Raw genomic sequence first — 72,089 nt, 5'->3', positions numbered from 1 at the left:
TGGCGGGCTCAAGCCACCAATGCCATCGCCACCCCGGTGGCATCAGGTAAACTGTGCCCAGCGGGCACATGCATTCACAATATCCCTCTGGCAGTGATGTTTTAAAGGATATGGCGGTTAAAGGGTTAATCCGAATCATCTAGACTTTAAAATCACATTCACAGAACAATATATATATATATATATATATTCCCAAACATATATATATATATTTAGTAACACTTTACAATAAGATTTCATTTATAAACATTATGTTAACATGAACAATATTTATATAGCATTAATTTATGTCAGTTAATATTCCAAACTTAAACATTAAAACATTGTTTTATTGTGATTTTTTTCCAAGCACATTTTACTAATTCCAAACCATATCAATCTTAATAACTACCATTATTTTTTATTTAATCATTTATGAGTGCTATACAATATTCCAGGAAAGCTGGAAGAGAAAAACTCCTTATATTCATGTGCAGAATTATTAGGCTGTTTTCTTTTACAGATGAAATGCGCTAAAAAAGAGTTTTAACTCAAACTGTTTTAACTCAAAGTCGAAAATTATGAAATACCCATGAGAAATATCAAACACAAATGCAATACAGAAATGGATAAGTTAAGACTTGACCATTGTACAAAAATGCTGACTGGGTCATGAGGTCAGAAAAGAAGAAGAAAAAAAAAACAGGTCAAGAAGAACTGACAAAAATAATTGCAAAATAATTAGGAATTAATGTGAAGATTAATTTTTAGTCAATTCTGCAATACAGACTTTCAGGAAAGGAGGTGGAATAAAAATGAGCTCCTAAATCTTAATCCCGGATTCTGGAAGATATATTCCTCAAACCATCGGACAAGAGGAGGTGGTGCTGGTCCTTCATGAGTCACTCTAATCTGTTCATAAAGCCTATATATAAAGTCTTAATATATAGTATTTCACAATACTTCATGGTATTCTAATCAAATCATTTTTTGGAATCTTAGATCTCTCAGAACCTGACACCGAGTAATTCTGAGACTCCAGGAAAGTGGCAGTTCTGTAAAATGTTGGCGCTGGAGACTAAATGCTCCCTGATAGTTTCACACCTAATTCACTTAACACACACACACACACACACATACACACACACACACACACACACACACACACACACACACACACACACACACACACATTACCCACAGTGACAGAGGGACAGAGTGACATCAGATGTATGATAGTTTTTTAATTTTCTATCATCCATATAGTGTTGTATAGTCATGAAACTATGCATATTTCCTCAGAATGACTTGTCTTCTATGTGTACATTTTTTTGAAGTGTTTAGAAGCTGCACTTAAAAAAATAAAAGACATTTACTGGTTACTTTTTTACTGTTATTTCAAAAAATCACCACGACAAAACCATTCAAGCTATTCAAAATTCATCCGCACCTGTACTGTAAGATACATTCTTTAAACAGTGGTAAAAGAGGATGTGGTGCTGATCCTTCAAGAGTCACTCAAAACTTATCTGTCCATAAAGCCTATAAAGAATTATTCTTAATATACAGTTCACAATACTTCAGCATGTTGTTCTAATTAAGTGAGGGTCATTTTATCAGTAAAATACATAAAATTCATATTATTTTTCTTTGAAAGATTTCTATAAATGATTTAAATCATACTTGTTTCTACAATAATTATTTAAAAGTGATCCTATAGCTCCATCTGGTGGCCATTATTGGTACTAAGAATTGCCAGCTTGATTTATAAGTTATGATAGTTTTAATTTTAGGCTGGCTCTTGAAAATGATAAAGCTATGAAACTTACTGTGCTTCCTTCAAATGATGACTTCTAGGTATATAAAAAATTATGAAGAGTTGGAATTAAAAATTTTAAAGATATAGTAAAATAACTATGGTATTTTTTTATGTTACTTTAATAAATCTCTATGGCCACACCATTTAAGGTATCCTAAACCCATTCGCAATTTAACATCTTCAGTATATGGCTTCATGTTAAAAAAGTTCGGTGTGAACTACTTGTGTCTTCTTGGAGGAGAATGAATTCATTTACAGGCTGAGTTTATCATAAATCCACAATAACATTTCTGAGTTCTGTATCAATCAGTGTTGTTGTTTGTTTATTTTTATTTTTTTATTTTTCATAGGAATATAACTGACCCTTTACTCTCCTTTTTAATAAATGAGCTATTTATAGCTGTATTTATAAACTGCTTACTACTGACTATTAATATTGGGACAAGGTTTTATGAAGCATGAACTGACTATTTACTAATGAGTGCAGTTATTATAAAGTGTTATCAATGCATTTGCTAATGTTAACAAATTAGACATTATTTTACAGTGTTATCAAATCCCTTAAATGATTTGTAAGTGTTTTGTAATGATTTTATTGACCTAAAAGCATTTGTGAAAGTTCTGCTTACATTACAGCTTAGTCTTGATCTGTGAGCTGAACAGATTTACTGTTACATCCATGAGATTATGTAAATTCAAATAAATATCATGTCACAGGATGTCAGAGGTCAGTATCAAATGAGTTTGAAATTATTATTTGCAGCACAAATAAGGTTTTTTAGGATTTTTAAAAATCCCTAAAACTGTCAGAAAAGGATAAGGCCTAAGATATTTCTATGTAAGTGGCTAAATGTATTTATGTTTTTATAATTATAATACATAAACTATGAAATTATACAAAATGTATAAAAAAATTAAATAAATAAATACGGCACACACATTTAAAAAAAGCAGCCAAGACAAATGAATTTCCTTTTTATATGTATAGATTAAAATTGAAGACCGAAGCAGGTAAATGCGGTCACTTAATATTCTCAACAGTTTATGTTCACGTGGCTGTTTTCGTTTATATTCGCCAAGCTATTATGCATTTTGAAATAATCTTGTCCGTGAAGTGTTCGTTCTTATGACGAAAGGCAGAATCCTGCAGCTCGAGAGATCAATGTTATTCTGCCAGTCGCGGTGTCAAATAGTCTTGCACACTTAAACGGGTCACAAACACCTGCATTAAGCTCTAGTTGTGTTATAATGGGTGCATTGTGTGCATTTGTGGCAATATTCTATTTTAAAAAGCTCTTAAACAAGAATAAATTCGCTTGTTTTGACATCGTGACACTGTGCGCGCTGATCGGAGCGGTGATTTCAGATATAGGCAGCCGCAAATAATTCATTTTCACACAAACAGTTCAAAAACATCTGAATTTAGCTCTTGGTGTGTTCTAATTGGTGAATTGTGTGATATCGCTTTAATATTTTAATTTTAAAAGCTATAAAACAAGAATAAACTCGTTTTTTTCTGAGCTCGTCATTCCACACTCTCATCCTCAGAGCGGTGATTCATCTCTCGTATTTCTCACGTATCACTGACCACACATCGATTATTAATGAGCCCTGACCTGATAATAATCATATATGTTGGTTTAGCTTGTCAGTGTGAATTAAATCCAAGTATTTATTTGTATTTTAACCGATTTAAAAGTGAAAATTAAAGAGAGTCTCCTCCCTTTTTTTTTCTTTTTTTTTGCGGGAATTGCACCTGTAGGGGCGCTATTTCTCTCAGACAATGGAAGTCTAAGCACACACACTCAAACAGAGGGACAGAGTGAGATGAGATGTCTGACAGTTTTTTTAATTTTCTGTTATCCATACAGTGTTGTAAAGTCATGAAACTATGCATATTTCCTCAGAATGACTTTTTCATCTGTATGAAAAAAAGTTTTGAAGTGTTTGGAATTTAAAAATGCAGGAAAATTGATAATTCCATTTTTACTGTCATTTAAAAAAATTACTACGACAAAACCGTTCAAGCTATCCAAAATCCATTGGCAATTTAAGTTCATCAATGTTTTGGCATCATGTAGACAAAGTTTGGTGTGTATAGTGTTACTCTCCTCTGAGCAGTATACATTAATTCACAGCTAAATGAAAAAAAAATCCACATTCAAATCCAAATAGCCGACTTCCTGTTGGTCGTAGCTGATGACTGTAAATTAGAAAGTTGTCCGTCTTGATAAGAAAAATTTTTGTACCGAGTTTGGTGTCTGTAGCTAAAACTAACCCCCCCACTTTTGACAAAAGGTGGCGCTATAGAGTGCCTCTTCCACGCCCTCTTATGAACTTTTGCCAGTGTCTAGTTATCATAAATACTGATATGTGTTCTGAGTTTGTTGAAATTCTAAGCATGTTATATGCCTCAAAATCACCTGAGAAGTAGTCCAGTTTGACATGTTGCCACGGCAACAATATTTTTAGATATCGATATCCCCCCAGCAGATTTATATCAGCTGTGTTTTAACATTATTCTGATGAAGTTTGAAGCTAATCGAGTAAAAATAAGATGCTGAAATCAAAGCATTTTGAAAATGACACACTTCCTGCTGCCAGTTGGTGGCGCTATAACTTTGACTCCTAATAGTCACATATATGCGATCGACCTCATACAATGAATAATCTGATGAAGTTTGATTAAAATCAGGAAATGTATGTGGATGGTATTAGACACTTCCTGTTTCTCATTTCTCGCCATAATTTCAGTGCCTCGCCACGAGCAAACCGTTCGAGATATCAAAAATCCCCTGGCAATTTTTCATCCCCAATGTCTTGAGATCACGTTGACCGAGTTTGGTGGCAATCGGCAAAAAAACCTATGACAAGTATTTCAAATTCCAGAGCATGCGCTTTTTACATAACTCTAAATAGCTGACTTCCTGTTGGGCGGAGCCTATGACAAGCAATACGAAAGTTGTTCGGCACGATGAGATCTATATGTGTACTGAGTTTCATATGAATATGTGCAAGTATGTGTGAGCTATACATCAACATTTCTGACTGTGATCCAGGGGGCGCCGTAGAGCCCCTGTGCCACGCCCGGGCCCCAGCCTCTGCAGGCTCCTAAAGGCCACAGATTGCAAAGTGTGTGCAAATTTTCAAGAGTTTTTGAGTATGTTAAGGACCCCAAAAGCCCCCACAACTTTGACGACAAATATTAATAATAAACCCCAAATAGCCAACTTCCTGTTGGGCAGAGCCTATGATATGCAATACGAAAGTTGTTTGTATTGATGAGTTCTATATGTGTACCGGGTTTCGTACGTCTACATGCAAGTATGTATGATATATGGCCCTCCATATTCCAGGGGGCGCTGTAGAGCCCCTGTGCCACGCCCGTGTATCAGTCTCTGCCTGGCCCTAATGGCCGCAGGTTCCAATGTGTGTGCCAAGTTTCAAGACTTTTTAAGCATGTTAAGGGCCCCAAAAGCCCCCGAAACCTTGAAGAAAAATAATAATAATAAATAATAATAATAATAATAACAAATAATCCTAAGGAAAACAATAGGGCTCTCGCCCTCCAGGCTTGAGCCCTAATAATAAAAAACAAAGCAGATACAAGAGGGTCCTCGCACCTCGGTGCTCGGGCCCTAAAAACAAAGCAGATACAAGAGGGTCCTCGCACCTCGGTGCTCGGGCCCTAATAATAATAATAATAATAAACAAAGCAGATACAAGAGGGTCCTCACACCATCGGTGCTCGGGCCCTAATAATAAAAAAACAAAGCAGATACAAGAGGGTCCTCGCACCTCGGTGCTCGGGCCCTAATCATACAGAATTAGTTATTTTGAAAATCCAAAAATGCACAAAGTTTCCTGTGAGGGTTAGGTTTAGGTGTAGGGTTGGGGTAGGGCAATAGAAAATACAGTTTGTACAGAATAAAACCCGTTATGCCTATGGAGAGCCCCATAAACCACATATACCAACATGTGTGTGTGTGTGTGTGTGTGTGTGTGTGTGCAAGACAAGTGTGGGATGAGAAATGCTGTTTTATACATAGATTCTTAGAAATTATTTGCATTAAATACTTAGAAACACATCTGGGGACATAGTTGGATATCTTAATGTTGAATATGAATATGCATGAGTGTCATTCAGGGCCGCACTCTGTCACCATTTCTTGCAAGAAAATAAATATTCAAAAAACGTTTTTTTTTTTTTTTTTTTTTTTTTTTAGGTTTAATTTATTTATTGAGTTGTACTCAAACCTCGGCTTATTTTCTTTCAGTTTATTTACCAAGGCAATATTTTTTATTTTAATTTAAGTTTCTTAAGTTCATGTTTTTCATCTAATATTTATATTTTGCTTTCCAGCTTTATTTAAATACCAAAAAATTATAGGTATAATTTTAGTTTTAGTTAACGATAACAACACATGTCCCAATTTTTGTTTGTTCACAACTTTACTTGTGAATCAATGTGAGTTTGAAATTCACTTGTTGCTAAACTAGTGTAGTGCTACCCCAATGTATAGCACACATAGATGTTCTGTAAAATAGTTAATTTTATCTTAATTGAACTTCATTGAACTTTTACTGAGCTCTTTACAAGACATTCTGGGATTGCATAACCTACTTTAAGTTGCTGTTATAGGCACCTCAGAGCTCACTATAGCTTTGGCAGCAGAAAGCCTTTTAAAAAGCGAGTAGCCTATATCAACACTTAAGAGCACGGGTTTGTCAAAGCATTTCACAGAGTTTGGTGATATTTATGGAGTGATGAATAGTCTGCATTGATGCTCCAACTGCTTTACAAAGAGGCAGATCTGATGTGAAAATTTGCCATAACACTTCGCTTGAGTTGACATTCATATTCAATGGTTGTTTAACTAGGGATGTTTACACAAGTGCATGTCATTCATTTTCAACCGAGGTTCAACCTATTGCGAAAGTGCATTACATGGTGCCATGAGCACATCAAAACAACTGAAACGAGATACAATTAACAAGCAAACACCTGCAATGATCTATACTGCGCTGTGTGAACAATCCCTCCTAGATATGATTGACTGCATAAGCAAATAGAAAGATGTAAAGACAACGTGCCTTTGTGTTACAGTCCTCTGACATCTAGGATGTTCTAGAGCTTTCCGTAGATAAAATCTATTGCAGATTCTTTTTCACAGTCTCCCGTCAATACGAAGGTTTAATTGATTTAGAAATAATCTGACTGTTAAAGGCGTGTTAATAACATCTTCCATAGTTGCTTACTTGACAGCATCATATCAACAGTGCTGAATTCCTAAAGGCTTCATCTAATCTCTATGTGCTGTTTGCATTCGGAGGTTGCAGAATGAACAGGCTGATACACGTAGTGACTCCAATGACAAGACAATGAGGGATCTGATAGGATCTGAGTCAGACGTGATTAAACTACTGTAGAAGCGAGTAAATCTCAACCAGAATATAAGAAGAATTTTACTTTTTGTCCGGAAAATGTAGTATTGCTCATGTAAAATTCACTGCCAGTATGACATAGTGGTCGCCAGGGTGTCGCTATCCGAATAGTAAGGGCCTTCTGATTGGTTGTTTTCATTTTCAAGTGAAAATTGTAATTGTGATTGCTAAGAAAAGTAACAGCATCCCTCTTCTCAACAATCGTCCTGAAGTCAGTTGGGTTTTTGTTTAAATAAAATAAGCTCTTTGTTTAACAAATGCTCAATATATTTATTCTACAACAAAATACATTGGAAATTCTTGTACTTGTCTTGAAAAAAAAAGGTCACTAAGTGCTTAAAGGGGACTATGAAGTGCTTTATCGTATTAAGAATGCTTGACTTACGAAAAACACTCTTAATGACAAATGTTTGTTCAATGCCAATAAAAAGGTATTCTGAAATGCTACATACATAATAAAATAGAAAAGAAATGAGCTGTTTTCAGCCTTGCCATCAGGTCTGCCAGCCCTGCGGTCCCACAGCAGGCCATGGAGACCATTTATATGCAAATACATCTGACAATTTCAATGTGTTCACATAATAAAAGACAGACGTTTGATCAAGACGAATTTCAGATCAGAGTGTTGAGGTCTCCAGTTGCGTCTTTTCATCTGACATAAACGCTCAGAACCTCCTCTCTCCTTTTCTGTCTCCTTTCTTACGCTTCGCGCACTTTGAGCTTCATTTATATTGCGCTGAGATTCACACATTTATCTGCAACTGAGAACAATAAAATAAATTATGTTGATGCATTGTTGGATATAGTTGTTTAAACAAGTCTCCTTTAACTTACATTTTCTACTGAGAAAATGACCAAAGGCTGAAATTAAAGGTCTCACTAATGAACATTTGGAATTAAATTCTCCTAAAACCAAATAATCTGAGCCAAATTTCTTCCAAATGTGAGATAGATATTTCCAAATATTCACACTTCTCCCTGGCAATAATGAAATTCCTGACTCGCAATGTGCCATTTGTAGGGGGGAAAAAAGATAATGTGTCGTATTTTTTTTCTAATATATTGTCTCAGGTTCATGTCATATAACATCTCAAATCATATCAGTTTTTTTTTTATGAAATTCAAACATTAAAAATATCATTTTGTCACTAATGCTGCCTCAGTGCAAACAGTAAAATGGAGCCTGAGTGATGGATTGATCATGTTTTCCATTAGATATAGCACAGAATAAATATTAAAAAGTACACATTTAAAATATGAAATACAACTAGTGAAATGTAAGCTCTCTGATGTAATCGCACGATCAGTGTTTCAACCTTAGAAAATGACAATAAATCAGCTTAAAATTGTTAGATGCGCCAGATCATAAATGCGTTTAATTAATTACATTTTTATTAACTTTATAAACTTGTAAATTGTTTGCAATCTTTAGAGTAGATTTTTCTCAAAAACAAAAAATTAAACCATTTAAATTATTTTCTAGAAGCTTTCCCCCATTTTATTCATGTCATGTGACTCAAAATCATGGATCAGCCAGTTAATGTATATGTTCATGTATGGCCTTACTACAAAGTCAGTTTGACAATATATTTATTCATGAGTAAAGACATATTTGATGCCGACAAACACGTTCAAATTCAGTGTTTGAAAATCTACGACAGAGATTTTACATTTAATAGCTAAAAATGCAGACCACGTGTTATGCTGATATCTTGCACCTTTTTAAATATGAGATTGTGGACCCTATGGTGGCTCGCACATCTTTCAATTGAACCTGAGCCTGTTTGGAATTTCAATTGGATAAAATGGAATCAATTCACTGGGAGTGTTAATTTGCACATTTTGATTAGTCCAATTCCTCAGAGCTGTTCCCAATGAATACAAACCACGTCTGAAATGCTAAGTAATGCCATCACCTTTCTCATTACCATACCAAACAGACATGAGAGGAGGGCAAGGGGTTTGTACACATCGACCTGTAGCACTTAAGGGTTTTGTTAACTCTGAGGAATACCAAAGGCCATTTTAGGTGAGTCAATTCTCTCTGCGGCAATCTTGGTCAGTTGTTGTCAAGCCTCTGTCCCAAATGCTGTCCTAAAATATGCTAATTTCTTAAAGGAATAGATGATCAAAACATGAAAGACTGCTGAAAATGTACTTTCCCTCAGGCCGTGCAAGATGTAGAAGAGTTTGTTCCTTCATCAGAACAGATTTGGAGAAATGTAGCATTCCATTACTTGCTCACCAATGAATCCTTTACGGTGAATGGGTGCCGTCAGAATGAGAGTTCAAATAGCTGATTAAAACATGACAGAAATCCATAAATACTCCACACGACTCCAGTCCATCAGTTAACGTCTTGTGAAGCTGTGAGAAAAGCTACGTGAATGTAAAAAATTATAATGATAATAATAATAAAACAAAATAAAACCCATCATTAAGGCATTTTAGTTGTCTCTTCTGGACAAAATTCTCTCTTTTTTTTTTGATGAACTATTCCTTTAATACTGAATACAATGCATGAAATCAAACTTGTGTAGCTAGAAGAGTCTACGTTCACATATATGTTTTTAGGGCATACACATTTAAATGTTCAAGACTATTATGCAAATACACATTATGGTGCTTCAATAAAGCATTGCATTCCCAATGCATTTCTAATGTGAAGCAGGGCCTTCTACAGTGAAATCTAAAATAGTTTCCTCTGAAAATTCCAGTGTGCTTTAGCAAGACCTAAATTCATTAAGTCTCTGTATCAAAGGCCAAGTAGATCAATGGCAGAGAATAGCTTCGGGTGTGTACGGCGAATGCTCCTTAATCACCTCTCCCAGTTTAAATCAACTTAGCACCATGAAAGAGACTCAGGCCTTTAATGACTAGACTTTGGTAACCGATTCAAATCTTTCTTAAGAGAAGCCAATCAAAGCCTCCGGCAAACTGCACACAAATCAGTTATTCCTGACAACACATCAATCAGTTTAAATATAGTTAGAGGGTCATCCTCATATGTTGATGACGAGAATAGACTTATGATATGTATTTTTCATTTTCTTTTGCTTATTTCCTTGTTCAAGCTTGTTTTATCCAGACTGCACTATTGCCTTTACCTGAATTATGTGCCAGCTAGAAGCTTGTGTTCTGCCAGTGTACTGCACATTATAGTGCCATCTCAAAGAGGCACAAAATCACTTTCACAGACTTTTACATGAACTGTTCCCTCCTGGTGGAATGGCCTGCCCAACTCAATCCCATCTTCAAGAATCGGCTAAAACGCATCACTTCCATCTTCATTTGACCCTCTAACTGTTACACTCTTTATTTTAATTCTAAGAAAAAGAAGAAAAATAAGATGAAAAACACTATAGCCTCAAATACTTGCACTTTCTATTCTTTTTCTATTCTTACATGTTTTCTCTGTGAAGAAAGAGCATCTAACAGCGGCATTCCTTAATATTTTTCTAATCTATTCTTTTTCTTTTTTTTGGCTATTTTAAAAAAATATTTTAGCACTAGCATTTATGTTTTCTTTTTATTTATTATAAAACTTATATTTACGGAGTTAGGCTAACCAAGACTTTTCACAGCACTTATTGCCCTTTCGTTGATTTTGATTGCATCTATTGTCCTCATTTGTAAGTAGCTTTGGATAAAAGACTAACTATAATTAATTTATGTATAAGGGAAAGCTGTAGGGTTATTTTGGGTTTTTAATATTTCCTATTTTATTTATATATATGTAAACATTTATTAGAACGTTATGAAATGTACTTCTATTCATCTGTTCATGCAAACAAAAGAGACTGAATTCTAGGAACTATAGAATCATTCGACTTCTTGTCGCTCATTGTTGTGACGCCTCAGCTAATAAACAAACCATAGAAACCCAGTACTGGTTTAGTAACACAACACCGCCCTCTGCCAGTCGCACAGCGCACTGTCATTGGGCTCTACTGCAGCCACGTCCTGTCAATCATCAGCTAAGCCCCTCCTACCGTCAGCCCCCCTGCACCACTTCCTCTCAATCACTAACCAAGCTCCTCCCACCCCCAAATTTTGACTGTAAACATCCCGCCGAGAGCGCGCGCCATCTTTGTCGGATTCAATGAGAGGAAACGGTTGCTAACTTCTCTCCACAGGAGGGGAGAGAATAGACTTACCGTAATCAACACGGATAACATATTTTGAATGGTACGTTTTGGAAAATGTGTGTTGTTCCGGATAAACATGCTTGTTAAGTGGAATATATGAGCGGGAGGGTGAAATTTGACGCTTGCGTGCTGTTGCTAATCAACAGTTGGCTAATGCTAATTGCTAACGATTGCTTGAAAATAATTCGGCTTTGCAGGTATCGCTAAAATTGTAAGTATTATTGGTTTCTAGCTTGTTTTCGTTGTTCGTGAACCAGAAAAAATAAACTCTGTCACTTGCAGCTTAGAAGTAATATAGTTATATGTTATTTTATGGTTAAGTAGCGCAGCCTGCTAATCAACAACTTAGCCAAACGCTTGGGTGAAAAATTATGTAACTCTTTAATAATGCATTTTCTATATTTCGCGTGTATTCCACCTTTTTGAAAGCTTTGCATGGGATAATACAGCGTTTTGGTGGCGGGCAACTATGTTTTAACGTTACCTCGCTTTTTTACGTTTTAATGTTGATGTAAAGGCGGGCAATCCTTTTAAATGCTATTAATAGAGTAATACATCTGACTAGTAAGTTAACTCAACTAAGTGAATAATTTCTACAGCTAAATCTAAACCGGTGTTTTTGGAGTCTTTCACACTATGGTTGGTTGTGCAGTATAAATTATGCATTATATCATTCTCGTGTATTCTGTATCTCAAAACTAATGAGTTGCCAATGGTTCTTAAAGGGTTAGTTCACCCAAAAATGAAAATTATGTCATTAATGACTCTCATACTGTTCCAAACCGGTATGATCTCCGTTCATCTTTGGAACACATTTTAAGATATTTTTAGATTTAGTCTAAGAGCTTTTTGTCCCTCCAATGAAAATGTATGTATGGTATACTGTCCATGTCCAGAAAGGTAGTAAAAACATCATCAAAGTAGTCCATGTGACATCAGAGGGTCAGTTAGAACTTGTTGAAGCATCTAAAATACATTTTGGTCCAAAAAAAAAATTACAACTTTATTCAGCATTGCCTTCTCTTCCACAACACTGCAGTGACTGCATAGACAGTATACCGTACATACATTTTTAATGGAAGGACAGAAAGCTTTCGGACTATCTAAAATATCTTAAATTGTCTTCCGAAGATAAACGAAGGTCTTACGGGTTTGGAACGACATGAGGGTAAGTCAGTAATGACACAATTTTCTTTTTTTTGTGTGAACTAACCCTTTAAATTGCTGCCTAGGTGGTCATCTTCCGGCGCATAGGTTTTGAGACATTACTATGGTCTTAAGTTTTGAACGAATGCTATTGTGTTTCTTTCCAGGTGTAGCAGAGAGATCTCGGGGAGCTTTGACCAGACACCAGGGCAATGTTTTACGCCCACTTTGTCCTCAGTAAACGTGGGCCGCTGGCCAAGATCTGGCTGGCGGCCCATTGGGACAAGAAGCTGACAAAAGCACACGTCTTTGAATGCAACCTGGAGAGCAGCGTGGAAAGCATAATTTCACCAAAGGTACGTCTTTAACGCTGCTGCTTGTTTTCTTTTGGATAGTGTGTGTCAATGCATATGTGAATTGTGTTTTGTTACTGTTAAAATAGGTGAAAATGGCTCTGCGTACATCTGGCCATCTTCTCTTGGGTGTGGTGAGGATCTACCATAGAAAAGCCAAATATCTTCTGGCTGATTGTAATGAAGCGTTTATCAAGATTAAAATGGCTTTCCGCCCAGGTAGTGAAACTGAACGCACATTTGAGTGAAATCTAGAGATTTCAAAGTCACCTGGGTTTGACTGTCTGTATTTATTAGAATGCACTGTGTTTTGTAGGAGTCGTTGATCTGCCAGAAGACAACCGTGAGGCTGCATACAACGCCATCACCTTACCAGAGGAGTTCCACGATTTTGACCAGCCCCTTCCTGATCTGGAGTAAGAAACACTTGACGTCTTCTGTTATTCTTAACACAAAATGTTAAGTGTATGTTAAGACCTAGGCAGTATATGAAATATTTATATTGTAATTGGTGTCACTTTGCTTGCTGTATACAACCTCACAGTGGTCCTAGAATTTTAAAAACATCTATGTGAAATTCTTCCAGGGTAAGTGACTCCTGCTGAGTCTGACTGCGTTTATGATTTATGGATATAATTCCTCTATTTCAGTGATATAGATGTAGCACAGCAATTCACCCTGAACCAGAGCCGTGTTGAAGAGATCACCATGAGGGAAGAAGTAGGAAACATCAGTCTCATGGCCGACAATGACTTTGGTAAAAACTCAAAAGATTTTCGTTTTTATCAATATTTCCCAACAGGTCTGAAATATATTTGTGTTGGTTTATTTTCTTTTTTTGTGCACTTCCATTCAAATACATTAATTAGCCATTTTCTATATTAAAACTAGGGGTGCTCTGATAATGATTTTTGAGGCCGATCACAGAAAGCTGTAACATGCAGCTTTTCACTTCACAAGTTAACTGATGAACTGTAGTCTTGTGGATTATTGTGATACTTGGATGCCCCATCTGAGCAGTCTGTGTACTAATTCTAGTGTATTTATTCATTCTAGTGAGTCACCTGATCAATGTTCTACTTATCTTAATGCTGGTAATGTCATATCAGGTGACTTTGGCATGGATGACCGTGAGATAATGAGAGAAGAGAATGCTTTCGAGGTGGACATCATCCATGGATCCTCTGCTGCCACCCTTCTTATGGAAGCTGAGCCTGGTCCCGCTCACCTCCCTGAGAAATCAACCAACCTTGACTATGACGACTTTGGGGACAACAACCTGGAAAACAGTGATGGTGGAATTCTGAGTAAGTTCCAATTTATTTGACTTGTGTAGTGTTTCAAATGATGATGTGATGCTAAACTTTGTGTCTGCTCAATCTCAGTGGAGGATGGTGGTGGTATATTCGATGATCCTCCTACTATCACAGACAGTGTGATGATGCCTCAAGACCACGGCGATGATGACGACGACTTTGATGCTTTTTCTCGTACGTAAATCTGACACAGTTTCTTAGTTATAGCTTGTCTCTATAAAATAACTAGAAATGTGAATTATGCCATATCAAGTTTTTATTAAAATATACAAATCAAGAATTTTTGTGTCTGTGTTAATTGCCTATGTTACAAAATCAAATTTCCTGGAAAATATTTGATATCATCACTGATAACTAAGTAATTTGTTTAATCCAAATCAAATATTTGATATTTCTTGACAACTTCAAAACATGACTTAATCCTACAATTTCAAGCACTTTTTTCAAGATTGTAAAATATTTGGTTACATTTAATGTAAATATTTTACATTTACATTAAGTTAGTGTTTGGCTAAGGGTTAGTTGCGTGTAATTATACATTTTGTACTGTTATTATTATAGTAAGAAAGTAACAAGGATATTGTAAAATAGTGTAATAAACTGGTGTAAGTAACTTATTCTATGATGAATTATTGAGCAAGAAATAAGTATTTGAAATGCATTTAGTTTTTTTGTTGCATTTTTAAACAAATATGAACAGCAAATACAAGTGTGAAGTCTTTTAATCTCATAACGTGTCTAAATGATCATTTCAGCTGCTGTCGGTCCTGACAGTCCAGACTCTGGACCAGTGGAGCCTCTTCCCAACACCACAGACCAGACAGAACAGACCACTCTGGTGCCTAATGAAGACGAAGCTTTTGCTCTGGAACCCATCGACATTACTGGTAAAAATGAACAAAAACATTACATTGAATTGAATGATCAAATTTCAGTCTAACAGCTTGTTTCAACTATGTATATTTTGATTTTTGTGGCCTGAATATTAATGCAACACTTGTGATCTGTTCTCAGTGAAAGAGACCAAGGCTAAGAGAAAGAGAAAGCTCATTGTGGACAGTCTGAAGGAGTTGGACAGTAAGACCATCCGCGCTCAGTTGAGTGACTACTCTGATATCGTCACCACGCTGGATTTGGCTCCTCCTACTAAGAAACTGATGATGTGGAAGGAAACTGGGGGTGTAGAGAAGCTGTTCTCATTGCCTGCACAGCCTCTCTGGAACGGCCGACTGCTGAAGGTGATGGTTGATCTCACGTCACTGTAACATCAGTTTCAGGGCTAAGATAAAGGGAAATGCAGGGCATAAAGTTCTCTGGCACCGGTGTGCAGCGTTTGGATTCTGGCTACCAATGGAATGAGAGGAGCACAGCTTTTACTCTGAACCGGACTAATATTACTAGCCAATCAGATTTTTTTGCTCTTATAAACATGACAGTGTGCATTATCTCACCAGATTTATGTAAATCATTTATAAACCTTTGCCAACACAGGAAAATACATGAACCTGTTTCTAAATGTGACATTTACTATACATCGTGATTTCAAAATAAGTTTCTGAGCTTGCATGTGGCCAAATATTAAGATTAAATTGATTTAAACATAGTTTAATCACACTGTAAAGTGAAACATCACCAGGCCATTAGCAGCCTCTGCAGGGATTTGTTATAATACTTGATAACTTCAGTTGGTTATGTTCATATTATGTATTGGCATATTTTAACAGTTGTTCAGGAAAACCATGTAATTACTTGGTTTTAATGTTTTATTTGAGCTAATTATTATTGCCTCATCGTTAGTTTACATATAAATAGTCATACTAAAGACTGGCTTTCACTTAGGTCTGTTTGTTACAAAAAATATCAGACTACTCAGTTGTTAAAAATAATCAGTAGTTTACTTGATTACCCCAAATATTAATTAGATACAGCCCTAGATTAATTCTATTTTTAATTTGTTATTAAAAGACATATTTTGTCATTCAAAATTTCTGAAAAGTAGTATTAAAGTATTGCCTCGTTTTAGTGAAACATTTCTTTATTTATATAAGTGTATTGTCACACCCCTAGTGTCGATAAGCAGTGATATAGCTCCTATTTTCCTATTTAATGTCTGAAATAGCTTTCAATCTTCAGGTCAACTATATATTCATGGGGAAAAAATCAGTTTGAATAAAGAAAGTGACAACTTTGCCAAAGTATCCTTTCAAATGTTAAAGATGTCACAGTCATTGTGATATCAATGTGTTGCCCTGCCCCTGGAAATACGTTTTTTTTTTGCTTTAACCCCTGAAAATGTGTCTGTTGTAGATGTTTACTCGCTGCTTGACTCCACTGGTGCCTGATGAACTGAGGAAGAGGAGGAAGGGAGGAGAGGCCGACAGCCTGGAAGACTTCCTGAAGGAGCTGGAGAACCCAGAAGTGCCTAGAGAAGAGGTGCTGGGTCACAGGAGTGACGTCATTGGTAAGCTTTTGACTTTCTGTTGAGTGGCTATATAAGAAAGACTGCTGTAGCTTAACAGACGGGTTTTCAACTGGGCTCTGGGGACCACACGTGAGTGAGAGGTGTGAACAAGTAAAATACGTTTAACTGAATAAAAAGTATTCAAGTTATACGGATGTAAAATAGATCTAATAGTACAGTACTGTAGTAATTAGAGAACATGATAATGCAATTGAAAATAGAAGTGGGTGAAAATGTTAAATTAAAAAGATTTAAAAATGTTTACAGTGGATAATAACAATATTTTTAAACATATAAAAAACAAAAATAGATTTCAAATACATCTACCTGTAAAGTACGGAGTCGAAAACTCATAATGAAATATTTCCCCAAATAATATCTGCTCTGAGTGTGTGTCCACGCTGCGTGTGTGTCCACGCTGCGTGTGTGTCCACGCTGCGTGTGTGTCCACGCTGCGTGTGTGTCCACGCTGCGTGTGTGTCCACGCTGCGTGTGTGTGAGCACTTTGGATGGGACAAATGCACATCACTAATTCAGAGTATGTCACCTTACTTGGCCACATGCCACGTCACTTTCATATTGATGTGTGTTTGTAATTTTGTAATTTATTTAAATATCCATATAGTATTTATTAAAATGTTCTAGTTTTATTACAACTTAAGCTTAACAAAATTGGCAATTATTTATTATTATTATTATATACAGTTAACATTACATTTTATTTCAAGTAACAAAAACTCAATATTTTTTCTTGGTTTTATGGTTTGTCACAGTCGTTTGAAAGCCTCAAGTGAAAGTCTCCTACTTGTGCCCTACAGATCAGACCATCATGGAGGAGCCCAGTATGCTGCAGGCTTCCTCTATGGAGGGCAGCAGAACTGCTCTGGATGAGTCCATGATGCCGCCTCCATCTCGCCCGCGTGGAGCCAAGCGCAAGACACTTGAGAAGGATGCAGCTTTGCCTGTAAGACAACCAGACAATCATTCTGCTTTAAGGGTGTGGAATGAAGCCTAATGGTGATCAATTGTCATTCCAGCAAATGGGAGTGTTGGATCAGACGCTTCAACCCGTGGATCAGTCAATACTTTCCCAACAGCTCGACATGCCCCAGGTGGATCTTCCTCCTGAGGACAGCACTAACCTCTCGACACTGGTACCAGAGCTGGACCTATTAGATGACAAAAACAAGGAGAAAGACAAGGAAGACAGTGATGAAGAGGTGAGACGTTTGTCACTGACAGGTGGAAGAAAATAAATATGTAGAGTACTATGATATGTGACTTCTTATAGAATCACAATTCTGAGTTTATCACTCACAATTCAGACTTTTTCCTCACAATTCGAAGAGTTTATATCTTGCTATTCTGACTTTATTTTCCAATTCTGAGAAGAAAAAAGTCAAAATTCAGAATTGTGACTTAATATCTCACAATTCTTGTAAAAGGAGGGAAAAATACAAGATAAGTCAGTCTATCTCTCAATTTTATTTTATTTTTTCTGTGAATTGCGAGAAAAGTAAAAATTGTGTGAGGGGGGGAAAAGTAAACATTTTTTTTTTCTTCTTTCATATGTTATTGATAATTGTTCAATGTGCTTTCAACAGGGTGAGGAGGGACAAGGAGGAGACCAGGATCAAGAAGAGCGTCGATGGAACAAGAGAACTCAGCAGATGCTTCACGGTCTTCAGGTTTGTATTTGGACCATGAGATATGTATATGTTCATAAGAAAAGTGTTCAAAGCATGTTTCCTCATTTTCTTCTTTGTTTTGGCAGCGCGTGGTGGCTAAAACTGGAGCCCAGTCCATCAGTCTGCTCGAGCTGTGCAAAAACAACAACAACAAACAGGCTGCGGCCAAGTTTTACAGCTTCCTGGTGCTGAAGAAACAGCAGGCCATCGAGCTGACGCAGACCGAGCCGTACAGTGACATTATCGCCACGCCAGGACCGCGGTTCCATATTGTATAGATGCATACTCTTTATTATTTTATTTTTTTGTAGTTGTATTTAATAGTTCTGTTTTGCTACTGTTGCTTTTTGTATCAGTTTTTGTCCTTTGGGACCAATTTTAAAGGAGATCATGAAGACATCGTACCTACATAGGTGTTATTTGGTAGTACATGTTGGACCTCCATATTGTCAAAACCATTGGGATTTTTCAGTTTCACTAATTGCTTTTTTTTCTTCCATTGTTCTGTTTTTATTTTCCTTCATAAGCGTTATCCCAGTAAGTTTACATTTGTAGTAGAGTTAGTTATGTGTACATTTTAACTTTTTAATAATGTCACATTTAAGAGACAAAGGTTTATTTTTTTGAAACCCAAGTGGATTTAACAACACAATAGTTCAATGTTTTGTATCTCTCTTTTAATGGCAATTATGATTTTTAAAGATTTGTTAAACTCCTGCATACAATTGGAATTTTTATGCACTTGTGATTAAATTTTGATACTGATTTGAATTTGTTTTTCATTTGACCATTTTTCTTTAGTATTTGTATAGATTGGGATCTATGGTGTTTAACAAAAACCATAGAGCCTTTTTTATTTATTTTTTTTAAAGCATTTTTCAGAAAGAGCCACAGGAAAATTATTATTATTATTTTAATTGACGACAACAAATGAACAAATAACAAGCTGCAATATGGAATTAACTGTACTGTGAGGTTGAGTTACCACCTAAAGAGCATGAATATTTTTTTTTGTGTATGTGAGTGAACAATGGACAGTTCTTATGTAGACTGTTTAAGTGAATACTAATTAAGTTGGCCATATTTCTCTCACACAGTGAATCGCTTATTTACATCGTGTCTATGCTTGCTTGCTTCATTATAATGAGAGGATTCGTGAGTTTGTGGAACTGGAACTTGAAAAAAGAAAACCTGGAAGATTCCTCTGATTAGCTGCAAGAACACTTTCTAAATCTGAAACCCGGTCTTGTGGTGTGTAGGCATAATGCAAATTGGTTTTGTGTTATTAATTAGTTTATCTAAAATGTTAAATTCTTTATTGGTGTCATGGTTCCAACGAAGTTTGTAAAAGTATGGAATTTGATTTAAGTGGTTTCCAGGGCTGGAAAAATATGAGTGGAATAAGAAAGAGTATTGAAAAATATTAGCCTTTCCAGATTGCTGTGCCTATTTGGTTTTCTATTAATCTAAATAATTGTATTGTACAATAAGTTTAATCACGGCAGCTGTTTAGTGATTCTTTAGTGATTGTCAAAGGTGCACTTTTTCATTAAGCAAATATGTAGGTTATATTTAAAAAAAAAAAGATTCTCAGGATCAGTGGCGGCTCTAGACAAATTTTACTAGGGGGGCCAAGGAGGGGCCAGTGTTTAATCAGGGGCACATTAAAAATGGCAACATATTTTATTTAAATGTAATGCAAATAAATACAAAAAGTTATTCTTGAAAAAATCTACACAGTAATTTTACACAATCTAAACATGTTAATAAAAACAAATTACTATTAGTCCTCTTATAAAATTCAATCAGGCAATCATTTCACAATTTAATATTTATATATGAATGTCAAGAATTCAGAAGTGTATATATTTATAATGCTTACACTACACAGAAATAATATACAATTAAATTATGTTTATTTTAAATGTATTGTGCAGGCTAAAAATATAATAAGCTTTTAATAATCTTTCAGTGCGCAAAACCATGATAATATGAAACGCTTCAAAACTGAGCTCACAAAGTGATTTTAAGCATTCATAGTCAAATCCATGTTGAAGTGTTCAATGGATTTTTGTTGCAGTGTGTCTTTCCAGTAAAACAAAAAAAACATGATGCAAATGCAAAAACAAAGTCCTCAAGACGTTGAACCAGAAGAGTTGGGCTTTTTGCTCCACGATTGTTTATTTACAGCACAGCAGACAAATGTGAACCACACACCAAACAAGGTATTGTAAGTACATGGCCATGTACTCACACTCCGAATTTAACTCACACAATGATCGTAAATGTTTGCTTTTCTACAGATCAAGAAAAAAATAACTATAAAATTAGAGCTCTCTTTCATAATACCTAATTGGAATAGAATTGTGGAGAATATACCTTGGGAGAAAGTATGGACCTTGCCTCATAGATAACTGCTTACCAACAAAGTAAAATAAATAACATTTAAGTTATTTCACAAATGTTACCCAACTAAAGTTAGACATTGACGCGAGTTGCTGTTTTTGTCATTTTTCTGAAGAAGTCTTCATTCATTTATTTTGGCAATGCTTCTACACTGAAAAATTTTGGTCAGACTTTTTGCCATTTATTCAGTGTTATTTTGTAAGTGACTTCTCTTTGTTTTCATTTGGATTGTTTGACCATTCAAAAGAGAATACTCGAAAATATTACATAATTAATTTATGTTTCCTGTTGGCTAAATTTCACATTTAGCTATAAACAAAAGTTTACTGGCTATAAAACTCTTTTTTTATTATTCAAATTGGACTTAGACAAGTATGTGGAAACTATACCACATCCCAACTTCAGAGCGGGTTCGCGAATCATTTGAGTCATCGTAATCATTTGCGTCATTTGAGTCAAATCGCACTTCAGAGCGGGTTCGTGAATCATTTGAGTCAGATCGGGACTTCAGAGCGGGTTCGTGAATCATTTGAGTCAGATCGGGACTTCAGAGCGGGTTCGCGAATCATTTGAGTCAAATCATGACTTCAGAGCGGTTTCGCGAATCATTTGAGTCAGATCGGGACTTCAGAGCGGGTTCGTGAATCATTTGAGTCAGATCGGGACTTCAGAGCGGGTTCGCGAATCATTTGAGTCAAATCATGACTTCAGAGCGGTTTCGCGAATCATTTGAGTCAGATCGGGACTTCAGAGCGGGTTCGCGAATCATTTGAGTCAAATCATGACTTCAGAGCGGTTTCGCGAATCATTTGAGTCAGATCGGGACTTCAGAGCGGGTTCGCGAATCATTTGAGTCAGATCGGGACTTCAGAGCGGGTTCGCGAATCATTTGAGTCAGATCGGGACTTCAGAGCGGGTTCGTGAATCATTTGAGTCAAATAATGACTTCAGAGCGGGTTCGCGAATCATTTGAGTCAGATCGGGACTTCAGAGCGGGTTCGCGAATCATTTGAGTCAGATCGGACTTCAGAGCGGGTTCGTGAATCATTTGAGTCAAATAATGACTTCAGAGCGGGTTCGCGAATCATTTGAGTCAGATCGGGACTTCAGAGCGGGTTCGCGAATCATTTGAGTCAGATCGGGACTTCAGAGCGGGTTCGCGAATCATTTGAGTCATTTGAAAAGTTTACAGCTTTTAAAACGTATGTGATCAAAATAAAAGTCATTTTATGCAAATCCACAGACTTTTTATCTACAGATCAAGCATTATAATTGTGAGTATATAATATTGGAGAGAGTTTTACCATGCATCCTGCTGTAAATTGACGAGGTGTGCGCCATTTGAATAGTGAATGGAGAATGATTGACAGCTGCAGAGGAGGGAAAACAAGGTTTCCGTAAACTTTAATTTAATGATGTAAATAGTCTATTGTCCATAACATTAAGCTATGGAATTGCTTCAGATGACCAAGTCACCCAAACTGATGTGAAAAATACGCGATGTTTGCATCCATGAATATGATTAAGTCCCTAAGTGTTTGGGTGCGCTGCACTAATTTACCTGTGTAGAACGTTGCGTCACATTAGTTCCGCTTTTGGTACTCGCCCGTAAAATCATATTACTTTTTATTTTTTTCAGCACGGGGGTGGCCAGGGACATGTCTACAGAGGCACGGGCCTCCCTAGGCCTCTGTGTAGAACCGCCACTGCTCAGGATATTATTAGCACCACATTACATAGACATGACATTTTTTTTGGTTCGATTATATTTAATCCATTTGCAGAATTATCAAAGTTCTTTGTAGCAATCCCACAATGCAATGCTATTTTTAATTATTTGAAAACAAAAAAACTAAATATTTTTTTTCCGTTTGCGTGACGATAACTGCAGCATAATGACGGTTGACATCAATATACCACTGTTTCAAACGTTTACTTTTGCGTAATATCTATTGTTTAAAATGATTATGGTTAATAGTATGCAGTATGCACTGCTCACTACGCAGTAGTCCAGTAACTACTCTATTTTAAATACAGCCAATGCTCTGTATGTGGTCAGTTAACTTCTAGTGTGAGCTTCTAACTTATTATGTGATTAATATCGCAATGCAGTATCCGTGCTTTTAATTTTAGGACAAAAACGTCAGAATAACTAATTTAGGTCGATAAATCGCGACTCTTATTTTGACAAGGTAAAGGTCTTCTTCTTAAGTTTTCACACAGGAAGTAGTCGCGTCGTTCCGGATAAAGCTTCTTGCATGTGCTTTGGCCCTTTCCTTCTTCGTCAGACAATGGCCAGCCGTAAAGAATCCGCTGCTTCTGGCTCCAGTCCGCTGGAGACCCCGGTGAAACAGATCCAGATCGATGGGCTGGTGAGTGCTTATGTTTAGTTTGTCGGAGACTCGTGTTGTGTTCAGCTGGAGGTTGTAGGTGAAGCTCAGCCTTCACTGTATCAAAGAAGCGCGCTGAAAATATGGGCGCAGCTAATCTGAAGAAATAAAGCATATACATGAACCCAAATAGGAAATGAAGCTGTTATTGAATAATCATGTTTCCTATTCCGTGTCCTTAACTCCTGAAATTGGTGTAACGTATTTTACAGCAGTGTAATTTATAAAAAATATCTCTATGGGGGGTTGTGAAAAATGAAACCCCCCCCCCCCTTAATATATATATATATATATATAATATGAAATATCTTCATGTAACATGATCTTAACGTAACCTCGTAATGATAATGAAAGATAAAATCGATAATTTAGTCCCATACAATGTATTGTTGGCAAATGCTACAAATATACCCGTGCTGCTAATAACTGGTTTTGTGCTCCAGTGTCCCATATTAGGAGACACAAAAGTTGTGAAAGACAAACCCCTTCCAAGGTAATCCATAACTGACTGAGTGATAATTAAAAAAAGAAATTTATGTGCTGATCAGTGCTTGATGCAATTAAATCTCTATGTGGGTGTGTGAAAAATGTAAATGAGTCCCCCTTAACATTTTCTCAAGTAACTAATTTAACTGTATTTTTTGTTCTCCGTACCTGTAACCGATTGCAATGACATTTATTTAGTAATTAAATTACATAACTGTAAGCAGTTTAAGGTTACTCCCAGACACCGAATGCGTAATTAATGTTGAAAACTTAATTGATTAACTGATAGGTTTTAAAATGGATGCTGAACAAAAACTAAGTTTCTTGCTCTGCTCAGTGTGCAGTGTTATGTGTCTAAACAAACAGCATGTGCTGTCAGTGATTTCAATCACTAGAGGCCGCTCTTGCCCTGTACAATGAAACCGAGCCTTCTCAGTCGCTCCAGCAACGGATGCAACCTGGAAAAATATCGGCATGAATTCTTGCCGATAACCGATTGTTCCAGCAATCAACTATCGGTGCCGATAAATTGGCAAAACGGACGACCTCAACCTTTGACTTCCACAGTATTCCATATTTGCTTTATTTGATGCTATGGAAGTCAGGGGCTAACTGCTACTGTTTTGTTACAAACATTCTTTAAAATATTGAAAATAAATCCGGTCTGAGACCATCACCAGCACAGAACGTCGTTTATTGATTTAAGGCTCACTTTGCCCGTCTGGCTGAAATATATGAATATGATCTGCTCTAGTTCTAAAACGTTTTCACAGTGGAAAAGTTGCTTAATGGAATTGTTTTTGGAAGTCATTCTACACCATTAGCCTGCATTCCCTTATACAGACCAGTGATTCCCGGTAGATAAAGGCTGAAGATTGTCGAGAGTTTGGCATTTGATCTTAACCCTCCAATTACCATCAGCGTAATGCATGCGGACAGTCTGTTGTTTATCTCCTGGTGTGCAGTAGAACTGAAGGGCTTGCTTAATTAAAGAGCTTGTCTGAGTTTGAGGTTGATGCAGTACAGATGTGGCAGTGGCCTGCGTTATGCATCACTGCCAACAGAGGGCGAAGTTGTCTCAAGAAAAGCACATCCTGGCACTATCCGCTGTAGTAGTTACTGCATTTTGGATGTAGGATGACCATGATGGGACTGTCGCTTGCATCTGTCCATTGTTTTCATCCATCCTATGTTTAAATACTTGCCATAGTGTTTTCTTCTGTGAGCACAAAAGGAGATATTAAGCAGAGCTGCTCTTTTGCAAATAAAGAGACTGGATGAATTACTTCAAGCTCCCAAAAAGTTGCTTATTTGAAATTTTGATTTATTTCAGGCCTTAAGACATAAAATAGCTTTGTGAGAGGAACAGAGTGAAATATATAATTAAAAAATAGCAATTTTTCAATCGCTTTCCTCTCAACTGGGGTTATTAAATCTCATTTGCGCTTGTTAAACTAACGGTGCTGACCTTAATAATGACTTCAGATGCATTATTAACACACTATACAATATGTTCTCACTTGCTACGTGATTGTTTGAAAACCACAAATGAGATTTCCAGCAGCAGATGAGATTATCTGTAAATAATATCAGTGAATTCTGAATGGTAATTAAAATTTTAGGTGAATTTTTCCTTTAACGTTTGCCCTAAGAATGTTTTACATCTTTTATCCCGTCTTCATGTGTGTGTAAAAAATCTATTTTTATTTTATTAATACGTTTTGTCCAAAAAACACGAGTTAAAAAAAAAAACTGTACATGATTTAATTTTCTATAGTTTAAATAATTAGTTAAAATTAACAAGAAAAAAAGTTACAGCAATAATCAGTACAGTATTTTGTTTTAAATTTAGTTTTGTTTCCAGTTGTTATTTGACATTTCACTGCTAGGCCTTATATCAAGCTCTTCAGGTTTCTCCTACCAGCATTGCAAATCTGAAGTACGAGCTCATTTGTACGCTTGGTGTTAAACCGTTCAGTTACGATGTTGTCTCAGGCTGTTCATTTTACGAGGCGATTTAGTGTGTGGTTGTTAGATTTAGTTTCGTCATTGTTTTATGAAGATGGATCATAGGGCTCGTCCTACCCAAGCTACAGTCATCGGGCTATGTCTGCGCGTCATTGTTCGGCTAACTGACAGGGACAGACGTTCACGTCAGCGTGATCCGTGGGGAATGTGTTTATGCCTGATAGCCTTGGGCTTGTGGATTGCGTCACCCCTCAGCTGAGGCAAGTTTGAAAGCAAGAAAGAACGCTCGCAGTACGCCGCAGAGAGAATGCTAGTCACTGCAAAACAAAAGCGCCTATCAAAAATAGAACTGGCAAGCGTGCAATTCTCCTGAGTTCACAGGTGATCATTAGATGAAGTGTTGAGGCTGTGTTTTGCTGCTTTGATGGGGCTGTGTAGTCTGCGCTGGCCCCGTGAACAGGAGTCAAAGCGCCGCTGCTGCTGGAACGCATGCTGCATGCCCTCATTAAGTATTCTGTTATTGACACCCAGCTGATGGAGAAGGAGAACAGGGGGGTGGAGTGCCGCTTTGAATCCATGGTAAAAGCCAGCCCCCTGAGGTTCCTTAGGCCCACGCTGATGCCTTGTTTGACTGACGGGGTTCAGGGCAAGTGAGTGGAGGATATGAGCTGATTGTGGCAACGCTGTTTTTGTCTGATGGTTGTTATGAAATGCTTTTGCATAAAGCGGACTAGAGCTTTTAACGTGTCAAAATGTTAAAAGTAGCTCTTGCCTTAAACTGTTTTCTTTTCAGCTGATGTCAGCATGGTTGCACAGGCAATTGGTTAATGTTAAAGGGTTAGTTCAGCGAAAAATCTAAATTGTCATTAATAACTCGCCCTCATGTCGTTCCAAATCCATAAGACCTCAGTTTATCTTTGGAACAGTTTAAGATATTTTAGATTTAGTCCGAGATTTCTCAGTGAAACTGTGCACGGTATACTGTTCATGTCCTGAAAGGTAAGAAAAAACATCATCAGAGTAGTCCATGTGACATCAGAGGGTCAGTTAAAAAAATTTTTAAGGTCCAAAAATAACAAAAACTACGACTTTTCAGCATTGTTTTGAACTCTCACAACAGACACGGAAGAGAAGACAAAGCAGTTTGTGATATCTGGTTCGCGAATTAATCATTCGATGTAACCGGATCTTCTTGAACCAGTTCACCAACTCGAACTGAATCGTTTGAAATGGTTTGCGTCTCCAATAAGCATAAATCCACAAATGACTTAAGCTGTTAACTTTTTTTTTAATGTGGCTGACACTCCCTCTGAGTTCAAACAAACGTGCAATCAACATGCTTCATCAGGAAATCGTCGGCAGCGCTGCATAGGATTTGTTTGAGAATGTCTCCAAATAGGTGTGTGTTTTTGGATGTGAGGGAAAGTTTACCTTGTTCAGCTTCCCAAAGAACTAGCGTTACATGAACAGTGGATGCAGTTTACTTTTCTGGGGCAGTAACGGAGTGTATTTACATTTAATCATTTAGCAGACGCTTTTATCCAAAACTACTTACAATTGAGAACAATAGAAGCAGTCAAGTCAAGAATAGAACAACAACAGTATACAAGTGCCATGAGAAGTCTGTTAGTCTAGTACAGATCGCATAGCTAGGAATTTTTATTTTATTTTTTTTTAATGAAAAGACAAAAGGAAAAGTGCTATTATTAGTTGGTTAAGTGCAGGTGAAAAAGATGAGGTTTAGATGTTTCTTGAAAGTGAGTAAAGACGAATCGAGATTGGGAGGTCATTCCACCAGCTGGGCACAGTCCAGGAAAAGGATTGTGATTTTTGAACTTCTTTGGGATATTACCACAAGGCGTCGTTCAGTTGCAGAGTGTGAACTTCTGGAGGGCACATAAGATTTAACCAGGTTTAGGTAAGTTGGTGTCGTGCCAGTGGTCGTCTTGTAGGAAAGCATCAGTACCTTGAATTTGATGCGAGCGGCAACTGGTTGCCAGTGTAACCTGATGATTATCAAATCCATTTGTGTGTTCTGGTCATCTGAGTGATGAATGTTTTATAAACGAGGCCCAGGTCAATGCTGTATTTGCACATCGTTTGCTATTAAAACATGGAGCCGTCCCTGTGATAAAACACCCCATACATTTAAGTAGAACTGCATCAGATTTCTGTCTTTTGTTGGAAACAACACAGAACATCATTATTCTAGCTCCGCCCACGGCACGCCTCCAGGAGCTCGACTTTTTCCGGAAAGAATCGGAAAGCTGTATTTCTTTTATAAATCCGATAAAACTAAAGACTTTTTGGAGATATGAAAGATGCAGTACTACTCTATAGGTACTCAAGATTAACATGAGATTAGATGAAATGGTGTATGTTATGTACCCTTTAAGAAATGTGTAAATTTATTTTGCCTCACATAACTGTTAATGACAGTAGATTAATGTTAATGTTTATATATATTAAACCATTAAGATCAGTGAGGAGTGGAGCATGTTTAGTCATTTAATCAGCCATTAATTGCCTTGAATCAAATGAATGATGATACAAACCCTAAGACTGGAACAACAGGAAATTGGATGCTGCTGTTTCCTGTTCTCTTATGCGTTACAACTGCTCAGGCAATTAGTGACATCCGTATTCCCTCGCATCTCTCTGCCGTATGGAGTGTTTCACCGCGCTTCGTCGTCTTTGCCGCTGGCTTTGTGTTTTACTGACTGTATTGGCCAACCAAGCGCAGCTCCGTTCATTTGAGGAAGCAGGTGTGTGACTTCCCTCCTGAATGATTTGGGGGAACAGGCTTTTTCACAAATCTTCCAGCATGACGCCTCGACTCGAAATGATCAGATTGGCAGGGCTCAGCTCAGAGAGTATTGACTTTACAGCTTTTTTTTGTTTTTTTGCTGACCTTAAAGCATGTTACAAACCCTCAAGAGGCACAAATCAGCTTTGGAACGCAACCTATAGAGCCTCTGGCTCATGTGGAAATGAGGTGCCATGGACGCCCACCATATGTCAGACCACCATCTGTGTGGAGTTTTTAAAGCCAAAGGTTATGACTTTGTTTACAGGGAGTCCATCTATAATTAATTTAACGCGCCACCATGAAATGCTTCATATATCTTTACAGCTGGGATGTGGCGAGCGCTGTCCGCTCAGTTGGGCTTGACATGTTACTCGCACCCAGAGAATTGTGTAATATTGCCTCTGTTTTATGAATGTGGTAAATGATGGCAGATTTGTTCCATGCAGCTTCAGGCTACAGGAGGGGAGCGATGGGGAATCGTAAGGTTTTTAATGATTACGATTCCACTTAATGATGTCGGTGCCTTTATGATTCCTTTTAATGACTCTTCATGCAAAAAAAAAAAAAAAAGATTGATCTAAAGTCTATTACACCTTGTTATGCTACCATCTGGAATGCTTTATTCTGATTGGTCAGTTGCATTGCTTTACGTTCATATTATTGAGTAAAGCTGGTCTGTGTGTGGGTTTATTTTGTGGTTGTTGACTTAAATATACACACTACCATTCAAAAGTTTGGGGTTAATAAGATTGATGTTTTTATAGTCTGCATTTATTTTGATTTATTTTTGCATTCTTGCAGTATGTTTTAATCTCTTTAAAAATTAAATATCTATCTATCGAATACTAATTATATCAGATGACATTTACGCAGCAGGTATAACTTGCTGACTGACAGAATGATGTTAAGTGTGTCCTGATCAGCTTTACAAGTAACATCCTACTGTTGTAAAGGTTTTGGCTCATGAATATTTAATAAGATTCCTGACTGGACACTTTCTCAAGCTTATGAAGTTATTTTTGCAGGACCCTATTAATATTCACACAAACTTTTTAAAATTTCATGTTGAATCATACATACAGGCCATGTTTTTGCATTCGAGAAGCACAGCAGTGTTTTTAAAAGATTCTGCTAAATTTTGATTAGTCAGATGATGTTGAAGCACATGTTCTGTCCACTTTGGTGAGCCAATAGAAGCATTTGAGAACAATTAATGCAACCTAATGTCATAAAATCATGTTTCACTCTGTGTGTGTGTGTGTGTATAAAAAACAAAGGTTGTCTATAGCAGTGATTTGAGGTTGGAATTGGTTTGTTCCACTCTTATCTGCTGAAATAACAGTAAATGTGACTTCCGCTCGTTTGTGCAGTATCTGTACGCTCTAAATGCATCTCCTGCTTCGATACTCTGTATGAAATAACAGATATCCTGATGCACTTTAGTAAGCCATCAGAAATTGGCAGTATAAAATGCTGTGTCCCTTCTGAGTAAAACAAACACATCCCATCAGGCCTTGGGCAGCGTGAACTGGCTCTTCTGTAGGACTTGGAAGAAAACCCCTGGTGGATTGGTATTCAGAGAGGCTGTGCAGACGTAGTAATTAGACAGTGAGTGTATTTGTTCTTCCATTAACCCCAGGTCTTTCTCCATCTTTTTCTGCTCTGAGTGGTCACAGAGTACCACGTTAAGATGGAGGAGCAATCTGCCATTTAGCTCTCCAACTTGTGTTTTAAAGCAACATGCCTGCTCTTCACATTCATTGCTGTTTGAGCACAGACATATATTCCCTCTCTGCCAGTCTTTAAATTGAACCTTGCACGCATTAATATTCTCCTTAGAGCGGTCTAAAGCACATGGGCAAACATATAAACCTGGAATGAGCATCCGTCTCGGGTCATCCGATAGCAAGTGGTCAGCTGAGATGGATTGCTTATTACTGCATCTTAATTAAGCATAAAAATGTACAAAACGTATGATTATTATTGTTCTCTAATGTGTTTTTAATGTAGAAACATGTCTGATTGGGGTCAGAAAATTCAGAGCTTTCAAAAGGAATAGAAATTTGCTGAAAATGTACTCACCTTGAGGCCATATCCGATGTAGATTAGAAAGTGATGATTTGAAGTTAAAGTGCTTTAATGATGGATTTGTTACAAACATGCTGCTTTTTACTTAAAGACATTAACTGATGGACTGGAGTGCTGTGGATTATTGTGATGTTTTTATCAGTGGTTTGAACTCATTCTGACGGCACCCATTCACTGCAGAGCGTCCCATTTAAAGCAAATATACATTTTTGTGGAAAGAAAACATCCAACATCGTGTTCCAGTTCAATTATTTGCATATGTTGATTTCAGTTACAGTACATATCTTTTCAAAGGCTGTTCTCTCATGAACCGAGTCAGAATTCTTTATTTATGAGCATTTAAATAGACCAGACTTTATAGTTTTTCATATCTTTTAATATGAAAGCTTTTTCAGAAAGGTTTGTTCATGTATCACTTGCCAGATTTGACACGTTTTATTCCTAAAAACATGAGTGTATGGTGTTTATTTTTTTTATTTTTTTTTTTTTTCCCTCTCTCTGAATGTTGACAGTAGTGACTAATGGAGTGACAAAAAGAGATCCAAAATCTCCTCTGTAAAAACCTTTAACTCGAATGTGACTCAAATTTTGATCCTGGCTTCATGCATGCAAATCAATGCATATTTAATTAGATAATGCCTCTTGCATATATAAACATTTCAGAAGACTTAATGGAAAAACAGTTTCCTTACTGTACTTTAATTAATCTGGGGAAAGTATACCATTTAGTTGCTTTCATGTGCTTTAAGTCTAGTAGAGCATGCAAATCTGCCTTTTTTATTGCTTGCGTAGTTAAATGCTAACCAGTTCTTTCAAGTGTGTGTGAGTGCAGTTGTGTACCTGGTTACACCTCACAAATCTTCATGCAATAAACTCATATAAACGTTATTTCTGTCCACTGTTGCTCCTGCAAAGGCAACGCAAATACACTTTAAACACCTTGAGGAGAAATTGCATCATATATTCTGTTTGCTTCGGCGATCCCAAATTTTGTTTTGCAAGAAGTGTTTCCTCTTCGGTTCCTGATCAAGCTGTGTGTTTGTGTGTGTCTGCAGGTGGTGTTGAAGATCATTAAGCACTACCAGGAGGAGGGCCAGGGTAGTGAGGTGGTTCAGGGTGTTCTGCTTGGACTGGTGGTTGAAGACAGTCTGGAGATCACAAACTGCTTCCCCTTCCCGCAGCACACTGAAGATGATGTCGAATTCGATGAAGGTGAGGTGCACGGCAATCTCCAGAGCTCCATTCTCTGGACAGTTAATCATTGATGATTGCACTCGGCGCTCTGGCAAGCGGCGAGAGAGGAATTATTTGGATTTCAGGGCAAGAGAACTGTGGAAAGGGGAATTGCTTTTCACTTGATTTTTTTATTTTATTTTTATAGTGTAATCACGATTCAATTTGATTAATAGAATTTGCATTAAAATACCTGCTTTATATGGGTCGACTCTAGTTTGTTGAAACACAAACGAGCTGCGAGTGGTCTTCCTGAATTAATTAATTGCTGTTTTATACATAATTAAATCAAGACAGTGACTAAACAGTCAACTCTGATCCTTTTAGAAACATGGAAAACAGAACTCTTCATATTGGAAGAAATAGTACAAAGCAAGCAGAGCGGTAAAACTTGAAGACTCCCGTTGTAATTGATAAAGCGGTCACTGCAAATTACCAGTTTCAATACAACTGTTTGATTCCACCAACTCCTCCATTGCAATAAATGAAAAACCTATAACAGGTTTTTTTTAAAACTGTGGTATTTGTTAAATATATTTTAATAATAATAACAACTATTAATAATAACTTAGTACTACATTTAGTCATTTTGCAGACACTTATCAATTTTAAAATTGGGGGATACATAAAGCGATTTTTCTTAAAGAGGCAAACAGACACAGGAAGTGCTTGTACTATCAAGTTTAAGCACAGGCTAGAAAGAGAAGGAATAAATGAATAGAGACCATTTATTATTATTATAATTATTTTTTTACGATGAGGTCAAGCAGCTTTGAAAGAGATGAGTTTTCAGCGGTTGCGTGAAAATCTAGTAGTAGTTCAAAGGTGACTAGTTATTTGAAATTGCTCAAATGTGTAAAAAAAAAAAAAAAACAAGATTAAGTTTAGTTTTTGCCATATCGCACAGCCTTGCATTGCATGTTGGGTTGTATTTGCACAACATACAGCAAATTCAATTTCATTCAAATAATTTTGATTCTCACCATGATGATTTGTGCATCATGTATCTGTGGATCAGGCTGCTTGGTTAAGGCTGGTTGTCAATTTTGCATACGGACTAATTTAAGCATTTAAACAGTTCATTGATGCACTCAATAGTCTTGATTATTTTAATTAATTGCGCGCATCTACCCCTGCGGTGATATTCGTGTCATACTGGGATATTCTGCCGTTATTTGTAGCTTGCTTTGTGCTTCTTGTTGTCTTCTCTCTCCAGCTGGAGTATTGTATTCGGTCCATGACAGGAAGTGTTTATTAGTTTTCTGTGCTGGCCTGGTCCAGTGGTGGTTGTAATTATCTCCTGGACCTTTTATCGGCCTGGCGTCAGGCGTCTTGGAGAGGTCAGGCCCCATCCTTGGCGCTTTGACTGAGTGAATGACCTTGCCGTTAGGTGCTGCTTGTTAGCGGCGTTGAACCGTTCGGCTGAGCACTAACAAGCTGCAATAGATGTCTAGATGTAGCAGCACTAGAGACCAAACTGGTGATGGTGTCCAAGGACGTGCTTTATCTCTTCAGCCGGCGCAAGAAATATCGCTCCCTAATGCTGCCGTGACTTGAATCAATACAGCAATGCCTGTTATGTGGATCCAGAGATACACTTGCCGTGATAAGAGCAGGCCTGAACTCAGGTACTGTACATCTGCTCATATATTTACCACAAGGATTCGCTTCGTTATTGCAAACCGGCCAGTCGATCAAGAGGCAGCTCTCTGGCTGTTCACTCTCAACATTAGGAATTCAAGTAGATGCCACCAGTGAAACTTCTCTGTTCTCCATACTAATTTTGATATTGCATTAAATTATGCTAGTGAACGCACTCGTTTAACAATTAAAGTGAACCGGTCACAAATATGGTGGGATTTAATAGACTAAAGTCATTAAACATTGCAATTATTAGGGGAATTTTGCAATAAAGCACAATGTAATGTAAGCGTAAATGCATTTCATGTCATTTATTTATGCATACTTTCCCTTATGCCTTTTATTTATTGATTTAATTCATGATATTGATTTGTTTTCCATTTAAGGGGTATTTCAGGTGTTTCGCATTGTTTTGAATGAAAGATTGTTTTCTCCTGTTTACTCCTTTTAATGCTTGCTTTTCATTGTACTTTAATGTTATTATTTCACCATTCCATTTTCCATTATTTTAGAGACTGCCGATCAAACTTCTCCAAGCCATTATTGGCAGATAACGATCGGAAGCCAATCAGTCGGAGCTCCCCTAGTCGGTACACAACAGACCAATTAAAATCCACTTTAAAGACTATTTATAAATATTTATATATTTTTTTAATCCATGAAAATGCAAGTTCAACTCTCTGCTGTTTTGATGGTGCTTTTGTATTTCTTATTAGGTTATCGGTCATCTGCTAAATTAATGCAGCGATTTGAAAGCCGTTGTTTGTGCTTTGTTGTAAAGATATTGTAGAAAGACTAGTGTCATTCCATTTTATTGGTTTAATTTTAGGATAGACTTGATCCCAAAATACAGGTACTTTTGACATTCCCTACATGAAAGAAAAATGTTGTCTGTGGTTATGTAGTTTGGCTCGACGTGAGCTGCCTGGTAAGTCCTGTCTCATAGACCACACTTGCGGCTCATCAGTCAGTCCATCCTATCAAGCACACAGTGTTTTTTCTGTCTGTGCTTGATGAGTAATGGGATTTGGATAAGTGCATCTTAAATTGAGGCAGATTACCCATCTATAGGATGCCGAAGGAAAGTTTCTTGTGTTTGCTCCTGATATTCTGTTGGTTATTCCCGAAAGTTTTGAACAGGTGACATTATTGGGTTTCTCTTTTATTGTGGTACTTTTTAGAAATAGAAGACCAGAGGAATTGGCTGAGGGTTTTTGGGAATGTTTAAGGACCTTTGCAATTTTTTTAGGGTCTATTAGATCAAAAACTTATGTAGCCTAATCGTAGATTCTGTTTCAAGAACAGCGCTGTTAATACCTCACTACAATTACTGATAAATTTGTCAGAGTATTGCTAACAAGTTTGTGTGCAATTATACTTAGTAATGTTTAGTTTGTTTCCCTAAAAATAATTGTACACCTTTTGAACGTTTGTCAGCCAATCAGATTGAAGTATTCAAAAGCCCTCTTGCATTCTAGTATAATGTAATCTAATAAAGAAATCCACATTTCACTTTTCTAGCAAATATAGTTTTCTATTATGTCTGAAATTGTATTATTAGCTCTGTCAGATTTCTTGTGATGAAGTACTTTGAATGAATAAAAATGTAAATAAGCAAATATGCATTTTCTGAAAGTTTACATGTTGCTGACATTATTTGTCAAGCTCAACCGTTTAACCCTTTTTTATTAAGTTATCATAAGTGCAAGTTATCAAACAAATAACTTGTCTTTAATTTGTGCAAAGTAAAAGTTAATCAGGAAGTACAATCAAACATTTTGAACCAAACTAGGTAGCCCCTATTGAGTGACAACTTCATTCAGGATGAATTTGAATTAATTTTGACATTTACTTAATTGGTAGACCATTACAAAAATGTGTTTTGACCTCCTGTTGTGTTTAGGTCAGTTTGACCCACATCTGACTTAAAAGTTATCATTTAGTCATTAATTTGCATGCAAAATTTCGAAATTTAAAGGTGTTTTGTAAAGGCTGTATACATTTTATGAATTGTGTTGGGGTCAAATTTTGAAGCCCTCATTGGATTTCATGCAATTTGCCAAAGATCAAGAAAAAGAGTCGGCTAAAAAGCAGAAAACCAAAATATGAAAAACAAACTCAGTTTACATGAAACTGAAGAATTGTCTTCTGAATCGTCCGTGGAGCATTTACAGTTTCTCGATCCAGGTTTCACAGTCAAAAAAATTGTCATAGCCTGTAACTGGTTGTTGTTGTTTTTTTTTATATTTATTTTTTATTTTTTTACATTAAAGTCTGAGAAGTCCATTTAACCCAAGAGTTTAAGAACCAGACCTAACAAAGTCAGAAAGCACTACGTGATAAATACTGCTTACACCACATACAAATAATGTTAGATACTCTCCATAGTTATTTGCACCTGAGTGTGCAGTTGGTCACTACAAAAAATTATGACAAGTGCGAGGAAAAAAACTCATTTTGAACAAAAATTTGTCTAACTGACCACTACCAAAATAAAACCAGATGGGAATTTTTCACGTTTTTATATTTTTAGTCTGACAATCTGTATTAGAGGTTTAGTGTTTTTCATTTTCGGCAAATTGCATTAATAAATCAATGTGAGTCTATTTGACCCATAACACAAAGTTCTACCCATTTAAAAAAAAAAGAGTTAACACCAGGATGGTTAAACTCTATTAGAAATCCCAAATTTTGATTCCAGGCTTTCAAACCTGTGAATATGTTAGTCTAGAGTTTTAGGCCGTGTTCGTGAGTGTTCAGCTGGTGGTCTGGCAGACTGACGTGGAAACCGTCCGAGAGCAGACTGATTACAGTGGAGCTCATCCCAGCACCAGCGTGAGCGTTTGGAAGAATTGATGCAGTGCACTTGATTATTGGTTGAATATCCACGCACATCACTGAAAGCAGTGACCCTGAACTTGATTCAAGTTTCCGGGGTTCTTCTGACATCTGCTGATTCATTGAGCTCATGTGAAGGGAGGTGAGAGATGACAGAGGGGCGTCACGCCGTGGGAGCTGGGTGAGATGTGGAGACTACAGGCTGACAGCTTCAGGTGTGCGGCGGTTATCGATTAAGCGGGACGCTACAGGGACAGGCACTGCCAGCCATGTGCACTGCTCTAAGATTAGACCCACAATGTGGACCTTAGATAAGCTTATCTAGCCCACCGCACCCCTCCACATTGAATCGAACAAACTTTCCAGTTGGCCTGTGCTGTTCACATGTATGGCAGGTCAGGGCAGGTGTGTTCACCCATTTGTAATCAACCTGACCAAATAAAATCCAACTCGTGTTGACATGTTATGTCAGGTCAGTTGCTTGAAGTGCCTCCTGAGATTTCACAATTTTTCCGAACTGATGTGGGCGTCTGACTTAACTCTTAAATTAGGAGTAGTTATGTAATGGTACATGAAAAATAGTTGACAATGGATTGTTAAATTATTGAACGTTTCTGCATTCTCTGAGGTGGTTATGCAGCCATGGTATTGAAACCTTTTAAGTGCCATTAATTTAAAATAATTTGTTGTCAATTATTTTTTAATTTTTTACTGCAGTTAGCATATTTTAAGATGCATATTTGTATTAATTTTTTTTCAGATGACATGGTTCTTAAGTTTTCATTTCTAGCTTGATAGAATCACTCATGCTTCTCTTACTAATCAAATGCAAAATAAATGGATAAATTGCTATTTTAATAACTTTTTTGGCAATTAAGTTGTATTTCGTTCCCAACTTTTTTAAAGTATAGTTTATCTATGATTGTCGTATTTATGAATATTTAGAAATTTCAGTTATTAGCTCTTATCTCTTTTGCTTTATGGTTTTGGTAATTTTAGTGTGTGTGTGTGCATGTATGTCTTTTTATTGTTTTACTGGTTCTAATGTGTGAATTTGTAATGTTTCCTTCCTAGTCCTTCATATGGAGTTAGTCAAAAGGTTTCTTTTTTATATATATATATATATATATATATATATATATATATATATATATATATATATATATATATATATATATATATATATATATATATATATATATATATATATATATATATATATATATATATAATTTTTTTTTTTTTTTTTTTTTTTTTGCGCTTCTTTCTTAGAAACAGGCCAAAGCCATCAATTCTAGTATGCTCATGACTTGCTACTGAATTAATTGGAAGCATTTCAAATGGCAAATAGATGTATTTGAAACTGGTTCTATTTCATTTTTAATAATGCAGTCAAATGTAGTGAATTTATATATAAAAATAAATAAATAAACACTAGATGCTATTTGGCAATGCAATTATATAATTAGTTGCACATTTTAAGTGGCACTCTAAGTCCTTCATATTGATTAAAGTTAAGTCATGTCTGTCTTTTAAATAAAACCCACATTTTTCAAATTTAATTGAATTTGATCTGATGAAACTCCAGCCGTTTCACTGTAAACCCCTAGAGGTTTCTTGAACCACCGGCTGGGAAACCTTGAGAACAACCAGACACCTGAACAACTGGCTTCTAATGCACACCTTAAGGGTAAGCTAATCAGTGAGGAATCACGATCCATTTCCCCGTTTGGTTTCTCAGGGGACGTGGCCCGCCATCATGACCCTGGCAGTGTTCCCATCTTCTACTTAAATGGCCTGATTTATTAATGGTCCCTGATGCCACCACTGAATGTGTCCTGTCCACGGTTTTAGTAGATTGCTCTGCACCTCTCTCCAAGGCATAATTAATCACAAGTGCAGGAAGATCAGCCTCAGTGACTAGCAAGTATCTTCCGGGAATCACGCCACTGTGACTCCAGAGTCCGATGAAGGGAAGCGATTGAAGGCATGAAGTCACTTCCCAGGGTGCCACTGATGTCTATATTTTTCGATCACTCTTGTGTCCCTTTGCTCAGCTAACATGGCTTGTAGACATAAGATTTCTTGTTATTTTGCGGCCTGGAAGAATCATGGACCTTTCTATGAATTTTTTCCTAGGTTTGCTTCGATTTAAATCCACCAGGTACAAACTGCTTTTTGCAAGGACAGTCTTTAAGTCTCTTTTTAGGAAGTCTAAATGTAATGACATTTAAAATACCTAAGAACCATTTAAATAGCATTTATACAAAAATGATCCAGATACAGACAGTAATTCTATGAAAACCATAATCTTCTGTATAATGTAAATTGCTCTCCTCCCCACACTGACATGCTTTGCAGATTGATTCATAAGACTAAACTGTAAATAATTGCATTTCAATTGTTGCTTCAGTTGGATCATTGCAGACTAAAAAATTGATTGTCAATAGTGATCGAAAAAGTGGTGGCAGGCAGAGTGTATTTTCCAAATTAGCTTTGCAGCTGAACAGTAGCAGAGCACTTGAAGTTGCACTTTGCCAGCACGTCAACAGAATTAAGTGCCATCTGTCAGATTATGAAAGGCTGTGAACTGACATGTCACAATCCTATCACATTGGATAATTAATCTACAAACCAGATTTGCATTTCCAGAAGGAAATGGCAGGGCTTGCGTGGCAGCAGAAGAATCGTGTTAATATTTAGGGAAGTTTGGATTTTAGGCTATAGTTCTGGCTGACAAAAAATGTCATGTATTATGTCAGCTGTGTATGAGAATCGACACAAAACTTGACACTTCTTTGCAGCGTAATGGTCAAGTGTTTAAATGGACCAATCAGTGTTCAAATAAAATAGGAATTCAGTATTAAAATATTTTGATGACATCTTTGACGTTAGTTACATTTTGAATTGCGTTTTGAATTTCTGTTTGTATTTTTAAATGTAATTTTAAGCGTTTTAATTATTTTTTTGTTTTTTAAATTCCCTTTTTTCAGTATGTTAACATTTAACATCAGAGAACTATGTAGGATTGTAACATTTTATAGTTTTTGTACTATATTAAATATATACATATTAAATGAATATGGTAAAAATGTGTTCATTAATTCATGCTACCTTTTATATAAATTAAATTAAAATGAATCTTATTGTAAATAGGGTTGCAAAGGGGTGTAAAATCTTCTGTAAATTTCTGGATTTTTCCAAAAAATCCCAGGTATATATATATATATATATATATATATATATATATATATATATATATATATATATATATATATATATATATATATATATATATATATATATATATATATATATATATATATATATATATATATATATATATATAAAATTATATATATATATATATATATATATTATTATTTTTTTTTTTTGCAACCCTAATTGTAAAATGTTTCATCCAGGTCGAATTTAATTCCATCCAGACAGCTGCAATCTTTCTTTTGTCAAAGATGCTCAACTACACTTCATTGTCTTCCTAATGACATCATGACCACTAAAACCCTTTTAAACAAAACCATTTTTCTGTTCCAAGAGTAGTACTTTAGCATGCTTGTAAACATTGAATTTCGAATAAACTTGACCTTAAAATGTTTATAGACATCAACACAGATTCTAGTAGTAAAGAAGCCAAACACAAAACTAATAACATTATAATGTAAAAATTATAATGGCTGTTGTCTAATGCTTGTTATAATCTGCTTCTCTGGGGGGGCATATTTCATCCAGCAGGCAGCCAGAAGGCATTACTGTGTAAAATAAATAGGTTCCCGCTTAATTGACTTCTTGAAATGACGTTCATGTTAAACCACGTGATCCGTTGTTGTTTGTCCCCATCTAAAGTCCAGATAAGATACAGTCCTTCTGCAGATGTGAAAAGATGCCCTTTTTGAGCCTGTTGTTGCATCAAACAATGAGGAACTAGCGATTCCCTTTCCATCCTAGCATGCCAGAGCGCTCGTCCTTGTGCCAATGTTAGTCTGTCATGGTGACACACCAGTGCATGTGTTTTCTCGCTGTCTTATTGACAGATGCATGTGTGACTGGAAGCAAACAACATAACGAGCTCCCACGACTCCCCTCGCGTCGGCGGTGCAAGCTAGCTAATTTTCTCCTCACGAGCAGCTGCATAATAGGATCTGAGGCCCGCTTTGTTCCGTGTTCCACCATGCATCGACGATTAGCTGCAATTAATCTTAGTTAAGAGAGCCCTGTGAGTGCCTGACACCCTGATGCAGCGCTGCCACCACTGCAGAAAAGCGGACGGGCAAAATAAACATCAGCCTGCTTTATACAAGTCAATATCTTGTGCTCTAATGGGACGAGAGTCGACCAAAGCAGCAACCCTTCATTTGACAAATACATCCCATCATTCAAGCTGTTGTGTTTCGCCCTCCTTTTACTTCTCTTTCTTTGCACTGCACACCTCGCCGGCCCCACAGGATTCTCCTCCCGAACCATCTTCAGGCGCAGGCACCAGCACTCATCATGCCTTCTAGTTGCCGTCTCATGAAAAATTTGCTTTTAGTATTTTCCCATCAACTGTTGAATCCACAATGAATTTGATATGCAGCATCTACTGGGGACATTTCCTGGGGTAGATGCCATTTTTGGGTCTTATTTAAGGATGTGCAAAACTACTTCAAAATCAACTAATTGGTCTTTTGGCTGTCTGCAGGTTCATGTCTTGGTTGGACATGTGACGTTTCTGTTTCCACATGGGAAATTTTGGATACTTGGACCTCAATTATGAATGAATTCTATGGACTCAAGTGGACTTGTACTCAATTTTAACAGACTTTTTCAGAGTACAGATGAATCTATGCAATGTTTGACCCGAAAGGTAAAAAGTCAACATAAAATTAAGATTATAGACAATATAAACATCTTCCATTCCATTTGGTTGAGGACTAGGATTTCGACAAGGTGAACTTGGACCCAACACCTACATTAACGCGTGCAAAACTGCTAGATGGAACAAAACTGAATGGAACCAAACATCTTGAGACTCATTTTTGAAAGCTTTAATTCTTCGACTCCACTGGTGGTGGATCATTTAAAAACGTAGGAAGGGGGCAAACAGGGTTGAGCCATTGCGCCATTTAAAATTTAATAGGAATTACTTGTCAAATGTAGTCCCTGAATTTGTGTTCCGTTTGTCTTTGAATGTAATAGGTTAGAATTGAAACAAATTTCAAAAACCTAAACAGAATAACACAATTGTGACACTGAAAAAAGCATTTTCTGTAAAGCTGCTTTGAAACGACATCTTGTGAAAAATGTTAATTACAAATAAAATTTAATTGAAAAAGCAATGTATGTCATGACAAACTTCAAAAGTTGTCTTGGAAAATTTTAAAGTGCTCAAAAGGTCTTCGGTTTCAGGCTAGACAGAGAGGTTAGAAATGTCATCTGTTGAAACGTACTAACTTTTGTTTTTCATCATATTTAATAATTTAGCTTGTTCACCGAGGTGTAAAAACTTTATGGATTACCTGTCAGTTCTTTGAATTGTAGTTCAGGAAATTCCTCTTCCTGTCATTTGTGTCCTGTTGCCAATTCAGTTCATATTCAGACTGATTAATTGAGTAGGAGTCAGTTCTTCAACAATGACTCGTGCACAACTCTGGTTGCAACTCTAGATTAACAGATTTTTTTGGTATCTAAGTGGTTGACACACATATCTGTCCCTCAGATTCATTTTTATTCATGTTAAATTAAATATGGTGTTTATGCTGACTAATGTCCCCAATGTTCTTGAGTGAGGTAATGCTGTGTCTGTTAATTCTTGCTGTGGTTTGTGCTTAATGAACCAGAATCCTGTTTTTTCCATACTGCAGCTTCATCTGGTGTTGGCAGACTTGCTGGGTGCAAGCAGTGACGCAGTAGATTGTCACGATGGGAGGGATCTTGTTCCAAATGGAAGAATGGTGGGTGTCATGGGCCCAGTGTTGACCTTTTGTTGGTTGAACGTGCACAGCGGTGGTTTCAATTCATCTGGTTTAATCTCTTTTTTTGGGATAAAGCCCGTGTTTCAGATTGCCCATTTTGCAGTACCATCTCGCAGGCCACACTGCTGTATCAAATTAGAGAATTGCAGCTTTGGAAGGCTGAGACGAATGCATAATGCAGATCTCTATCCATTTGATTGTCACCGCTGCTGCCTGAAGGAGCCGTGGCATTCTTTCGGTATGGTTGTGACTTATTCTTAAGGTTCACTGCGAGGAAAATGATGTTGGAATTCATGATGATCATCCTTAGAGGTTCTGGATTTACTTGTCAGGCTGAATATGGTTGTAATTTGTCTTATCAATAGTGTGGCTATTATGGTTATTTGAGGAATGAATCTTGGGATGTGCAAATTTGTAGGTGTAGATGAAGCTGTGCGTAGAGGTTGTAAATCGGGTGAACCATAATGGATATTATCATTGTAACGCAAGAGTGTCAAACTTTTATTGTAGTTCCATCTTAAATGATTAAATTGCAGTGACAGAAATGGTGACATTCCAAATAAAGTTTGAAAGGAGTAAAGCCTGTGTTAATGCTATAGAGTAGGCTAATATGGCCAAAGATATTTTGCTTTATAAATGTTAATTTAAAAGCAGTCCACGATCAGCGTGTTATGTTCCCGTTTTGTTCCGTCCTCCACGATGGGACAAATCACCAAATACTATTTGTAGCCAAGCAGCACAGAGAGCTGCTTCGGAAGTGTTCTGCGATGAACACAAGCATTGATCAGCGTGGCTGTGGTCAGCTCCGGTAGCTGTGGAGCCCAGTGCACCGCAGACGTGTTCAGTGCAGCGCAGATTAGCTCTAACATCACTGAATCTGCTGTTAAAAATGAACCATCTATTCATATCATCATGCAAAACATACATGGCAAATAGTACATTTTTATTGTTTCTCGAAACGTCATAGCATTTCCACACCGGTGATGACATGACTGTCACTCCAAATCAATTATGTCCCACACATCATATACGTTGTTACGCATTGACGTCATCAAAATGTGATCCGTTCTTGAGATCGGCCAAGTGTAGTGAGTACAGCATTCCTATTTTTACATTTTTTTTTTCTCTATTCTAGTCATACCCCCCTTCCCCCGATTTATTTATCCTCTGCTGGTTCTTGCACTACGGCGAATTGGTTGTAAATCAGATGCGTGTTGTGAGTATTTGGAAACATGTAAGAACACATTACAGATGGACCTGCGGTGCAAAACATGCCCTTGATATTTGATTTTATATGCCGCTTCGGTTTGGTAGTCCAAGCTGCTAATGGATTGCAGAAAAGTTGAATGAAATAATGTTGGCATTATACTTCATGTCTTCTAGCCTACAGCTCAGTCTATCAGCCCTGGCCAATAATAAGCAATCCATTTGCATCTCCAAGCCTTGATGAATTACATTGTGTTCCTGAGCGGTACATGACCTGAGAAGTGGTGGATGTGAAAGCGTGCAATTCCAGACGCCACTTACTGCTCTCATGCTTGATGGGCCTGTTTGCCAATCGAAATTCATTGTTGTCCTGATGCTAAGAAATCAGGCGAAAGGCGATAAATTATTCTCCAGCCTCACACACTCTCTTATTACCTTTGTCACTCTACATAGAAGGCCTGTGTTGGCCTAATGGCAGATTTAGCCAGGGAAAGAAATTTCCCGCACAGTCAAATCAAATATCACTGCACGTTCAGGTAATGAGGTCTTTGTGTCCTACGTGGCTTGTGTTTCATACTCAAGGCTTGACAGCAGAACCCAATGTATCATGAAATTAATGTTCCTTCCCGTGGTGTTTTAACAAATAATTCGCGTCTGGTGGTGTTTGACCCTCATGTGCTGCTTGGGTGCAAAAGCCTTTGATTTAAATGGCCACAATAAGAACCTTTAGCCGCTGCAACGATGGGATGCAATGCATTTCAATCCCAGCTTTCCATCCTAGCCTGGCTTAAATGAGACTTGTGCTTTCTGTGAAGATCAAGGGAGTGAGTTATCACCATGAAATACCCCTGTTCAAAAGGCATTTATGCAAAGGGAGCACCCTTGCTCTGAAGTGTTTTCCGTTTTGTTTTGAAACCGACGACTGTTGCATATGCATCCCATATTAGTTACCCATTTTTCACCCAAAAAACAACATTGTTTTATTGGAGATGTAAAAGCCATTGTGTTCATTGTTGCGACACAGTCAGTGTTTCATGCTTTACCTTTCCTTTGGTGATTATTGAAAAAGCTGCATAAATGTTTCCTCCTCCGAGCCTCATTTAGCATGGGTATCTTTTAAAGGGTTTCATATGAAGAAAGTGTCATTGTGAGGCTTCCATGGGAATGCAAATGGCATCTTGTGCTGAATGTATTGCCTCATACCTATCAGCTTTTACAGCACTGTAGGGATTGTTTACTGTGGCAGAGCTGTCTTCTCACTAGAACCGGGACCATGAGTGTTTATTTTGAGACTTGAAAGATTTGAATCGCTTGTTTGGCTTCAATCTAGTGCTTTAAAACCTCGCCCCCTCGTGCATTCGCTTGGAGAAAGCCAACCAAGAGTTTCAGAACGAATTACATCTCAGTGTCTCATTCATATTCTGCTTCGCCTGTCAGGACCTAGCGGTGATGAATTTAGTTGTTAGGTCTGGTGGGCACGCTTGAATTTGCCAAAGCAAACGCTTGTACTGAATTTATTCCACGCATGCAGCCCCGGGACCGACCGCTGGATGTGTCGGTTGCCATTCACTTGCCTTCAGAGGAGTGGAATAGCACATGGAACGGTTTCACCAGTGCGTCGTTCTGCATGATTAGTGGAAGTTCTCTCCTCTGAGGAATATCATCTGCCTCTGAGTCCCGAGAGTGCTGCTTGAAGCATGGAACGGAAATGAAGAATGGTTCTTCCACTTTATTGTGTTTATCAAGATGGCTCTACGGCACGAGCAGCTGTGATATTTAAGGCAAGTCAATGTTTTGCATTATGTTTGTGTTTTGTACATGCTTTCCTGCATGGATTAGATTGAGATTTCCGTCTCCACTGGAAATTATCACAGTTAAGGGGTCTCATCTGATATGTTTTTTTTTAATCCAACAACACCACTGTTAGACTTTATTTTGTCCTTTGTACACACGGGCACTCTGATCAAACGAATTTATTTGGAAAAGGTCCTACTCTCTTTACGTAATGTAACGCATGCAAGCATCGGTTTACCCTGTTGCTTGGTAATGATTGCAGTGCATTGCGATGCCAGACCTACTAAACTCTATGCAGCCATGGACTGTTAGCTTGAAAAATGCATCTCTTTTTTTTAAAGGAAAAAAAGCAGAAGATTTAGAAACTCCTTCCACTTCAAAGGCAGCAAAATGTAAACAATGCAAGTACTACCCAGACTATATTAAATATGGATCCACTGCGTCAGATTTAGGGGAAGTCGTGGCCTAGTGGTTAGAGAGTTTGACTCCTAACCCTAGGGTTGACCATTTCAAGTCTCGGGCTGGCAATACCACGACTTAGGTGCCCTTGAGCAAGGCACTGAACCCCCCAACTGCTCCCCGGGCGCTGCAGCATAAATGGCTGCCCACTGCTCCGGGTGTGTGTGTTCACAGTGTGTGTTCACTACTGTGTGTGTGCACTTTAGATGGGTTAAATGCGGAGCACAAATTCTGAGTATGGGTCACCATACTTAGCTGTATGTCACATCACTTCCACTTTCAGATGGAAAAACCACAGTGTGTTGAGTGTGGTGAGGTTTTAGCAAAGGAGTTCAAGAAGCCATCCAAACTTGAACGTGACCTACAGACTAAATATCCAACGTGTGGGTAAACCCGTGGAGTAAACTTTGTAATAAAGTGAGTCCTACTTAAAAGACAGCAAAGTAGTATTGTGTTGCTTGCAACAGCTTCAAAAAGCACCCTGAAGGCAAGTTATCTGGCAGCTGGCCACATCGCCTGTGCTAAGAAATAATTTAATATCAGTGAAGAGCTAGCTCTCCCATGTGCTGCTGACCTGTGCCATAATGTACTAGGGGAGGCTGCTAACAAAATAAAAGAAATCCCACTCTTCAACGACACTGTCTCCAGGCGGATTATAGACATGAGCTACGATATTGAAACACAACCTTTGTATCCAGTGCGAGCAAGCCACTTGTTTTCCATTCAAATCGACGCATCCACATTTCAAAGATAGCATTGTTACTTGCATTTGTACGATACAACTGGGAAGGTGCAACACATGAGGATCTACTGATGTGTAATGAGCTCCTAACACTGATGACCGCAGAGGAGTGTTTCCTTTGCCTCGATGGCGATCTCGCACAGAAATGGCTGAATTGGAAGAATTGTGTAGGCATTTTGGACTGAGCACCTGAGGCGACATGGGTTCACTGCTTTTAACACCGTGAAAGCCTTGCAGCCAAAGAAGTGTCAGTGCCCTTAAATGAGGTGATGGACATTGCTGTCAAAACAATTAATCTAGTGAAAGAATTGCTCTCAGTTCCCGCTTGTTTTAAATTGTGCGACCAGCTGGAATCAGACCACCTCCAGTTGTTATCATAATGAAATTAGGTGGCTGTCACAAGGAAAATTTCTTAATCGTCTTTTCAAAATGCGCAAGCAGTTGCACACATTTCTGAAGGAGTAACTGTCTCCCCTGGCAAAAGATTATACAGGGGCTGAATTTCTTGTGAAACTGGCATACATGTCATATATCTTTAACCAGTTAAATCTATCCTTTCAGGGGAGAAACAAAAAATTCTTGATGCCTGACAAAATTGAAGCATTCAAACGGAAGTTGGTATTGTGAAAGTGGTGACATTTGCCAAGTATGGTAACCCCTACTTGGAATTGGTGCTCTGCATTTAACCCATCCAAGTGCACACACACAGCAGTGAGAAGTGAACACACAGTGAACACACACCCGGAACAGTGGGCAGCTATAGATCCTGCACCCGGGAGCAACTGGGGGTTCAGCCTTGAGCATTGAGGGTGGAAGAGAGCGCTGTTCATTCACTCCCTCCCACCTACAACTCCTACCAGCACAGAGACTCGAACCGGCAACCTTCGGGTAACTAGTCCAAGTCTCTAACCATTAGGCCACAGCTGCGGGAGAAGAGTGTAGGAGAACATTTGACATGTTTCCTAACTTTACTGATGTACTGCAGGAATTCCCTCATATCAGAACTGACATACAGAAAATTGTCCGGGACCACCTGACCAGATTAACACAAATTCTCTGATTATTTTCCCAATGACCGAAGAGTTGGTAATGCCTGGATTCGCGATCCATTTTCAGTGGACCCAAGTGATGTGGATGTTGTAATCCCCATTAATTTGCAAACACAGTTAGTGGAACTCGCCTGCAGTTTGCTTTTTCACAAGACCGATCTGAGCTCCTTCTGGATTCAAACCAGACACTAATATCCAGAACTCGTAGATTGTGCAACAAGGTTTCCCTTAACATTCAGCACTTACCAGTCTTCACGGGTCAGGATTTTAAAAAGTGACCGCAACAAAAACAAAAAGCTGGAATAGTCTGACAACAGCAAGTTTGTGTGCGACACTACGAGTGGCCCTTTCCCCAATTCCACTGCGTCTAAATCATTTCAGAGCGGCAGTCTCAAATGTCACATTAACGTGAGAAAATAAATAAATCCATTTGCCTCATAGTCTGCCTAATTATTGAAAGTCTTTGTGTTTTTGTGAAATTAATTATACGGTGTAGTCTAGGTCTAAAGAGGCATTTCATTTATTTATTTCCAGCCTTAGTGGGCCTTATGATTGGGATACAAAAAAGCGGGTTACAGTAGACAAAAGGTTGAGAAACCCTGCTATATGCAAGTTGAACAAAATACTTCTAAAAAAATTAACTCTATTTTTCCCTTGACTACTTACCACACAATTATGTTCAAGACTTGCAACATGTTGCTTAGAATTGCATTTGCTGATCTGCGTTTGGGTAGAGCGCTATCGGTCCCATCTTGTTTTTTTGGAGAAAAAACATGGCGCTTCAACAACTTTCTGTTGTTCAAGGCAATTTACTTTTATTTTGCTTTCATCCAGGGGTACTTGAATACCATATAGTTTCAGGGTGGCATGTCAGGATCCTGATCTTCAACCGGAGGTGACCCGACCATTCCTCTTCCCACAGTTCTCTATTCTGCTCCACCAACTGCCTGGAAAAATTTGAACGGGCAATTAAACTTTCCCCAGCGCATGGATTTGAATCAGCTTCATCCAAAAGATGCCCACTCTTTAACACGGTCTCCTGGAGTGTGCACGGCACATTTGCCTGCTTTCCAGTAGGGTTTATTTATAAGCAGCTACATCTGAGTCGTGGTGTGGAGTCTGCCTCGTTTGTTCAGACCGTTTCATCTGCCTCTCTCCTCTCCTGCAGATGTGACTTTCATGCTCCTCCAGCTGAAAGTGAGCTGTCCCTGTGTAAATCCTTGTTAAAGTTCACTACTGTCCCCTCTTCATTCTGAAGAGCTGACATCTCTCCCCATAATCTGCTGCCCTTCTTCTCTCTTTTCTGCTGTCAGGCTGTGCCAGATCACTCGAGCAATTTTGCAGAGGCTTGCAGTTTTTACAGACAGTGCACCTAAATTTTGTATTGAGACTTATCGGATTAGGATGTGGTGTTCATGGGAGCTGTGCTGCTGGGGTTTATTAGCGCTGTTTGAGAAGGCAAGCATCTGCATAACTAAAGTTCATCTGCCTGGGAATGTAGTCTGACTGCTGAAAGCATGGTTTGACAACTTTACAGCTCAGGTAACACTTCTTCGGAAGGAAGAATTAGTGCATGTGCTTTAACAGAGATATAAGCTTGGTGTTATTTATATTTAATAATTTATGTGTGTGTATGTATGTGTATATATATATTTATGTGTATGTATGTATATATATATATATATATGTATGTATTAATGTGTAATGTACGCGTAATTTTTTTTTTTTTCTTTCTACAGTTGATAACTGGATGTAGGCAAGTTATAATGGAGTATGTTATATCTCCAAATAATGTCTAATCAATCAAACACTGTTGGGAAGTCACATCTGTATTGTGCTTTTGGTCAAATGAGTGTGCACTGGGGAAATTTGTTATTGGGAATCCACCCAGCAATTGTTCCTCCAGTTTCTCACTCTTATGCTCTCCCATGATGGACCAACGTGAAGTTTTTTGCTTTGACTAATATACGGGCCTGGAAATGTCAGACTTTCTTTACCCAGCACAATCATTTCTCCTAAAGCAGATAGAAGCTCATTTTCTCTCTCATGCTTATTCTCTTCATCTTTTCCAGTTCAATACCAGATGGAGATGATGAGGAGTCTCCGGCATGTGAACATCGACCATCTCCACGTCGGCTGGTATCAGTCCACTCACTACGGCTCTTTTGTCAGCCGAGCCCTGCTGGACTCACAGTTCAGCTACCAGCATGCAATCGAAGAGTCTGTGGTGCTTATTTATGGTGAGTCTCATTAGTTTAATAAACCAAGATACACACAGTGCATTCATACACCGGCTGGAATCAGCCGTGCGTTCAGGATTTGACCTTTTGTTTTGATATTAAAATGTGCAAATATAATGCTTTTCAAGTGTTTTTTATTTTATTTTTTTTACACTTTTCATAGTTTGGTTTTAGTTCAGGTATTTTTATTTTATTTGTGTTTTAACTAGCTACAATTTACACATTTAGTCTAGGATCTATTTTGAAGCAATTCCCACTTATAAATTGTTAGGACATTGGAAGTAACACCTTTAATTAAATGTGAGATTAAGTAGACAGACTGAAATAGTATTATGTACTTCAAAAAGATAATATATATATATTTTTTTTTGCAGTGTATTTGGAGGTCTTTGGACACATTTACTTGATTTATGAATTTTACCTTGAGTTTGAGCAAATTAAGTGAAATGTATCATTGTTTCCAACTAATAGAATAGCAAAAAAAAAAAGTAACATTGAAAGACAGGGTGTTTTAATTCATCTTTGTGGTTCGGTTTAATCAAGTTGCAGAGAAATGAGTCACTCTTAGCCTTTAAAGTTCCCATTAAATAAAATTTTTGGGTGCTAGTTATCAATGTGTCATAATCATTCAAAGCTTGCAGTTCATCTCTTCTGCAAAAACGGCTCTTTTTTTTTTTTTTTTGACGTCACATCATACTCATCTTATCAAATCTTCTGACCAATGAGATCTGGTTTTACGTGGTTTCACTGAATGCCTTGAATGCAATGCAAGTGGCTTCGGATAAAAGCATCTGTCAAATGTGTAAGTATAAAGTGCATCCAGACCGTGTTTTAGTTGAAGGGTGTACTCCGGAAGTGGAGTATTTTTCTGCCCTGTATTCAACACACGGTTCACAGCTCTGGCTGCCACACTGCCGTGCCATTCTTTATATTTAATCATGCCCCCTTTAAACCCATCAATAATGCAAGCTGATGTATTAAAGGCTAAAGAAAAATCTGCTCACATCTCTCTGCCTACCAAGGAAAGAAGTCTTGCAGTTTAGACCGTTTCAGTGTGAATTTAGCAGATCGGACTATTAAGAAAACCGTTTCGACAGGAAATGCTTTGTAAAATCTTAGGTGCTTTTAATGCACCTTTTCTATTTTTAATCCATTTTTAGTAGATGCTTTTATTATAGTAATATATAAATCGAGTTTATTTGCATTTATGCATTTGACTTCATGCATTCCCTGTGATTCGAACCCATGACCTTGGCATAGCATGTGCCATTCTCTATATTTCAAGCTAGATCTAAACAATAGATTGGAGTGAAATTTTGTTTGCATTGGCTTCAGTTTTATTATGCTATTATTTAAAATGGCCACCCATGTCTCTAGATGGACGTACCTTTGGCAAAGGAAGGACATTTTAAGAAGTGCGCAGGACCCCTCTGCAGGTCGGATGTGAGTGACCGCTCTGATAAGGACCATGTGTACATTTCAAAGCCTTTGACAACTCTCTGACAAGCACATTAATTCAATACAACTCTCTTACTAAAAGCAATGGCGAGCTTTTGTGGTTGGCGCAGCTTGATTATGAAAACTGACAGCACCTGCAGTCGATGATTTCTTTATGAAAGAAGGGGAAAAGGCTTCTCTGTGTGACCTGCTGCCCCTTGTGCATGAGATTGGTTATCCGGCCAGTGAATATAAATGTCTTGTAGGTACTGGACGGAAGCGTTTGTTTTATGGCGCTTAACTCTGTGACCTTTCTCTTAATGTTATACACCTTGTTCCCTTTTCAGATGAACCATTAAAGGCATGTACCGCTTATCTAAGCTTTTTCCTCTTCTCAAAGACATTATTCAGTGATCATCATGTGCTTCTCATTTAATAATAACAATCTCGAAAAATAACCTGTTTCTGTTTTGGTGGTTTAAAATGCACCACAGTTACCATTAAGGCTGGATGATTCAGTGAATATTCACAACATATTTTAGATTTTGCTTGATATATTTAAGCACATTGTAAATATTATCACTTTGATGCACAATTTATTTGGCCGTTAGGTGAACTAGTTTTAACAGGTTTTTATTTTTTATTATTTTATATAGAAATGTTGTAGTGAATGACAACTGACTGTTATGGTGTTAACACAGTGGGCAGTGTTAAAAAAAATTGTTCATGATTGACCAAATAAATATCAATTATAATATCCATTGGTTGATTTACAATATAATACAAAAAAAATCATAATTTAACATCTTCAAATAAAACTTAATTTGATATGAATTTAAATTGCTAATGATATAAATATTTATTACCCAAATAAATAATATAAATGCATTTTGAAGTATTTCATATACAACAATTGAATGTTAATTTGCATCTTCCAGTGAAATTTCTGTGTTAATTTCTCATCTTTCTAGCAAATAGGCACCATCGGTCAAAGTTTACATTTAAAATCTGATGCATGCATGTACATGCATGCTATTTTCCTCCATCCTTTTTTTTGCATAAAAATGCCTCCTAATATTCCATTGATGTTTCATGCCATGCTTTCTGCAGCACTTTGTTTGGCATGTGCATTGTTAGTTTCTCACAGACCTTATGATCAAACTGCTCTTCAACACCTCTGATTCATCCATAAACCCATTTTAAATGTTTCCCATCTATTCTTTTTTATCTTTGTATCTTTTTATTTGCATCTATTTTCGCATCAGCTTGAAACTCCCAAAAGGCCAGTAGCATCACAAAGCGTTCACGTCTTCAGATCAAGCTGAAGTTTAGTGTCTTGTTCAGTCAGACTACAAGACCTGAAATGCGTCTGTTTCTCAAACTGCAAACTCTGATCTATATGTCGTGTTGTTGTTGTGCATCTATGTTGTCCACTTTCTCTGTCCTGGTTAAATCCAGTCATCTTTCTTCATACGAGACAGCAGATGCAGACAACAAAAGCCTGCTGAGTTTCTAGGGAAAGCGGTTTCTTTTTGAAACCAAAATTGGACTTGTAGAAAAGTGTACTCAATATTTTAACAGCTGAAAGAAAGGCCTTGTATAGTCATTTCCACACTTCATTAAACCGCAGAACCATTCTGAACAGGTAATAAATGTTTCTGTAGTGCCAAATTAGCCGTCATTTTGTTAGGATGAGGTGTCCCAGCGGTTTCGGAGTAGACCGGAGTGATGCTGTGTGCAGGTAAAGACTGAATCGAAAGCCATTGTTTCAATCAGGCTTCATCATTTACAGCATTAGTTTTGTATTTGATCAATTCAGTGCTTCCTCTGTGAGCAAGAGTCAAAGAAAAAAGCCTATTAAAAATGTGATTCCTTTTGAACACCCTTTTGAATGGTAGTATTTGTTGAATGTCATTGAAGGATTCAAATATAATGAAACGTAATTATAGGTACATCGCTCTGCCCCAGTATCGGTCACTGATGGAGTCTTTTAGTCTGTATTGCTCAAGAAATGATTCCTTTTGTCCTTTTGAACCATGCAGAATTATATTTGGGCTTTAATGCTACTGGAAGCACTCAAAAGTAATATTGTGAAGTACTACTGCTGTATGCAAGTTTAGATTTGTTGTAGATTTAGCTTTTATATATGCCACATTAATTTAATAACTTAATAAACTTTTTTTTTTTTTTTTTTCACGACATCATGTGCAATGATATCTTGAATGTGGGCATGTTTGAGACTTTTTTTTTTTGCCTGTTTCAATAGGAATGATGCTCATCTTGACTAATCAAATACCTTTATTTGTTCAGGCAATTCAGAATGTACTGCAAAAAAAAAAAAAAATCTATCCATGTAGCAAAAGAAATTGAATATGCTTGTAATTTAATTGCAAAAACACACTGCCAAAATAACCAAAATATATATAATCATGCATACATACACATACATTTTATTTGTTGTTAAATTGTTTTATGTATACAATATATGCGCACTAGTATCAAACTCGGCTGTATGAACACTGATATGTGCATCTAGCCTAATGTGTTTTTTTTTTGTTTGTTTTTTTGCTTCGTAGATCCTATAAAGACGGCACAAGGCTCTCTCTGTCTGAAGGCCTACAGACTGACCCCTAAACTGATGGAGATCTGCAAGGAGAAAGACTTCACTCCAGAGGGGTAAGACCCCGCTCCAGTTCTTACCAGTTTACGTGCTTCATTCCACATCCTTTTACTTCCATCACTTCCTGTTTCCATTTAATCTGTGGCTAATGGGAACCTTCTTTAACGGGCACAAACAGAAATGTGTCCCTGCTCAGAAGGAGCCATCAGTGAAAGGCTTTTATTCGTCACGATGGGGCGTCTTTAAAAGAGTAGTCGGCACTGTCTGCCAAAAAAAACAAATGCACAGAGTTTACAACCTCGCTGGCTTCTCGGCAGATGGTAATTGATTTTGAATTGCTGCTAGACATGAGCCTAATGGGGGAATGTATCAGCAAAGCAGTGACGTCTGAGCGATCAGGAGAAGAACAGCGATATAAAGTCTTTCTTTCGCTCGGGGACTGAAGCGCTGTAGGGTTAGCTGCGGGTAAAGAGGCTTCTTGGATGCATTCAAGTCAACACCACTCCTATTAGCTTTATTAATGTGTTACAGAGCTTGTGTACTATTCATGATCTTTAAACGCTTTTCCAAAACATTTTAAATCTTTCATCAAAACGACCGCCCTTCTCAGCTAGATCTGGGTGATCTGTTTATATACTCAAATACTCATATTTTCTGATATTTTTCTGGTAATGTGAAATTTAGGTTTTTGCAAAAAAAAAAATTTCGATATAAACTCTGTAATCTACTAGGGAAGAAAAAAATAATGTTTTCAGTGTTATCATAGTTCACTTAAACTGAAACTAAAATTTTTAAACCCCCCCCAAAAAAAGAAAAAGCTTGAAATAAAATGTTAAATTAAAATATAAGACTTATTTCAGCTAAATACCAAGGAAACATATTTATCAATTTAATTTAGTTTAACTAAAATAAAATAAACTAAAACTAATGAATACAAACTTTTATTTTGTTTTTTACTTTTAGTTTTTATTATATAAAAATGTATATAACTATACAATATGAAAAACAGCATTTCTCATTTTAATTTTTATTTTCATATACTAAAATAAACTAAAACTGAAAATTAATAAACTATGTAGACAAAAAAACTACAACTTACAAAACCAAATTAAAATAAACCAAATGATAAAAAAACATTTAAAACATTAAAAATAGTCAATAAATACCTGTATCCACACAGAAACAGGTCAGATTAAAGATGTCAGATGGGCTACACTGGTTCATGTTGACATCAGACATGTTCCTATGGTCTGTTTTGACCTTGGCATCTGCCAGCGCTCTCAGGCTGGCACACATCATTCCAGATCGCTGCTTGAATATTCAACTAGTTAAGGAGAGCAACACTATTGATTATGAAAATAAGCTTCTATTTGTCTAGTGAACATAGCAGGGTGGGTCAGCATGATAGATGCATACAAATCGCTTGTCAGATTCATAGAGAATATCAATCTCAAACTGTGCTCAGGGTCTGTGAGGAAGCGCTGTATTGATATTCCTCAACTATTCTTCAGCTCCTCCATAATTTTCTGCAATTCAGCTTGAATAGCAGAACATACAGGCTCATTGAAATGACAGATAGTGGTCGGGGCCAGAGGGTCCAGTGCCCCTCTAACTGCTCCAGAGATGAGATGACACAAGTGGTCTTCTAAAAGACAGATTGCAATTTACACCTAGTAATAACGTGCGTCTCTCATTGAATTGCATTGATTGAATCGAGGGGAGGGTCTCTGTTTTCTGTCTGCTTATTTCATCGGTGTATGTATGATGTATGTTAGGAGAGCATAAAAAGCATGCACACTGCTTCGCAAATTGTAATCAAAAAGCAAACATGTTTCGAACAAAATACTCCTTTTCTTTTGTATTTAAAACAATTTCTGGCATGTTAGTGTTTTTGGGGCTTACCGTTGAGGTAAAGTGTAGTGCATGTGCATGGGTTGAGGACCTGCTAATATGAATCAAAGGAAGAAAAGTTTTTGCCTAATTTATTTTCTACTTAAATGTTTTATTTTGTATTCAACAAGCATAAACTAATCTCTTCATCAATGTAACAATTTCATTTTAACTTCGATTAAAAAATAGTTGGCCCAACTTAATTACATTTCATCGCATTTGAATTACATTTTTGTAATTGAATGTTTTGAATGATCAGATCACAAAATGAGCTCACAATCAGAAAAAAAAGCTGTTGTTTACTTCTAACATGTTTGGTTGGTAAAATGTTGTAAATTCAAATCAGAGCGTCTTCCGTGTCTGGAATGGATGTATTCTTGAGTCTATACAATAATACAATAATATAATAAGATTAACCTTGTTTGAAATTGGTTTAGCTAAAAGGACATTTTTGTTTCATCTATACTACTAGCTTCTTATACTATATTGACTGGGTTCAATAGAATAGCATTACTAAAAAGAGACTATTTTCTTTGACTAAATGGCGTCAGTTTTCATCGACTAAAACTAGACAAAAATAGTCGGATAATTCTGAATGAAATGAGACTAAAAATGCTCAGACTTTTAGTTGACTGAAACTTGACTGGACTAAAAAGAATATGAACATGACTAAAACTACAGTATTGTTCAAAATAATAGCAGTACAATGTGACTAACCAGAATAATCAAGGTTTTTAGTATATTTTTTATTGCTACGTGGCAAACAAGTTACCAGTAGGTTCAGTAGATTCTCAGAAAACAAACAAGACCCAGCATTCATGATATGCACGCTCTTAAGGCTGTGCAATTGGGCAATTAGTTGAAAGGGGTGTGTTCAAAAAAATAGCAGTGTCTACCTTTGACTGTACAAACTCAAAACTATTTTGTACAAACATTTTTTTTTCTGGGATTTAGCAATCCTGTGAATCACTAAACTAATATTTAGTTGTATGACCACAGTTTTTTAAAACTGCTTGACATCTGTGTGGCATGGAGTCAACCAACTTGTGGCACCTCTCAGCTGTTATTCCACTCCATGATTCTTTAACAACATTCCACAATTCATTCACATTTCTTGGTTTTGCTTCAGAAACAGCATTTTTGATATCACCCCACAAGTTCTCAATTGGATTAAGGTCTGGAGATTGGGCTGGCCACTCCATAACATTAATTTTGTTGGTTTGGAACCAAGACTTTGCCCGTTTACTAGTGTGTTTTGGGTCATTGTCTTGCTGAAACAACCATTTCAAGGGCATGTCCTCTTCAGCATAGGGCAACATGACCTCTTCAAGTATTTTAACATATGCAAACTGATCCATGATCCCTGGTATGCGATAAATAGGCCCAACACCATAGTAGGAGAAACATGCCCATATCATGATGCATCATCCTTAAATAGGGGCCACCTGATTCACACCTGTTTCTTCACAAAATTGATGACCTCAGTGATTGAATGCCACACTGCTATTTTTTTGAACACACCCCTTTCAACTAATTCAACTAATTGCCCAATTGCACAGCCTTAAGAGCATGCATATCATGAATGCTGGGTCTCATTTGTTTTCTGAGAATCTACTGAACCTACTGGTAACTTGTTTGCCACGTAGCAATAAAAAATATACGAAAAACCTTGATTATTCTGGTTAGTCACATTGTACTGCTATTATTTTGAACAATACTGTATTTAGAAAAAGCTGAAATGGCAGCTTCACACAAAGACTAGACTAAAACTAAAAACAGGCCAACAAAAATAACACTTATTGATATTTTTTTTTATATTCTTTTTAGTTATTTATCAAATGCAAAGTTTACTTTTAAAAGAACAGGATTGATTTGAAATATTTTGTAACATTTGTGACAAATGTTCCTTTTTGATCAATTAAATGCAGCTTTGCTGAAAAAGTATCCATTTATTTTAAAAAGTATATTTTTCAGTGGTAGCATATATTTGTTGAAACCATATTTTCTTAATAAATATGTTGGTATTGATGCACAGTTTCTGTTTTTCTCAGGCTGAAGAAGGCTTGCATTGGCTACGAGATCATGTTCGAGGAAGTCCCCATCGTCATCAAGAACTCACATCTCATAAACGTGCTCCTGTTGGATCTGCAAGAGAAGAGTACGGTGGCTGACAAGCATGAGCTGCTCAATCTGTCAAGCAGGTCAGAATCAACCCTGTCCTGAACTCGGTGTGCAAAGCACCAATTTTGGGAAAAGATTGGTCATTTTCTGATTCATCTCGTCAATCCGTGTCTTTTTAAGCCTCTCTGCCACGGCTCTGTTTCACCCAGGAAGTTGACCGTGGAAATGCAATACACACTGACAAGGCCTGACGGCACAGTTTAATCTTGACACCCGAAATGAGTCTTGCATGTTGCCTGGACCAGACCGTTATAAAAACCAGCCGTCTGGCAGCAGAGAAATGCTACAAATGTGAATCAGTGATTTAATTCCAGCTATTTTAACATTGGAATTTAGTTGCTTTCAGGCAAATACAAACACCACACCTCGGATTTAGATGTGTATTTTGCATCTAGTATATCACCATTTAACCAGTATAACCAAAAGCTGTTTCTTAATTGGTTTTATATTTAATATTGTGTTAATATTAACCATATAACCAAGTGATAGCTGAATCTGTGCCAAAAATACTCTAGAGTTTGACTGGATGCAGTTTATAAGCCCATTTATTGTGCACCGTTATATGGTTAGTTGCAAATTATTTGTATTTATCATAATTTTTCCCTATATTACAGACCAATGGCCCACCAGATGAGAGCAACTGACTTAAAATGACGTTGTCTGGGGGTCCATCACTAATGCTTCTAGCTGGAGCTAAACGTTTTATTCTCCTGCAAATAGTCTTCTCTTCCAAATTAATTTGGCTAATCCAGTTAGATTCAACTAAATTTTATTACAGACCGAGTCGGTTTCCAGGAGAGCGGTTCCCAGAATTGAGCCCCATTAAGTTCATAATGAATTTTCTTTCCTTTTTATTTCTTTTTTATTTTACTAATAAGACCAGTAGCTTCAAGGGCAGTATATTAAACGTGTTGAATTTAGAGGAAAGATAAGTGTCTGTAAAAGAGGCATATTCTACAGCATTTTTTTCTCTCTCTCTCTGAAGTCCAGGGTTTCTTGCACTAAAAATGTTGTAGTTTAATTTTGCATGAGCATTTTTTTACCCTCACTATGACAAATATTTTTTTTTTGCTACTGTACCTTTAAGAGACTTCTGTATGTGAATTATGATGTCTTCTGATAGTCTGACATCTTTGCAATGCAAAAGAAGTAATGTCTTTAGGTTGTTAAACTGAGTTCGTGTTGATATGCAAATGTGGCTGTTAATTGGTGGTTGTGACTTCATTCTGAAGATTTGTGGAGTTTTTGTTTTTGTTTTTTGAGCGGTGCAAACTGCCAGTTCCAGTTGTTGTTGTTTTTTTGGGGGGGATTTTAATTAATCCACCACTCTTATTTTTATTATTTTTTATTATTTTTTTGCGCTTATGCATGTAAATGAAAATACCTTTAAAAAGTTTGGGGACAATTCTTTTGAGAGGTTTTCTTTAGCAGAGAATGCATTAAATTGATCAAAAGCGAGATTTATTATTATTATTATTATTATTATTATTATTATTATTTTATTTATTTTTTCTCCAAGAAATGCTTTTCTTTAAATACAAAAAAAATCATGACAAACAAAAATATGTATTTTTTCAATAAAAAAAAAAAAGCAGCACAGCTGATATCAACAATAGTAATCAGAACAGTTTTTCAGCAGCAAATGAGAATGATTTCTGAAGGGTCATGTTGTAACAATAATGATGCTGAAAATTTAGCTTTGCAAAATAATCATTTTTAATCATAATTTCACATGACTGTTTAAATACATTAAACAGTTGACCCCAAACTTTTGAACCGTAGTCTGTTCTTGTATATTTAGTGTTGAAAACATGCCGTGATTATTTTTAAATTGGATTTTAACTGCAGTGTAGTTTGTGAATTAGACACATTGAGGCTGTTTGGTTCCTCTGATTACAAAGAAATCACCCTTTCAAGCCATTTCAGAGCATAAAGATAAACGCCAAGATCTATATATAGAATTGTATCAAAATGGTGAAAAACATCAAGATTATTTTAGCTATATCACCCAACTCTTCTTTCAAAATAAGAGATCAGTGTGCTATGTAAATCAGAGTATGAAATCCCCCTTTTTTTTTCTTTTCTCTCTCTCTGATTAGTCCTCTTTAATGAAGGTAGGAACTGGAAATGTCATTTCTCTGACTGTTCATGCTCCCCCAGCAGACACAGCTGTTCAGGCCTCTCTTCCGAATCAGACTAATTGATAGACTAAACACTTGGGATGCGAGCAGGTGTTTTGGTCTTTATAGTTAATGCTTTAGGAGTCGGCACAATCTTTGCCACTTTGAGTAAGTCTTTCATTAGTAACTCAAAACATCCCAGGAGTTCGTGTTTTTAATAGGCCCTGCTGGTGAAATGATTCAGCCTTCCCATCAGCACTCCGATAATGATAATGTATTCAGCATGTAATTTGGGTCGTCTCGTGTACAGAGATGCCCTTTCCTTTCTTGGCAAATACCAATAGGTCTATAGAGCAGATGTGTCACTCCAAAAACACGGAGACTTGAAAGCATGTAATGATGGATGAAAATTGTCCTCATTTGCTTGCCCATAATGTAATTTCAAAGTGCTGCTTTTTCCTGTGAAACAGAAGAAGACTGTGCTGGTCACTTTTTCTGTGCAATTACAATGGAATGAGGGCTAAAGGGTGCAAAGGTGCTTGTTCACTAGATTCTGAAGACATACAATAGAGTAAGAGCAAGTCGAACTCCTTGGTGCATTCATCGAAACATTGCTTGTTTGTTGTCTCTTTTCATTGAGTTGGCTGATACAGTTCACCCTGAATGATTGAGCTGATTTGCTCACAGTAGATAACAGCTCACTAGAGGAGCAATCAGTGATTTAATGGATTAAATTGTGGTCTTTTACTCACACAAATCTTTGTAGGACTTCAGAAGTATTGGAATTTAGCACATGAGTCATATGAACCATTTTTTTAATATTTGTATGGTGCTTTTGCAATCCTTTTTGAAGTGTCTTCAGTCCCTTCAAAGAGTGGCTAAGATATTGTTTCACATAAGAAAGAGTCAAAGAATGGTTTGGAATAACATTAGGGTAATTAAATGACAGATTTTTAATTCTTAGTTGACTGTTCCTTTTAAAACGTCTTTTTTCTAGATCTTTACTTTTGTTCTAAACTGTTAATAAAAAATCTGTGAGGTTTTGTAAAACTCAAATTTATCATTTGAAAATGTTAGTAACTGAAGTAGTGTAGATATAAAATTTTATTGTATAAATAAATAGTGGTAGTTCACCCAAAAATGTACTGTTAATTTACTCCTCCTTAGGCCATCCTCATTCATAAAATACAATTCAGTGGCTACTGTCACTTTAAGAGTCAACAAAAACATATACAGTCGAGACACAATTGAGACATGGCTTCTGATGATATTTAATCCAGAAGCTCAGACAAACACATAATATATAACACATTGACAACCACATCAAAAATGCAGTAGCCACATGATAAAACAAAGTCCATCACAAGTAGTGTAAAAACTAATAAAGACCGTGCATAGTGTCATACAAATACAAAACACCATCATAACACACCACACTAAAATAAGGCTATTAATAATTTAACTACATAAATAACAACATAACTGATAAGGAAAAAAATGAAGAAACTCTTATTTCAATGAAAATCCATCAAAAGTGAGCCATCACACAGGGTTCACTAAGTTATGAATTGCTCTCTTTTTACTTTCAGAAATTGCACATTGAACAGTATTTTAAATGTGCTACAGTATTTTACGTAGTCACTTTTTTTTGGCGACAATTACAATAATTTTTACAGTATCATAAACTTTTGAAATGCAATTTGCAGCAGTGTGCTGCTATGTTCAAAGTGTTTTCAGTGGCTGGTGTCATCTTTTTCCTAAGGCTCCTGAATGTTTTTGGGAGGGCTGTGTGATTCCACGTTATCCCCAGATAAAAATGGAAATGAATTTTCTTGGAAAGCCTAATCTTGATTAATAAAGCAATTCACCTGGCCTTTGGGGGGTTACATTATGAGGTAAAATGGCTCTGTTCCAAACCCTGATGAGCTGTCTTGTTTTACACTGCATATATAGACCGCATTCTTAATGAAATTGCACCTGCACACACTCTACATAGACAGAAACTTTCATTTAACATGCAAATAGCACTTTTCACATAAAGAGCTTGGCTGACTTGACTCAAGTTTGGTGGAATAACAATTAGGGAATGCATTAGGGAATTTCTTTCATGAGGAAGGATGCATGCAATTGTTCAGAATTTGTCCAAAAGCAACATGTGTTGCACTTGGAACAGATTTTGTGTTGGCAAAGCCTCCTAATATGCTGCCTACATAGTTTTGGAACGGAGCCAATCTATCAGGCGACGGTTTAGTTGGAGATACTTGGTGGCTTCTCACAAATCGGCACATGCTACAATTAAACGTCTCCCTCCATCCATGTAAATTCAGAGCAGATAGTCATCCTTATCAGGCACATCATGCTACTGTCATCTTGGGTTTTTAATTGAGTAGAAGATCAATGTGAAGCAATTGCGCTTTGATGTGCAGTCAGCCGTTTATTACGCAAACTTGGACTAAACTATCTGTCTTTCTGTTGCCATAGTAACCACCTGGAAAAGAGCCTTCAGCTGCTGATGGACCGCGTGGATGACATGAGTCAAGATATCAACAAGTACAATACATACTGCCGCAACCTCAGCAAACAGCAGCAGCAGAAGCAGCAGGTACATTTGCTTTCTCTCGTCTGGTTCTTTCTAAGTGGTGTTGATCTGATGCACATGCACCACCACTCCCTCTTAAATTGGCTTTGTAAAGAGCATACTGCAGTGCCATTTCAGCCCAAGTTGTTGTTTAGAGTGGCTGAAATGTCTAATTATATGCCTGGGAATAAGAGTGCAGGTCCAGAAGAGGTTGATTGGATGCACACGCACTCTTGAAGGAAATGCAGGGACTTTGATATTAATGCATTGTTTGAAAACTGCTTTTTGCAATCAGTACTTTTGAAAGTAAAACCAACAAAGCCAGTGCAAGATGAATGCTGCATCATGCATATGGATTCATTTCAATAATGCAGTAATTTAAGGATGCATTTCTGTTAAAGTGACTTTCAGAACTATGGTCTGGTCAAGCTCAGATGCATAAACTTTGATAATGAATGGTAACAATTTACAAGCATAAGTAAATGGTAATGGTTGTTTCCCGCGAAATTGTCACTTCCTAGAGGATGATGCAGTTTAAATTGGCTTTTGTAATATATAAAAAGTCATCACTGTTATTATTAACCGAAACCTATTCAAACTGTTTTCATTCACTGAAATAAAATCTAATTAGATGACAAATGTAGACTTAAAAATAAAAAAAAATGGCAAATGCTGCGTCAACTGAAACAAAAGACTTAAGTACTACAACACAAAAATTCACACAAAAGTACACAGCATAATTAAAAACTTAAAAACGTAAACTGAAAATAAAAAATTAAGAGCTAAATCTAAATATTCCACAATGCTATAGTAGTTTATAAACAATACAAAAATGACACTGCTATAAATTGAGTAATTAAAACCGTATTCCCATGAAAGTTGTTTGAAACGGTTCTAATTTAAATATGAAGAAACTGGGGGAGTATTTCTTAATAAATTCCCATTTTTTCATGTTAGACTTAAGTTCAGCACCTGGGGACATGATAAAAATGACATGCAGTCAAACCTAAAGAGGGAAATTATTGTAAAAGTCTTCCTTATGTTCACTTAATAGTTATATGGCGATAAAAGAAATCTAACTAATGTCATTTCCATCTTTGAAATTATTAATGTGGTATTTTATCAAATTTATGTGACTGGACATGAAACGTGCTGCATACAAGGAATGGCCCGCACCATAAATGGCTGATGTGACTCTCTGCCTGAGATAAAACCGGTCAATAGATGGTTATTTAGGGTTCAGGAGGACCATCCAATTTACAATCCTTACCCGCTTCAGATTCATAATTTGATCCATTTCGCCAGGCTGACCAATCAGCCAAAATGCCCTTGACATTTTCAGGTTTTTGCATCACAGACATTGAGAAAACATGAGTTGTGAGCACCAGCTGAAAACAGAAAGAGGAGCGTGAAATAATACAGGACGCTTCTGGGTTCATTTTGTATGGAGTTGTTTTAAATCTGACCTCATGCAAGTAAAACAGGATGATATGAAGAGAGGCCACCCTTGAAATCAGATAAAGCAGAACGCTATTTTTCAAGTCGCTCCATGATAACATGTTGACACGGTAGGAATATGCATGTAGCGGTGTACATTTGTCAAAGTTTCTGTTTTTGTACTCTACATTGGATAGCTTGCTCTTCCTAGACCGAAATGCTCTGACTATAGTAAATCAGGAAAATAGAAAAATCTGAGATTTAGTCTTGGGCTGAAAACGGAGTAAAGTAAAAGCACCTCAGTGAAACATGTAAATTAATTTGAAATGCCTGGCTAAAATACTAAAGGCTTTAAAGGGATCGTTCATCCAAAATGTCTTCTGTTTGTGTGTTGTCTAAAAGGAGATATTTCACAATGTGCTAGTCATTGTTTCACATACGAAAGTGAATGACTGTTAAGCTCCAAAAATGAGGAAAAACCCATAGAAATGGCCTGTATAATGTGTGCGTTATATTTTCAAGACTTAAGCCATTAGATGGGTTTTAAACAAAGGAACAGGAAAAAAAAAGTTAAAGGAAAAGGAAGTTTTAGTCCTAAAAGCATCACAAACTGAGAATTATGTTTTTCAAACCGGTTTCCTAAAAGAAATGCAAATCATAGGAGTTTCTTTTACGGTGCTTGTTGTTTTTGTTTTGTTTTTTTGTAGCTTGAAAGCATCAGAAATGTTGCCTTGACAACAAAATGAAATACAATAAGTTGAAGTACTTAAATTACTAAATATAAAATGACACCTGAAAATAAAGACAAAAGCTCTATAAATACTAAAACTAAAATGAAACGTGAAAATATAAAAATATAAAGCTAATTAAAATGTCTAATGCTATAATAGCTAATACTTAATACTACAATAGCACTGTAAAATGATCAATATCTATATTCTATATTCTGTCTAATTGAAATCCATTTTTCCACCCACTTTCATTGGATGGAAAAGAGCACCTGAGACAGTCTACTTAACCTCTACATTTGGGTTAAATTCATGGTTGGTTTTGAAATGGCTTCATGGTGCGTAAATGATTTTATTTTTGTGAAATACAGATTTTTTTTTTTTTTTTTCTACGCCTTTTGCCTGTTGCTCTTGCCTCATTAGCACTTTGAAAAACAGTGCTTTCTTCCAGAACAAAACACACACTGCAGTCAGGGGGATGTTTCTCCAGTGAGATTTCAGTGTTTATTAGAATGCCAGCATTTCCTGTTTGACAGGATGGTTGATCCTTTCAAAGAAATTTAAAGGGTGCCCTCAAACAGCGCCGTAAATGAGGCCAGACCCCAGCGGCTTGGTCACGATCAGGTCACCACAACGGCTCCTATATCAAGCACGCTGAAATCTGCCGTAATTACTGTTGTCATCGATCATATCCTTCCTGTCTCCGCCTCCACACAGCCCTGTGCGCGCCGGTCCCCGGGTGAACCATATAAACCAAATGACCCGCATCAATCACCATTTTATATCAAAGAGAATTGCCGCTGTGTTGGCAGTTTGCATTCCTAAATCATATGCCTAATTTCAACAGAAATGGCTGGTATCCTCAACGGTGGCATAAGTCGCACCAACCCATTTTCCATGAATATCCCGTACATAAAAAATGTATCTACTGCACATTTAAAAAAAAAAACCATGCCTGAATGGTCGAGCTTGGCAAAACTAGGGCAAATGGAGGACTTGTCAAGCTGTGCTGTTTGCAGTTTCAGATATGTCAGATCAACCTGTCTTCAGGTGTACATTGAAGTAATCACACTGCTGTGTTTGTCCTCTAGCTAGCGGTGGACAGCATGTCACTTTAACAGTGATCGAGGTTTTTTTTTTCTTTTCCTCTCTGTAATGTAGAGATTTGGATAAACCTGTGTATTAAATGAAAAGCTGCTTCATATAACATTCTATGAATATTTATATAAAAAAGGATATGTTTTAGATTTTTTTCATAGTTCTTTTTATAATTTATTAATTATAATTTTTGTTCTTTTATTTCTCTATATTCCACATCCCGTTTCTTCTTTCTTTATTTTTCTATTTAATTTATTCCTTTTTTCTTTTTCTCAATTTTATTCATTCATTCCTCATTTCTGTTAGTTGTAGTGGTGGTGTTTTTCTTTTTTCTTTCTCATCCATTTATCTTTTTAATTACTTATACCCTTTTATTAATTTTACTTGATTAGCTCTGTTATTTCAGTTTTGCTTGATTTATTTTTGGTGAATTTTATTTATTTGAAGTATTCTTTTTGTTTACATTCTAAGTACTTTTGTTTCTCATTTTTTCTTTCTATAATTTCTGTTTTTATTTATTAACATTCATTTTGTATAAATTTTTTATTTTTGGTTCTAGACTTTATTTGGGACTTTCTGGTTTTGTTTTGATCTTTTGAAAATCTTGTCTTGTTGATGCTACTTGGGTCACTCCCAAGTTTCTCCAGTTTATTTATTTTTATGTTTTTGTACCTTTTCTTAGCTCATTTTCTCCTCTTTTCTGCGTCCTCTAGTATCTCCAAAGGAGGCAGCAGGAAAACACCCAGCGGCAGAGTCGTGGAGAGCCTCCATTACCCGAAGAAGACATCAGTAAGATGTTCAAACCTCCGCAGGCGCCTCCGCGCATGGACACGCTCCTCATCGCAGGTATCCAGGGGGTTAAATGGCTTTTTCTTCCAGCCTATTCTGCAGGCCATAGGAAATTTATAGTCCTATGTCTTGAAGAATTGATGCATGAATTGATCAATTCAGCAATGAATGGATCAGTTTAAATGGACTGGGAATAACTGCAGGTCTTAAATCTTCACCATGTACTTATCCCGATGGAGTCGCTGTTAGATTTGTATCTGACAACCATCATCTCTGAAGGGGATGATTAAGTACTGAGGTTGTCAATAGTCCCCCCACCCCCCAAAGATATAAGAAAATATAAGAAATAAAAGCTCTAAATTACAAGTATTTAAGAATATATTACGAAGGAGAATTGTATTTTTTATTTATTTTTTTTAAACCTGCATTGCCAATATTGTAAAGAAATGTAAAATAAAAAAAACATTGGCAACTTATAATTTTGTCAAATATACTTTACAGAAATACATTTATTAATAATAATGAATATAACTTCTTTTTTTTTATGATCTGGAAATTACACCACTCTCAAACTCAATGACTCTATGTCAATGGCATACAGTGCAAATCATTATTTATTTGTTTGCAATTTTCTGAATCTATCTGATGCACCAAGGCCATTACAAGTCATTCTCACAATTATCACAAAACCTCTTATTAGCCAGTTAAAAACATTACCTTGACATGTCAAATAAGCTAAATTTGCAGTGTAGAAATACAGAATCCTTAGATGTCCTCCTTACTCAAAATATAATTGTACTTTAGGGGATTTGTGGTGCTTTATTGTTTTAAAGTAGTTATAATCCTTTTATTACCTAGTAACATCTTTTGGCACTTAATACCATAAGTTAAGATACTTGTTTATCTGAACAACAATGCTACAGTCTTTTATTCTTTGAAAATGAGTGTTCCGGGTTGGAATGTGAGTCTCTGTTTTGGTTTTTGAAACCCATCCACTCTGCAAGTTTACCCAATTGTATTTCTACATCCCGGGTTGCCAATTGGCGGAAAACAAAATATATTTAATTTCACCAAGTGTGCGCTTTCCTGTTGATGTCGTCAATCTAGCAACCTTTGCTTGTCAAGTGTGAGCAGGAAGGGCCAGGTGAAAAAAAAAAAAAAAACACTGTCCAATATTTTGAATTTGGACTCCAATACCTAGTTCAACCACTGTCAATCCTACAATACAGCTCCTTTAAACAGTCATATATATATTGAATGCTTTGAAAAGAGACCAAACTTAAGTCTGTGCTTCAAAGAAGATACATGACAGAATTTTGCTAACATGTAAAACATTTTATTTAAAGCAATATAAGTTTATTGTTAAGTAAATGCACAAATATACAATGTTTTATACATTATAAAAAGCCATTAAAATTGTGTTCTAAATTTTAATTTGATATCTCAAAAAATTAGCTTGCAGAAACCTTTTGTTTGGGCATAATACCAGATGTTTCCACTAGATGAAACCACAAGGAGTGATTTTTCTTTATTTTTTCAGGACGGTTCAAACTTTACTAAGCATGTCCATGTCTAATCATGTTTGTGTGTGTTCACGTAGCAAGTGCCAAAGCCTTTACTAAGTTTCGTATCATTGCAGTTATCTAAAAAAAATAAAAAATAAAAAAAAAGTTCACTCCAAAATGACCAGGAATGTGCGGTGCTTGGGCCCCTCAGGACCAGGATGTAGAACATTGTTATACACCAAAATCCTTGACATCAAACTCTGGCTTCTTCAGACCATTGCTGTGTGGACAGTATTGATTATTCAACTGGAGTAAATAGTTATGTTTGTTCTTGTATCTAATCAATTTGTTTCCCTCTGCTTCTTCACAAGGACAAGTCAACAACTACTGTCAGAACATTAAGGAGTTCACCTCGCAGAACCTCGGTAAACTGTTCATGGCAGAAGGACTGCAGGGCCACAGCAGCTAGAGAGACGTCAGGACTGACGAAACGGGGATACGAGCGACACATCTGCCTTTTCCCATCTCTAACGTCTTACAAAAACCATTACATTGAGCTTAAAGGAAAATCTTGTACAGATTTTTGTCATTTGTACAATAAAGATGTATGCATCTTCATTCCAGTCTTTTTTTAATGTTTATTCTCTATCCAAGTTACAGCATATGTTCCAAAGAATCCTGCTTTCTGATTAATTGGCAAAGCTGGAAATAAACTGGTAATATCAATGAAGTTTTCTCGAATTTCACTTTCAGACTTGCTTTCACACTGGGCTTGTGCACTCAGTGGCTCTAGTTTAAGGTGTTTTAATGAGGCTGTCGGATTGGCTTTAATCACAAATAATTATGTGCACTAAGAATGGCGTACAGCAGTGCAATTCTTGCTTATGATCTTCCACAGCATGTTACCCGCTCGGGAGCCGGGCCGCAGAATGTTTAAATGGTGTCTTTGGTATGTAAAGATTTTCATGTCACTTCAAACAAAGGAAGAGTGATTACGTGAGATCAGAGGTCGCTGAAATGATGCATCTGTTGTCGATTAAACTGTAGTTGTAAAGACACTTTCAGTTAGTTGGCAAGAAGCAGTTTGTTTCTGTGCATTTTAAAGCATCATAGGTGGGATCTTGACATGAAAGGTAGGTTGCAGTATTATGCAGAGAAGCTAATGGCGTAATGCATTACAATTAGTTGGGAAAATGGCACTACGCAGAGAAGTCAGGAGAAATGTTGTTCATAAATATACTATTCTTATGAAACCCTTCTGGATTTTTTTTTTTAGCTTAGCAGCATGCCAATGTAAAACTAGCTTGCAGCTGTAAAGCATCCTAGATCAGACACCTATGGAGTCAGTGCTGTTAAGATGTAGAAACTATACCATCAGGCAAAAATATTTCTCTGATGCCCATTCAAAACTACACACGTGTTCTGATTCAGTTCAGAATATATAAAATTGGAGTTGCCATTTGGACTGCATAGTTATTTCATATTCATTCTCAGTCTAAATAAGAGCCTTAGGTTTGTAATGCATGAACATGATGAAATATATTGATGCTATAAAATGTAATATTCTTATTGCTTTTTCAGGTAATTTGAATTAGTGTCTTTTTAATATAATTTATCATATTAAATCCATTAGAAGCCGTGGTTAACAGCTAAGCAACACGGAAGTAAACAGCTTCGAACGCTGCTCAACCAATCAGAATCAAGGACCGGAGCTATCCGTTTTATAAGCCAACTAATACGAATTAGTAATGTATTCCAGTATTCTTTTTTTAATTATTACGTTTGAGATTTAAAAAAAATAAAAAATTATTATAAAAATCCATATCCAAAATTTCATATCCAAGTTTTAACAGCCTTAAAGATAAATAATTTTTGAATTCATGTCCTTCTGTTCTTTTAGTCTGGATGTAAGCAGCAGGAATATATGACAAAAAGTGCTATATTATTCGATTTTTTTTTTAATCAATAGCTATATGCCCTGTTAACTTTAAGACGGTTCTTAATTTGTTTTAGAGGGCTCTTCCTATATTGGTTGGGTTTCTTATTTTTATTTTATTCATCTATATATATTTTTACCTTATTCATCTATATATTTTTATTTTATTATATGAAACTTTGTTGTCAGTAATGATGCTTCTAACATCAGCTAGTCGTGAGGATGTGATGTCCAAACAAACTTGGGGACTCTGCATGCAGAACTTCTCATTCATCTTTAAGATGTTTATGTAGTTCTGCGTCGCGCGACTGCGTGTGCAAACTCGAGCCCGCGTTACCGCGACCTATTGAAATCTGTAGCGTTGATTAAAAACAGCTTGTCAGTAATGATGGACAATGCCTCGGCTAAATAAAATGAAACGAGTTATCTCGCTGTTAAGTCATGACTCTTACTTTTTCCCTTTCCTCTCTGAAATTGCCATGGCAACTGCAGTTTCTCCATGCGCAGGCGATGGGAGACGAGAAGAGTTCTCCCCAACCTTCTAAAAGTAATCTTGTAAATCCTCAAAACCTAAAGAAAATATTGATTTAGCAAAGGTGTGGGTGGGAGAGATGAATGAAGGATTTGCGTGATGAAATACGAAAGATTGCCGATTAAAAATAAAATAAAATGCAGTGGGCTGAGAGATGCAGGTTTACATCTTCACTGTGTTTTAACCCGTTTCATAACAATACTTTCAGACAGTAACGTTCAACACCGCTTAAACTCTTCTGCCGCCTGTCAGGATCCACGAGAGGATGAATGCCGGTCAGGAAGAAAGCGGTGCTTTTCTCTCTCGCGCGCTTTTTGTGGGTTATAACGCGTCATAAAGCACAAGCCGCTTAATACAGCGCCTGTCCGGGGTGGATAATTATGACGAGTGTTCCCCCACACGTCCTGTCCTGTGGGATTAAGCGTTCCGTCAGCTGCGAGTGGCTGATAGAGAGAGAGGATAAACCAATGATTGACTTGGCTTTATACCTGACCCCACTTTACAGCACCCGTTTTTTGTTTTCTCGTTCCACTCTGGAATAGTGCGAGTCGACTGAACGCTGTCGATTTCTCAACAGTTTCAAAGATTTTTTTTATTTTTTTGTAACCTGTATCATTATTTGATATTTTACGCAGACTACATATACGTAGCCGCATTACTTATTTGATGCAGCATTCCATTCATGCAATAAGAATTTCCCACTTCCTTTTTGGAATGCGATAGAACGCTGCACCATTTTTGAACCGTTACGAACATCAATTCATGGATTCGTTCATGTTGTTATATAAATGTAAACACTTTTAGTGCATGTAGATAGATATTTACTTTATTCATATATATTGTTTTTTATATATTATTTGATATTTTGGTAATCTATAAATAGGCGTTTATTCCCTTTAACGAAATCGGAATTTCTGACTTAGATGTTGTAATCGTGCGACAGAACGCTGCCCATTTTAGAACCCTTCCAAAAATGTATTTCATTGATTTTGTTTTCATCCATTCTCCTTAAGGTTCTTACATGAATTTGTTTATGTCTATAAATATCTACAAATATCTAGGCTACTGTTTTTATATATTTTGGTCGGTATAGGCTACATATTATAAATATTTTCTCATGAACTGATTCATTGTAAAGCCGTATGAGGATCTTAATTATTTTAACTACAGTTTTACCATTTATTTATTTTTCCATTTAAATATTTTTTATCTACTTTGTTGAAAGTTGCAACTATTGCTGTTTGGATTTCTCAAAAATAATACAATACTGAATTTGTAAATATGACGATAACACTTGAGCTATATTATATTTGGGAGGGAGGGAATGTTAATGTTTTTTTTTTTTTTTTAATAACACATATATATATATAGGCAGTATTCTATAAAAAGTAAGAATTGTCCGTTTTGATTTTATGGTGAACAATTTTCTTTCCCTTCACCAGACACCCTGAGGTTTCCCAGTGGATGTGATTACCGGTGGCATTGGTGTCACGCTGCATTCCAAGCAGCCACTGAATAACAAATTGGCCAGTAACTATGACCAGGATACCCCTGAATGAGCT

The 72,089-nt window shown here is 36.8% G+C and overlaps 2 protein-coding genes across 2 annotated transcripts; both read left to right on the top strand.

The window, feature by feature from the left end:
* The first annotated feature begins 11,278 nt into the window (after nucleotides 1–11,278).
* On the top strand, nucleotides 11,279–18,633 carry LOC113059295 (double-strand-break repair protein rad21 homolog). The gene is made up of 14 exons (XM_026227683.1): nucleotides 11,279–11,431; nucleotides 12,705–12,893; nucleotides 12,980–13,109; nucleotides 13,207–13,306; nucleotides 13,541–13,647; nucleotides 14,000–14,197; nucleotides 14,276–14,380; nucleotides 14,962–15,093; nucleotides 15,221–15,444; nucleotides 16,514–16,667; nucleotides 17,486–17,631; nucleotides 17,705–17,887; nucleotides 18,272–18,355; nucleotides 18,442–18,633. Exons 2-14 carry the CDS (start codon nucleotides 12,750–12,752, stop codon nucleotides 18,631–18,633), a joined length of 1,899 nt encoding a protein of 632 aa, XP_026083468.1. The 5' UTR covers nucleotides 11,279–11,431; nucleotides 12,705–12,749.
* Nucleotides 18,634–22,981: 4,348 nt separating this feature from the next.
* Nucleotides 22,982–68,677, top strand: LOC113059294 (eukaryotic translation initiation factor 3 subunit H-A-like). The gene is made up of 8 exons (XM_026227682.1): nucleotides 22,982–23,133; nucleotides 31,558–31,714; nucleotides 49,509–49,676; nucleotides 53,690–53,789; nucleotides 57,675–57,824; nucleotides 62,406–62,526; nucleotides 66,479–66,611; nucleotides 68,431–68,677. The coding sequence occupies exons 1-8, from the start codon at nucleotides 23,020–23,022 to the stop codon at nucleotides 68,526–68,528; spliced, it is 1,041 nt and encodes a 346-aa protein (XP_026083467.1). The 5' UTR covers nucleotides 22,982–23,019; the 3' UTR covers nucleotides 68,529–68,677.
* The last annotated feature ends 3,412 nt before the right edge of the window (nucleotides 68,678–72,089 follow it).

Source organism: Carassius auratus, chromosome 41 (assembly GCF_003368295.1).
Source record: "Carassius auratus strain Wakin chromosome 41, ASM336829v1, whole genome shotgun sequence".
Classification (NCBI taxonomy): domain Eukaryota; kingdom Metazoa; phylum Chordata; class Actinopteri; order Cypriniformes; family Cyprinidae; genus Carassius; species Carassius auratus.
This window is presented reverse-complemented; position numbering and strand designations above follow the sequence as displayed.

Coding starts and splice junctions, on each gene's coding strand:
- LOC113059295 (XM_026227683.1), top strand. CDS start 12,750: ATGTTTTACGCCCACTTTGTCCTCAGTAAACGTGGGCCGCTGGCCAAG. Junction 13,648..13,999: donor CATGGCCGACAATGACTTTG/GTAAAAACTCAA, acceptor ATGTCATATCAG/GTGACTTTGGCATGGATGAC. Junction 15,094..15,220: donor GGAACCCATCGACATTACTG/GTAAAAATGAAC, acceptor ATCTGTTCTCAG/TGAAAGAGACCAAGGCTAAG.
- LOC113059294 (XM_026227682.1), top strand. CDS start 23,020: ATGTGCTTTGGCCCTTTCCTTCTTCGTCAGACAATGGCCAGCCGTAAA. Junction 53,790..57,674: donor AAAGACTTCACTCCAGAGGG/GTAAGACCCCGC, acceptor TGTTTTTCTCAG/GCTGAAGAAGGCTTGCATTG. Junction 57,825..62,405: donor CTGCTCAATCTGTCAAGCAG/GTCAGAATCAAC, acceptor CTGTTGCCATAG/TAACCACCTGGAAAAGAGCC.